At 51.8% G+C, this 69,701-nt stretch overlaps 4 protein-coding genes across 5 annotated transcripts in view; 1 reads left to right on the plus strand and 3 right to left on the minus strand.

The window, feature by feature from the left end:
• Positions 1–705: 705 nt before the first annotated feature.
• MRPL21 (mitochondrial ribosomal protein L21) lies at positions 706–11,074 on the minus strand. Its single transcript, XM_084750960.1, has 7 exons — positions 10,914–11,074; positions 9,268–9,325; positions 8,097–8,182; positions 5,006–5,169; positions 4,352–4,404; positions 3,298–3,401; positions 706–915 (listed from the first exon to the last, which is right to left on the minus strand). The coding sequence occupies exons 1-7, from the start codon at positions 11,011–11,013 to the stop codon at positions 851–853; spliced, it is 630 nt and encodes a 209-aa protein (XP_084607086.1). The 5' UTR covers positions 11,014–11,074; the 3' UTR covers positions 706–850.
• Positions 11,075–11,112: 38 nt separating this feature from the next.
• Positions 11,113–33,203, plus strand: IGHMBP2 (immunoglobulin mu DNA binding protein 2). Its single transcript, XM_084750611.1, is given in 17 exon segments — positions 11,113–11,381; positions 12,470–12,639; positions 14,611–14,800; positions 14,984–15,081; positions 18,307–18,470; positions 20,647–20,847; positions 21,598–21,745; positions 23,099–23,273; positions 25,601–25,783; positions 26,049–26,167; positions 26,873–26,967; positions 27,778–27,810; positions 27,812–27,833; positions 27,836–27,865; positions 28,549–29,400; positions 32,000–32,169; positions 32,497–33,203. Coding segments are annotated over 17 exon segments (2,949 nt in total). The 5' UTR covers positions 11,113–11,286; the 3' UTR covers positions 32,701–33,203.
• A 22,271-nt stretch (positions 33,204–55,474) lies between these two features.
• On the minus strand, positions 55,475–60,616 carry MRGPRD (MAS related GPR family member D; the record flags this gene model as incomplete). The annotated part of the gene is made up of 3 exons (XM_084802733.1): positions 55,475–56,436; positions 59,877–60,009; positions 60,527–60,616. The coding sequence occupies 3 exons, from the start codon at positions 60,614–60,616 to the stop codon at positions 55,475–55,477; spliced, it is 1,185 nt and encodes a 394-aa protein (XP_084658859.1).
• An 8,274-nt stretch (positions 60,617–68,890) lies between these two features.
• MRGPRF (MAS related GPR family member F) overlaps positions 68,891–69,701 on the minus strand; it is an 8,907-nt gene continuing 8,096 nt past the window's right edge. For both annotated transcript variants that reach the window (XM_084800704.1, XM_084800703.1), the window contains one exon: positions 68,891–69,701. This exon is cut by the window's right edge and continues 949 nt beyond it. In XM_084800704.1, coding sequence (XP_084656830.1) covers positions 69,667–69,701 — 35 coding nt within the window. In that variant the 3' untranslated portion in view covers positions 68,891–69,666.

The following is a 69,701-nucleotide window of genomic DNA, read 5'->3' on the forward strand; positions in this document are numbered from 1 at the left end:
TGCTGGTGGTCTTCCCCAATGCAGGCCTGACTCACAGGGTCACAGCCCTGGAGACCCAATCCCTTCCTAGGATCGGAACCCCCTTCTACCTTGCTCTCTGCCCAAACCCTATTGCCACTGTCTCGGGAAAGCGCTGTGCTCTGCTCCATCCTGGGGCTGTGGAGCACTGAGCACTCTGTTGTCACCTGTCTGATGGGATGATGAAGGCAAAGGACAGGAGCTGACACTCAGCAGAGAGCTGGCCAGTTGCCGCTTTCCACCCTGTTCCACCCTGGAGCAGATTCCTTCCTGCTGAGACAGGGTCAGGTAGCTTAGGCTGGCCCAGGCTCACTACGCAGCTGAAGATAACCTTGGACTTGGGATCCTCCAGCTTCAGTCTCTGAGAGCTGGGGCTGGAACCCAGGGTTTCCTGTGTGCTAGGGAAGTGATCTGCCACCTGAGCCACATGCCCAGCCCCAGCAGCTGTCCTGGTAACTCACTCCTGGTTTGTCCCACGTGTGGGTCTCCCTTCTGCCTGTCACAGCTGCCAAGAATACCATTCCTGCCTGTACAAGCAGCCAGCTTGGCCCAGGGTTGGGGTGGGGCCTGGCCTGTCATTTCCTCCAGGCTTGATGCTACAGCCCAGGTGACGGCTGTTTAGACACAGCTGGTGTTCTGTACCTATCAGGCATGAGTTGGATTTAACTGTAGGACACAAGCTCAGTCTCCTATGAAACATTTTATTTGTTTTCATCATCAGACAGGGTCTGGCTGTGTAGCCCAGCCTGTCTGGAACTGTGATCCTCCTGCCTCAGCCTCCTGAGTGCAGACCTGAGCTTGTTTTTGTGCTTCTTAGATATCCACTCTGTGGTCACAACAATCGAGGCGCAATCTCAATGGTGTTAATCCGGAGGACGGTCTGTGGGTTCACGGTGACTGAAAGAGAGAACCTTGTCATAGGCTCAGTCTCAGCTCCTTCACAGACACCTGTCTTGGGGGTTCTGCCCAGGCACGAGCTCACCCCACCAGTGCAATCTGCCTGGCTCCTGGCCACGTCCCTTTTCTCCACTCTATGTATTTGATGTGTACTGACCACCTCTCTCACCTCATGGGCTCCACTTGCAGCTGCAGATGTGGGACCCCCAGTGGCCTATGGCCAAGGGTCTGCTCCCATAGCCATAGTGGCCTTAAGGCTTCAAGGGCAAGATAGACCTGCTCACTTTGAGTGACAGGAATGGAAGAGTCTCCCTCTTAACACAGAGTGTGGTATTCCTGATTTGGGTAGGTACATGAGACTACATCCCCTTTGCAACTGCAACTGCCACTGTTATTTTTGGGAGAATGTGGGGAGGGAGCTGATTTAAAATTTTTTGTTTTGTTTTTGCTTTTTGAGACAGGGTTTCTCTGTGTAGCCCTGGCTGTCCTGGACTTGCTTTATAGACCAGGCTGGCCTCGAACTCACAGTGATCTGCTTGCCTCTGTCTCCTGAGTGCTGGGATTAAAAAGCCACCATGCCTGGCTTAAAATTTTTTTAACCAGCTTTGTCAACAAAGTTCCAGGACAGCCAGGGCTACATACAGAGAAACTCTGTCTTGAAACCCAAAAAAAAAAGAGAAAAAAAATTTCTTTTAGATTGCATTTACTGTATGTGTGCATGCTGGTTGCCACACTTTGCGTGGTGTGTGTGTGTGTGTATGTGTGTGCGTGCGCGCGTGCATGTGTCTGTGTGTGCGCATGCGCACATGTATACACATGCACACACACGCACACAAATCAGAAGAAAACATGGGGGAAATCAGTCCTCTCCTTCCACCTTGTGGGTTCTGGGGCCAGCAAGTGTCTTTCCGTTGGGCTTGGGCTTGGCTTGAGACAGGTTCTTGCTGTGTTGCCCAGGCTGGCTGGGAACTCTGCCTCAGCCTCCTCAGTGCTGGGCCTACAAGTGCAAGCACTAACTGGCCTTATTTGCTGCTGTGACACACACAGGGACAGATTCTGCAGCCACGCTGCTAGGCCCTGCCCGTGGGGAGCCTCTGCCTTGCAGGGATTGGTGTTCTGTGGGCCCTGTTCCTGACCACCTGTGCTTTGAGGACACTGTCTACACCAGAACAGAGCAGGCACTAGTGGACGAGCCACACCTGTTAGCTCCTAGTAATCAGGTGCTCCTTCAGAGAAGAGGGGGTAGTGGCATCTGCCATGAGGCCATTGCCCCAGTCCTAGCTCCCCTTGTGACCCCCTGCCCCAGGGAAGGGAGAGTGACTCAGGGACAAGGACTCTCCATGGCCCACTTGGCCTTGGCACCACACTTGCTACCTGGCACTGCCCTCCCATGACTTTCACCGCAAGAGGATTCTTGCCCAGCCAGACCAACCACTATCTTGCCCCCACCCATCCCAAAGGGAAGCAGTGCCCTGAGAAGTCACCCTCAGATTCCACCCGCCCTCACCTCGGGCTGGAAGCCTCACAGAGCCACTCCTTCCTGTGGGAGAGCTTGTCTTGGTTTCTGGAACAGCCCTGGGGCAGCTCTCAGCCAGTGCTGAGGGCCCAGTTTGCAGCCTTCATACTTGGTACTAGGTGCTGTGGCCTCATCCCCACACACCCCTAAGCTGGCCATTCCCTCAGCCTCTCTCCTCACACTGGTTCTGGGGCCTCTTGAGCATCCTGGGCTTTCAGCCTTCAGGTGAGCATTGATCCTCTATCAAAAGCCTCCCAATTCCTTAAAACTCAGCCAGTTGGCCATGGCCTGTCCACTCAGAGGATGCTTGTATTTGGCACCTGCACGGCACTGCTGGGGACCATTCCTAAAGGGCTAATGCAGCATCATCAAGAAGTGAGAATGCAGACTGCCTAGTCTGAGCAACTGACTTCAAGGAGCACAGCTGGCTCCCCCACTTCCTGTAGAGGTCATGCTCCTGTTCCTTCGCAAAGTATCTGTAATGTCACATGCACAAACACATGTACTGACAGCATAAAGCTGCCTGCCAAGAAATTTTCTATCTTATTATCACCCAAGCCTGACCCAAGCCTGACCTGTGCACAGAGTGTGAACTGTGCTCAGCATTTGTGGGAGTTGCTTCCAGTATTCCACTGCTGTCCCCTAGTGTCTCAAGGTGGGCGCCATGCTCGGTTCATAGCTGCTGTGTGGTCTGCATGTCGCAATGGGGGCAGTGTGAGTAGTCCTGGGGCCCTCACATCACACAACGCTGGCATGACTCTTACGGATGACATCACCCTGGCAATGCCCAGCTACTTGGCAGGGAACACAGGTGAAAACATGGTGTGCTCAACACACAGAGCCCCAGCATACTGTTTCACACTTACTTGTTTTCTTCTTGAAGTTTTTCCTTTTCCTAAATTTCATGTTGATTTTGGGCCATGATTCTGTCTTTTCAATGACTGTGGCTTCAACTCGTACGAGATCCTTTCTAGAAAGAAGGAAAGAAATGACAATTTGACAGCACCCCCTTAATTGCCTTTTACCTTTACTCACAGCTTGGGGAAGCTCCCTAAAGAATTCCTGGTTTTGCAATGGGGTCTCATGAAGCCTAGACTGACCATGAACTCCCTTTATATCCAAGGAGTGAATCTGACCTCTGACCCTCCTGCCTCTGCTTCCTGTGTAGGTTTATTCATTGCAAACATTTTGGAAACAGCACGAAAGCATAAGGAACAGTATTAAACAATCTTTTAGTCAGGTGTGGCTGCAAATACCAGGATTTGGGAGGTAGGGGCAGGAGGCTAGCCAGGAATTCAAGGTCAGCCTAGTATATGTGGTGAATTCCTGTCTAACCAGGGGTATACAGTTAAACTCCGCCCTTCCCCTCCAACCCAACTCAACCCAACCAAAAACAAACAAACAAACAAAAACCAACAACAAAGAAAATCCTTTTTTTTTTTTTTAAACTTTGTGGTTGAGACACAACCCAGGGCCTCCAGCTTAACAGGTAGGCCCTCTATCCCCTAGCTAGACCACCAGCCCTTAAGAAGATCTGAAAGGTTACATGGCTGCCAGCTATAGTGCTGCACGCCTTTAATCCCGGCACCCAGGAGGCAGAGGCAGGTGGGTCTCTGAGTTCAAATCCAGCCTGGTCCACTTAATGAGTTCCAGGACAGCCAGGGTTAAATAGAGAGACCCAGTCTCAAAAAAAAAAAAAAAAAAAAAAAAAAAAGGAAATAAAAAAAAAAAAAGAAGACTGACCAGTCACCTGGCTGGATGTCTCCTGGGATACCAAACACCACTAGAGTTGTACAGGAAGGTGTTCTACTTAATTCTCACAGTGATGTGTGACAAGCCCCACTGAGTCTGATCACACCATGTCCAGTCTGTGACCCAGCCCAGGCCCTGGACCAAGCCCAGCGTTTAAAAGCTCATTACCCGAGGAGTGGCTTGCCAAGCAGTGTGAAGTTGTCTGCCCCGACCAGCAGGACCTGAGAAGATAAAATGTAGCATATTTAATCCCTGGCTCCTCACCAAGGTCACAGAAACCACTGGGAGAGGGTACAAATGGTGTCCACATGCTGAGATTGGACAGGAAGCTGAAAACACAGAGACCCAGAGAGAAGCAACCTCAGTAAGCTGTCCTCTGTCACCCCGTCCCCCCCCACCCCCCCCACATACACACAGGAGAGGCAGATGCTGGAGGATCGGGAGTAGTCTTATCTACACAGCAAGTGTGGCAGCCTAGGATATAGGAGACCGTGTCTCAAATAAGACTAAAATGCTGACACTAAGCTGCTATGGCAGCCATCACTGCCACCCGCACAGCATTACCTTGCTGGAACCTCCCAGCCTCCCCGCCACAGCAGGTGCCAGAAATCTCACTCCTAGCTCAGCTGGCGGTTTTACATCTGTGACTGGTTCTATGGAGACACAGCTCGGCCCTAGTTTCCCTTTTGCTCTGCCACATGCTGATTCCACTCCACAGCCACTCTGGCTGGGACGCTTGTTAGCACAGCTGAGAAAACCAGTGATGCTCATTGGGTGCCTGAGTCTCTGAGTCCCTGAGCCACAGAAAACCTTGCACCTCACCTTCTCCAGCCGAATCCTCTCTCCGCACTTGATGTCCAACTCATTTTCAATTAGAATCAGGTCCTCGGCTGTCACTTTCCACTGGTGGCTGGCAAAGTGCACAACAGCAAAGAGCCGGCCATACTGTCCCGTGGCGATCAGCTCATTCACCTTCCTCACAACCTCTGCAGGACAATGGTGGCAATCAGCCATTGGACAGGCGCTGGCCGTCCACTGGGCTCCCCTCTGCGGAGTGCTCCTGTAATCTATCCAGTCCTGGTTACCCGCCCAGTAGGCAGATGCAGGAGGAGGCTGGTGTGCTTAGGAACACTGGCTGGGAGCCTTACTTCTCCAGTTCATTTTGTTTTGCTTTTTATAATTTTAAAAATCAGTTAAGAACCAGTGCACAAGCTGAGCATGATGGGACATGCCTATAATCCCAACATTTGGGAGGTGGACGTGGGAGGACTGCAGAGAGTTTGAGTCTAGCCTGGACTTCACCTAGGGTGAGGAGTCTGAGAGGTGAGAGGGCAAGTCCTTCGGCAGCCTGAGGAGCCGAATTCTATTTCCCTGCGCTGGCAGGGTCTCCTCACTACCTTCTCCATTCCCATGGGGCCTGCCTGGTCCCTTTCCCCACTCCTTCCCTGGCAGTGCCACCTGCCCTCCACACTCCTTCCCTGGCAGTGCCAGCTGCCCTCCACACTCCTTCCCTGGCAGTGCCACCTGCCCTCCACACTCCTTCCCTGGCAGTGCCAGCTGCCCTCCACACTCCTTCCCTGGCAGTGCCACCTGCCCTCCACACTCCTTCTCTGGCAGTGCCAGCTGCCCTCCACACTCCTTCCCTGGCAGTGCCACCTGCCCTCCACACTCCTTCCCTGGCAGTGCCAGCTGCCCTCCACACTCCTTCCCTGGCAGTGCCACCTGCCCTCCACACTCCTTCCCTGGCAGTGCCACCTGCCCTCCACACTCCTTCCCTGGCAGTGCCAGCTGCCCTCCACACTCCTTCCCTGGCAGTGCCACCTGCCCTCCACACTCCTTCTCTGGCAGTGCCACCTGCCCTCCACACTCCTTCCCTGGCAGTGCCACCTGCGCTCCACACTCCTTCTCTGGCAGTGCCACCTGCCCTCCACACTCCTTCTCTGGCAGTGCCACCTGCCCTCCACACTCCTTCCCTGGCAGTGCCACCTGCCCTCCACACTCCTTCCCTGGCAGTGCCACCTGCGCTCCACACTCCTTCCCTGGCAGTGCCACCTGCCCTCCACACTCCTTCCCTGGCAGTGCCACCTGCCCTCCACACTCCTTCTCTGGCAGTGCCACCTGCCCTCCACACTCCTTCCCTGGCAGTGCCACCTGCGCTCCACACTCCTTCTCTGGCAGTGCCACCTGCCCTCCACACTCCTTCTCTGGCAGTGCCACCTGCCCTCCACACTCCTTCCCTGGCAGTGCCACCTGCCCTCCACACTCCTTCCCTGGCAGTGCCACCTGCGCTCCACACTCCTTCCCTGGCAGTGCCACCTGCCCTCCACACTCCTTCCCTGGCAGTGCCACCTGCCCTCCACACTCCTTCTCTGGCAGTGCCACCTGCCCTCCACACTCCTTCTCTGGCAGTGCCACCTGCCCTCCACACTCCTTCTCTGGCAGTGCCACCTGCGCTCCACACTCCTTCCCTGGCAGTGCCACCTGCGCTCCACACTCCTTCCCTGGCAGTGCCACCTGCGCTCCACACTCCTTCCCTGGCAGTGCCACCTGCCCTCCACACTCCTTCTCTGGCAGTGCCACCTGCCCTCCACACTCCTTCTCTGGCAGTGCCACCTGCCCTCCACACTCCTTCTCTGGCAGTGCCACCTGCGCTCCACACTCCTTCCCTGGCAGTGCCACCTGCCCTCCACACTCCTTCCCTGGCAGTGCCACCTGCCCTCCACACTCCTTCTCTGGCAGTGCCACCTGCCCTCCACACTCCTTCCCTGGCAGTGCCACCTGCGCTCCACACTCCTTCCCTGGCAGTGCCACCTGCCCTCCACACTCCTTCCCTGGCAGTGCCACCTGCCCTCCACACTCCTCCTCTGTTCCCACCCCCACCACTCTGGCTCATGTCACAGTCCCTGGCCCTAATTTTTGCCCTGAATAGATAGATACCCATTGGGCACAGACCCCACCCTAGGTTAAGGGCTGGACACATAGGACGTTCAGATAATTCCTGTCCTGGAGAAGGTCAAGGCCAGACACAGCTCCTGGCATTACTGTGAGCATGAGCTTTCAGTGTCCGGCCGAGCACAGATTGAAGATATTCAGAAAACAACAACAAAAATCCAAAGCCTTAACTGGTGCATGCACCAAACACATGCAGACCTCTTCTTGAGGTGGAACTCTGAGCAGTGAGTGAGCAGTGACACAAATCAGCGACAGAGTGCTCCAGGGAGGACAGGCAGGGCCCATACAGGCTGCACACAACACTGCTGTTCCCCTTCAGAGTGTGGCAATTCTCCCAAACCCAGAGCCCTAGGGGTGACTCTACTTATCTTGAACAGGACCTCAAACACTATTTTAAAAACCGGGAAATTTCCCCCGTGATGGGAACTTCTAGCTTTTGAGACACTCAGATGTGATTCTTCAGCGGGCAACAGCCTTTCCTAACATGTAGCTCAGGCTGGACGTGAACTTGTGACCATCCCAATTGAGTACTGGGATGACAGATCTGCACTGACACATGACAGATGTACACTGACACATAACAGCTGGAGATGGAGGAGCACCGACTACCCCTCCCATCACCCGACTGCCTCTCAGCAGATGTTGGAAGGCTATTTATCAGATGAAGACTCATCTTAAATGTTGGTGTTTACCAACCAAAACGAATGTGAGGGCTCACTGTGCACTCAGAAACCTGCCACTTTGCTCCATGGCAATGGTTACCTCAGTGGCTCATGGGAATGGACACTAGGTGCTACCTATTCATTTCCCTTTGAATTCTGTTTTTTGAGATAGAGTCTCACTCTGTAGCCTAGGTTGGCTTCAAACTCTCAGCAGTCCCCCTACTTGGGCCTCCCAAGTGCTAGAATCCCAAGTGCTAGGGCTACAGAGGCCACCCTGCCCAGCCCCTGCAAAGTCTTACCTGCATGGTGTCTGGTCTCTTCAACAGGGTTCGGTAGAACCACTTCTTGCCAGGGTGGTGAACTCAGGGACGTCTTAGGAACGTATCTGTGAAAGCCATTTCATAAACATAATCACATGCCCATGAAAGGCAGCTTCAAGTCCCCAACAAACAGCTGTGCAGTGAGCCTCAGGAAGATGTGCGTGCAAGCTTGCTACGCGGGGGTATGAGACCTTATATCACTAACATGGGTGTTCCAACTGTTCTGTCCTCTGGGGAATGCGCAGACTTCAGACCTAAGCCTTGCCTGTCTATGCCACTCATAAGCATACAGGATGGCTCTGTACACATCTGCACAGTGAATGGACATCTTCCCCAAATACCAGTTTTGAGTCCCTAGGAACATGAACTCCATGGTCTGTGGCCAGGCAGTGGCCTTGAGGGACCAGGAAGAGCTGGAAGGAGCTGTTCTCTAGAGTCCCTGTCCTGGGTGCCATCAGGTCCAGTGACTGGGCATGACAGAGCCACATGAAAAGCATGGAAAGAGGGAGCTGGGAAAAGGGAGCCTAGTGGGAGGGCTGGACCTGTCACAGAATTGGAAGAACAGGCCGCTCAGTAAAATGCCACTTGGGGTTTCTTCATGTTTTCAGACTCTGTTTTGTGATTTGTCTTTCTGAGAACCAAAGAGGCTTCTGCTGCTGAGAATATCCATGTAGCAGGGCCAAACTCTCTGTATGTCAGATGCTGCTCTGGGGGTATCCATATATGTAATCTATGCAAGCATGTACGCTTGCTGTTGGGGATGGAACTGTATGTACATATGTCTATGCATTTATACTGAAGGTGGAACCCAAGCTCTTAAGTATGTCAGGCCAACATGCTATCACTGTGCTGTAGGCCACAACAACTCCATCAAAATGTAGAGAAACTTATTGTTGTTTTTGTTTTGTTTTAAAGACAAAGAGTCTTTCTGTTATGTAGTTCTGGCTGATCTGGAACTTGCTGTGTAGACCAGGCTAGCCTCAAGTTCATAGAGATCCATCTGCCTCTGCTTCCTAAGTGCTGGGATTAAAGACTTGTGCTGCCAAGTCTGCCATCACGCACAGCCTCAAATGTAGAGAAGTTTTAACTTGGAAGTAACATTTCTACAGATGAATGGAAAAAAATCACCAAACCCACATTTTGCTATTACCCTTGCGGATACGAAGCACTCTGTGAACTGAACCTTCGACAAGCAGACCAGAGGGAGGCTGTAAGAACAAGAAATACAGTAAGTGGGTAGTCACTGTGTAGCAATGCACAGACCTGTGGCTGTCTCACACCTGCCCCTGAAGAGTCCAGGTGAGGAGCGGGATGGCGCAGTGGGTAAAGTGCCTGCCATATAGGTGTGAGAACCTCAGTTTGGACCACTAACGTTAAAATAAAAGGCCAGGTACAGCACTGGCCTTCTGTTACCTCAGCACTGAGAGTGGAGACAAAGGGATCTTGAGGGGCTTATTGACCAGCCAGGACAACCAAATCGGTAACTCCAGGTTCAGTGAGAAACCTTTAGAAATTAGGCGGAGAGGTGCTGGGGAGGTGGGTGATGGTTAAAAGGATCTGTTACTCTTGTAGATGACAACGTTTGGTTCCTAGCAGCCACATGGCAGCTCACAACTGTCTGCAACGCCAGCTCCAGGGGATCTGTGATAAACCAGCGTGCCTCCCTCTTAGGCTTGAAAGCCATTTTATAGTAAAGAGAAACTAGGTTTGTTCCTGTTTACGATTAAATCTGTTTCTCAAGGATTGGGCTATGCCCCACCTGTAAACTTTTATTTTTCCACCTGTAAACTTAACTACAAATGGTTCTATACTGTGTGTTTCAATAAATGGCAACCATGGCTTTATTTCAAACGGCTAATACGACCTTGTTAGGACCACTGTGCACCCATGCCTTTGTTTCAGGAGGCTGTTAGGACCAATTTTTTTAATGCTTGTTTTCTGCTGCTTCAATCCCCACCTATTTGCCTGCCAAATTCCCCATTTGGAGACCCCCTACTCCTGAACTATAAAAACCCTTATTTCACCCAGGTCCAATGCTGACCTCCTGAACCCTGCCTTAGGAGGAGGCGGCCTATGTATGCAAGTAAAAAAAGCTTGCTTTAATTCATTTGGCCATGGTGATCTGGGTCGGTCGTCTTTCTCCTGGCATCTACGGATGAACATCTGACCCCCTCTTCTGGACTCTAAAGGCACCTTCACTCAAGTACACAGATGAGACACCACCCCCCCACACACACATACACATAAATAAACATCACCATAAATCTAAAAAAAGAAAAGAAAAGAAAAAGATAAGGTAGAGGCTAATAATGGTCACCTGACATCTGGTCTCCACACGGGCATGTGCACCCACCTGCACACATACATACACACAAACACACACACAACCAAAAAGGTCTGTTCCAGTAAAACTGAAGCGATGAGGGTGGCTGGCAACCTTAGGACAAAGGTCCACATGCAGGCGTTGAAGCCCTTCTTTGCAACTTCTAAATCGCTTTTCTCTTACGTCCCCATCGTATGACCCTGGGCGGGTCACTTCTCTACGCCCATTTGTGTCTCTGTAATACAGGACCTACATATAAGTTTAAGAACGCTTGTCAGTATTAACGAACTGAAGGAACCGCGTTTCATCTCTGGGTTCTCGCACTCCAAATCCCGTGTAATATTCACGACGCGCGCAACCAACACACCAGGCACCAAGACGGACTCAGACACACATGCGGCAGACGCTGGGCCGGGGCGGGGTAGGGGGGAGCATCGCTTGTTTCCTCCCTCATCAGGCCTCCCTGGTCTCACCAGCTCCGGGTCCCGAGCGTTCCAGGATGCTGCGGCTACACACAGACACCAGCCGCCCGAAAGCGCCTGGCAAAGCCGAGGCTCCTACGGCAGCCGCCATTTTTCCACAGTCCCAACCGGAAGCGAAGCTGCGCGGACCTTGTGCGTCGACGGACTAGCCCGGTAGGGAACACCTGGAGGAGGGAAAAGCGGATCCTACTGGCCTCACTGGTTTGGCAAGGAGTACAGGAAACGGGCTGGTCGGGAATCATTGCCCCGGCTGGGCGCACAGGTCCTTTGCGGACTCCTGCCTGGTGAGGAACTCAGTCCGACGGGAACACGGGTCGCACAGGACTCACTGGCTGGGCCGGAAGCACCAGTCAGGGCCTGCTCCATGGAGGAGATGGCCTCGTCCACGGTGGAGAATTTCGTGGCCCAGCAGCTAGAGCTGCTGGAGCTGGAGCGGGACGCCGAGGTAGAGGAACGCAGGTAGGTTTAGCCGCGAGTCGGGGGGGCCTCTGCACCTCTCCTAGGTCGCTGGCCGGAGCTGCTCTGGTATCGGCGGCGCGGCGGGCAGGGTCAGAGGGCAGCACCAGGAGTCGTCGGCTAAGCGCTGTCACTAGGGCGGCGAGGCAGGATTGGGAGTCGAAGATCACCTTTGGCTACATAGTGAATTTGAGGTCCGCCTGGGCTACAGGAGACCCTGTAGTGACACACATATCCCCTCCCCAGAGAGAAAGAGAGAAGGAGGGAGGGAGGGAGGGACAGAGAGGCAGAGAGAGACACAGACAGCGAGACAGACAGACAGACACGGTCCTATTTGGGACGATCAGAGCTAGATCATCCTAGGGGAAAGTGGATGAAGCCTCTGTTATGTGTGGTGCTTGAGTGTTCCTGAAGTACAGACTTGTTTCTGGAGAACAGCTACAGGCCTGGCACAGAGAGGGCGGGCACTTCTGTACCTCACAGTGCCGTCCCTGTAATGCATGTCCCTAAGGATAGACAAAGGCTGGTGAAGTAACTGGCTCAGGGTAACCCACGTGGAGGCGGGACTTGAAGGCAGGCTGTGCGATTACAGATGCGACCCATTGGTTGGCTGAGAGTCTGTTAGTCGTGATAAGTAAGAGTTTTTGCTGCTCTGGATGGGTGACTCTGGAATTACGTACCAGAGTTTCCCCTGCTTTATCTGAAAAGGCACGTGATTCTCACACCACGTGCTTGCTGTGAGAGTGAAGTGATCTGCTCCAAGTCAGGCTAGGACCTTGAACCACATTAGGGTGTTGGGGTTAAGAGGCAGAAAGGGAGTCAGGTATAAATGGGAGGGCCCCACAGGACTTGTTGACAGAAGGCAAAGACTCATGGCAAGACTGCGTTGGCTGACCTGGAGCAGGCTAGGTGGTGCCTGTCTTGGGGGCTGTGGGAGGGGCAGGGTTGGAGTGGAGCAGATCCCAAGTAACTTTGGGACATACTTGGAGCCTAGAAGCAGAAGTCCTTCCCCCCTTTCTTTCCCTGCGTAGGTGGAAACAGGAGAGGGTGCAGGCACAAACAGTGACGCTGGTGCCCTTGGTGTCTTCTAGGTCCTGGCAGGAACATATTTCTCTGAAAGAGCTCCAGAGCCGAGGGGTGTGTTTGCTGAAGCTCCAGGTATCCAGCCAGCGCACGGGGCTGTACGGGCAGCGGCTGGTCACCTTTGAGCCCAGGAAATTTGGGCCTGCAGTGGTGCTTCCCAGTAACAGCTTTACTTCTGGTAGGTGCTTGCTGTAGGCTTCTCTTGACCGTTGCTGGGGTTCAGATCAAAGCTCGTGCTCTCCCAAAGGCTGGAGGGCAGACCCAGATGGTGCATGAAACACTACAACAAAAGCTCTCTGCTTAGAAATCTGACAGCAGAGCTGGTCTCGTTGTTGTTTTGAGGCATGGTTTTAAATTTACTGTGTAGCTGGGGATGACTTTGGTTTTGTTGTTTTCTTTTTTTTTTAATTTTATTAATTTATTCAGATTACATCTCAATTGTTATCCCATTACTTGTATCCTTCCATTCCTTCCTCCCTCCCTCCTGCTTTCACCCTATTCCCTTCCCCTAGGTCTGTGACCGAGGGAGACCTCCTTCTCCTCTATATGGTCATAGGCTATCAAGTCTCATCTTGGTAGCCTGCTTATTCTTTCTTTGAGTGCAACTAGGCCTCCCCACCAAGGGGAAGGTGGTCAAATACGGAGCACCATGAGGATGACTTTGGACCTTGAACTCCTGATCTTCCAGCCACTACTTCCCAGGTGCTGGGATTATAGGCCTACACCAGCATGCCTGATTTTTTTTGCTGGCTTTTGTTTTTTGTTTTTTTGTTTTATGTTTTTCTGAGCAGGGTTTCTCTGTGTAGCCTGGACTGGCCTCGAACTCACAGTGATCCACCTGCCTCTGCCTCCTGAGTGCTGGGATTAAAGGCGTGTGCTACCTTGCCCAGCCCTTTTTTTTTTTTTTTTTTTGGTTTTTGGTTTTTGGTTTTTGGTTTTTGGAGACAGGAATGTGACTCAATGTGTAGCCCTAGTCCATCTGGAACTTTCTGTGCAGACCAGGCTGCACTAGAAATTGCATTGAGCTTTCTGTCCCTGCCTCCTGAGTTCTGGGATTGCAAGTATGCACTACCACTTTTGGCTGTTAATGCACTGGTTTTGTTGTTGTTGTTGTTGCTGCCCAGATTGGCAGCGTTCTCTTTGTAGTGCTTGGGATGGAACCTGAGGCCTCTGGCGTGCTGAGCAAGCACCCTGCCATTGCACTGGACTCCGAAGCTTCCTGACCACAGACTAGGGATGCAAGTTGGCCTCAGCCTTGCAAACTGAGAGCCAGTAGGGCTGTGTGTGCTGGCCTAACTTGAATGGCAGCCTTTGATTATATTGACTTTATAGACCCCAACAGTTTTCAGTTCTCCTGCTGAGTTCGGAGAGGGTAAGATGAGGGGAGGAGAAAGGTGATGAAGGAACCTGCTGGTGAGTGCCAGACCAAGCAGAAGTTAAGACTTTGTCATCTTGTTCCATCTTGGAAGATGGGAGCAAGAGTGCCTGCCCTGCTGCTGTCAGGTGTGAGGGAGCAGGACGGAGCATGTGCAGTGGAGCGACCGGCGTGTGGGAATGGCGGGTGGCGGAATTAGGCCTCTGTGTGGAACATCAGCAAGCTGAGTTGGTGCTGTGTGGACACCGCTGTTGACCAAAGTCAGGGGATGTGGCCATTGTCCATCTCCTGAAGGACCGTCTCAAGTCTCTGTTGCTCAAAAGTAGCCATCTTGAAATGAGGGGTCTGGCACAGGTAGGGTGTGGGGAGCTGACACAGCTCAGCTTCTGCCCCAGGAGCATTCTTGTCATATCCTGTTTGTCTCTCTAAAGTCAGGGAGGAGAGTCAAGGCACAAGTGAAACTCCTCAGTGGGTGAGTTGGCTTGAGAGAGGAAGGTGCTTGCCACCAAACCTGACTGACAACCTGAGTTCAGTGCCCAGGATCCACACAGTGGAAGGAGGAAACCAACCACCACAATTTGTCTTCTCATCCACACATGTGCACTGCAACAAACAGTTAAAGTAAATAAACGTATGATGTAAGATACATACATACTCATACATACATATATATGTTTCTATCTATATCTATCTATCTATCTAGAGAGAGAGAATTTGAAATACACTGGCAATGCTTACATGCTATAATATTTAGCTGGGGTTTTCTTTTCACAGGTGATATTGTGGGTCTGTATGATGCTAATGAGAGCAGCCAGCTGGCCACTGGGGTCCTGACCCACATCACTCAAAAATCAGTCACAGTGGCCTTTGATGAGTCCCATGATTTCCAGCTGCACCTGGACCGAGAAAATACCTACAGACTGCTGAAGCTCGCCAACGACGTCACCTACAAGCGACTGAAAAAGTGAGTGCTCCTGACTGGAAATCAGAGGGGCGAATTTTCCTTGGGTGGGATTCACGGACATCCTTATTTGTGTTGAGGGAGGAAGTGGCCTGTCTGCTAAGGAGGTGCTGTGTGCTCTCAGGTGACGGTGTCCCTGAACCGCTGTCCCAAAGAGCTCCTCATTTTGGCTCTGGTTCCTCACAGAGCACTGATGACACTGAAGAAGTACCACTCGGGGCCAGCATCCTCGCTCATAGATGTCCTGTTGGGTAACTCCACCCCCAGTCCTGCCACTGAAATACGTGAGGATTTTTAATTTCTTTTTTTAAGATTTTTTTATTTTAAATTGTGTGTGTATGTGTGTGTGCACAGGTGTCTGCACATGAGCCCATTGCTCGGGAGGTCAGAAGGGCCCTTTGGATCACCTGAAACTGGAGTTAGAGATGGTTGTCCATCCGGTCCAACATGGGTGCTGGGATGCAACCCCAGGCCCTATGCAAGGGCAGTACGTGCTCTTAACCACTGAGGCATCTCTCCAGCTTCAAGTTTGTAATGTCTTACCTGAACTTGTGTAGAACAGCGTCATCTTGGCTGACTTAGCAGGCGTTTACATTAAGTTTGAACTCTGCCTTGACATCATTGGATGTGTTTCTCTGAGCGACTTGAAGGCTCTAGGCTATCTTCTGTGGACTCAGAACTGAAGAGTTCTCCTTGCAGAACTTGCTGTGTAGCCAAGGCTGGCCTTCAGTTTCTGATCCTCCTGCCTCCACCTCCCAAGTACTGGGGCTATATGTATGCACCAACACATTGCTTGTGTTTGTGTGAGTGTGCATACACGTGTGTGCCCTGGGGGTTATGGTGAGAGGTTGATATCAAGTGTCTTCCTTGGTCCCTCTACTCTCTATCTTTTATCTATGTTATTACTCTTTGTTTGTTTGTTTGTTTGTTTTTGTTTTTGTTCTTTTTTTGAGACAGGATTTTCCTGTGTAGTCTTGGCTGTCCTGGACCAGGCTGTTCTCAAACTCACAGCGATCCACCTGCCTCTGCCTCCCGAGTGCTGGCATTAAAGGCATGCGCCACCACCGCCTGGCTACGTTATTACCCTTGTGTGTGTTGTGTGCATGTGGAGATAAGAGAACAACTCTGAGTTGGTTCTCTCTGTCTTCCTTCATGTGGGTTCTAGAGGTTGACTCAGATGATCAGGCTTGTGTGACAAAGCCTTTACCCACTGAACCGTCTCACTGACTCCAGCTAATTTTTGAGGCAGGGTCTCTCACTGACAAGCTGGGCTGACTGGCCAGTGAGTCCCAGGGATCCTCCTGTCTCCGCGTCCTGGGGCTAGGACTATAGGTGCACTTCACTGGGCCCAGCTTTTGCATCATGGTGTTGGAGGCCCAAATACAGGTTTTTACATTTGTGTGGCAAACTCCTTACCTACTGAGCCATCACCCCAGCCCTACACCACACTATCAAAATGATACTCTTTTATCTTTTTAAAAGATAGGTCTTATGGCTAGGCAGTGGTGGCACAGGCCTTTAATCCCAGCACTCGGGAGGCAGAAGCAGGCAGATCTCTGATTTCCAGGCCAGCCTAGTCTACAGAGCAAGTTCTAGGACAGCCAGGACTACACAGAGAAACCCAGTCTGGAAGAAAACAAATAAACAAACAAGCAAACAAAAGCAGAAAAAAAAATAACCCAGGCTGGTCTTAGTCTCCAACTCATTACATGGCCAGGAATGATCTTGAACTCCTGACATGTCTCCACTTCCTGAGTACTAGGATTATGAACATGTGCCATCATACCCACTTCAGAAATATATTAGCTGCCTTTAAGGGCTGGTGTGTCCTGATGGTAGCTGTTAACTAATTAACATGGTGTGTGCTGTAGAATGTGCTAGAAGCCTGCGGTTTGATAGTCCATGCTTTGTCCCTCACCCTGCTCTTATGGTGGTTTACAGGCTCCTTGCCTCTTACCAGTCCTGGTCAGCACACTTTCCCTAAGCTCAGTGCACTCATCTCTGAGTGTCTCTGAGCAGGACCGGGACAGAGCTGAGCATAGAGCTCAGTAGGCCTGGAGTACCTCAGTGGGTAAAGCACCTGCTGTGGAAATGGGAGAACCTGAGTTCTAGCACTCCTACATGAGATGGGAGGAGGGACAGGGTTCCTGGGAGTTGAGAGGCCATCTGGCCTGGCATACACAGTAGTGAGCAGCAGATCTTGTCTCAAACAAAGTTGAAGGACTGACACCGGAGGTTGTCCTCTGACCTCCACAAGGACACTGTCTAACACACGCGCGCGCACACACACACACACACACACACACACACACACACACACACACACACGATTTTTTAAAGAATGCATTATTAATCATTTGGGTCTTCCATTATTAAACTAAAGGCACAATCCTTTGTTTTTGTCATTTTAAGGTCATGTAAGAATGATAAATTGGCCAGGTGTGGTAGCTCACACCTGTAATCCCAGCAGGCAGATCTTTGTGAATTTGAGGCCAGATGGGTCTACAAAGTGAGTCATCGAGGACAGCCAGGGCTGTTACACAGAAACCCTGTCTCAAAAACAAAAACAAAAACAAACAAATAAACAAACAAAAAAGATGATACAATGATAGAAGTGAATACGCCCCAAGAAACAGTTCCTTCACATCTGTATTCCAGAGTGTGGATTGGCAAAGTTCATAAGAAGCACCTTGTCAACATTTAGACTTTGGGGCCCTATATTCTCTTTTGTAACTCACCCTATAGAGGCGCCCAGCAGCCACTGGTTGGATTATAACCAAATGATGTACTTATAAAACCAACAGTAGGCTGGGTGTTGGCTCTGGTTTCTGTTCTAGAGAAATTTTGTTTTGAAAGTTAGGGCTTGGAGCTGTAGCTCAATTGGCTAGCACGAATGAAGCGCTGGGTTCCATCCCCAGCACCACTAACCCAGGTGTGGTGGTGTAGCTTGCATCCCAGCACTGGGGGTAGGGGGATGTGGAGACAGGAGATCAGAATGTCAGGGTCACCTTCAGCCACATAGAGAGTTAGAGGGTAGCCTAGGCTTATATGAGACCTTTTTTAAAAAAACAAAATCAATACCCAGGTGGTGCATGCCTTTAATCCCAGCACTTGGGAGGCAGAGGCAGGCGGATCACTGAGTTTGAGGCCAGCCTGGTTTACAAAGCGAGTCCAGGATAGTCAAGGCTACATAGAGAAACCCTGTCTTGAAAAACCAAACCAAACCAAACCAAACCAAACCAACCAAACACACAAAAACAAAATCAACAAAAAAAGGTACAGTCACGCCTTTAATCCCAGAACTTAGGAGGCAGAGGCAGGAGGGTCTCTGAGTTTGTGAGCTTGGTCTACATAGTGAATTCCAGACCAGCCAATGTTACAGAGTGAGATCCTGTTTCAAAGGATGAGGAAACAACAGACTAGTTCTGTGCAGTGCAGCTCAGCCTGGGCTCCAGCCTGCTCTGTGCACTACTTGTTCCTGATTGCTGACAATGGCGCTTCTCCCACAGCCCCACTCACTTTTTACAACATAACCCTGGACCCTTCCCAGAAAGAAGCTGTGTCATTTGCGCTGGCCCAGAAAGAACTTGCCATCATCCACGGGCCTCCTGGCACTGGGAAGACTACAACTGTGGTGGAAATAATCCTCCAAGCTGTGAAGCAAGGCTTAAAGGTGGGCAAAGAGCCTTCCCTCCTCACCCAGCCCTGCAGCTCTTCTGGTTTTGTCATCTTCTTCACCCACAATCCAGCATGGCTGTCCAGGACGGGGGTTGGCCTGCTGGGCTCTGCAGGTTCTCCTAGCCCCACGAAACAGGAACAGCACGGGTGAAGGCTTGGGACCCTGAAGATTGCTCAGCCTTTGTTGTCAGCCGGGCTCCCTCAGTATCCATGCTTGCTTACTCTGGCTCCAGGTTCACAATGGTGCTGTGGAATTGACCAGGGCCCTTTGAGAAACCTGCAGCAGGTTGAGCCGGAAAGTGAGGCTACAGTTAATCAGATGTGCGGTTAACCCACAAGATACACATGCCCTATGCATGCCTTTCTGAGCCATGAAGCACCTGTGTACATAGTCAGTAACTGCACAGAAACCTCAGTGCTGGGGGCCAGTAGACTCGTTGTTAGAAAAGGGAACCAGGGACAGCCATGCCTGCTTATGGAACATTGACTGCTGAGCTGGAGGGTGGTTGGCAGAGCCTGCAGGGAGGCCTGTCCCAGTCTGTGCCCACCTGCGTTTCCACCGGGGCGCCTTCCTCCGGGGGGGGGGGGGGGCAGCTTGGAACCAGCAGGTAATGCTGACTTCGTAATGGAAAGCAGATGGGGTGGTTTAACTGGTGCCTCTGGTCCAGTGTGCAGTGATGCTGGCGCACTGGTGTTCACAGGGGCGCACCAGGACTGTTGACGACAGTGGAACGTGTGGGGCAGGGGTTCGGTTGATGGGGGCTGCACTCTGCAGTTGCAGTTATAAAAACTAGATGGAGCCCACCAGAGAGAGCAGCCCTGGTCCTGGTTACATGCTGGGGGTTTTGTTTTTTTTATTTTTAAGTAAGAGGGGTTTATTTAGTTTTGCTGAAGCTGAGGAAAGAGGAAAGAAACAGGCGGCCAGCTGTTGCCTTGCCCCTGGCAGTGTGCAGTGTGCAGTGTATAGAAGGGAGAGGAAGCCGGGCTCCGCCTGTGCACTGGGAGCTCCCTTTAGAAGCTGGGGTCAGCCTGTGGGCGGTGCGCCCCCCCTCAGCGTGAGATGCCCCAGATCACGGTACTGGGATAGTTCCCAGGATGTCCTCAGGGCAGCAGCTCTCAGGTCCCATCAGGAGCCATTGGTACACCACAGGTTTCTTTGACCTCCTGTGATGGGCTTCCATGCTTCCCTTAGACTGTCTACAATTTCAAAATACAGTACAATCTTGTTTCCACTGTGCAAGCAAGACAGACAGACAAGATGCCGAAACCAGAAGTCACCAGTGAGGTGTGTTTCATAGGCTGCCAGCTTTAAAAGTTGGGAGGGAGGAAGCGACACCATTGGCTGCCTGGAAGTACAGGGTCCCTTCCCCAGACCACCTGCTGTGGGCGAGGGACGCTGCTGCTGCTGCTGCTGCTGCTGCTGCTGCTGCTGCTGCTGCTGCTGCTGCCGCCGCCGCTGAACTCAGGGCTGTGCTGGCGGTTTTACCAAAACACTGGGAAACAGGAGCTGGTTAAAGGAAATAGGTTAATATTGGCCAACACCAGAGGGAGAAATCTCCATGGCTTCTCTGGCTTCCCTCTCCCCACCCCCTCTCTCAGCCTCTACTTCTCTCTCTTGCACTCTCTCCCTCCCTTCTCCTCTTCCTGTGTGCCCCTCTTTCTCTTCCCCTCTCCCCCCTCACTTCCCTTCCTCTCTTCCTCTTTCCTCCCTCCCTGTTCTTCCCTCTCCTCTCCCTTTCTCTCTCCCCTTTCCCTCTTCCCCTCTTCCTTCTCCGTTTGTCCCTCTCCTCTCCACCTCACTGTCTCTCTCTTCACGATGTAGGCCAGGCTGGTGTTGAACTCACATTGACCTTCTGGCCTCAGCCTCCTGAAGGCTGGGGTCCCAGGTGCACGCCACTGCATTAGTGGCTCCTGGAGTGTTTTGTGCTGTGGATATGGGCTGTGCAGTCACCAGTCAGCTGGCAGTGTTCGGTGCATAGGCTGTGGGTGTCTGGGTTCTGGTTATCGGGCTGTAACCTGGGTTGAACGCCGTGCACCCTAGACACCGTGTATTTACTTTCTCACCTCATCAGTGCACACTCTCTGTCCTTTAGGGCTATTGTTTGGTTTAATGTGTTGGTAACTGGTTTTAAGAAAGAAGTTGCTAGAAGCCTCACTGTGTGCTTCCCCAGGTTCTGTGCTGTGCTCCCTCCAACATCGCTGTGGACAACTTGGTGGAGCGCCTGGCTCTGTGCAGGAAGCGGATTCTGCGCCTGGGGCACCCTGCCCGCCTCCTGGAGTCGGTCCAGCAGCACTCACTGGATGCAGTGCTAGCACGAAGTGACAATGCCCAGATTGTCGCTGACATCAGAAGGGACATCGACCAGGCCTTTGTAGGTATCATGGAGCCAGTGTCGTCTGGCATGAGCTTGCAGTCTTTAAGCAGTGAGTGTTGTGCTGTGTCCAGGTTCCTCCTGTTTACCTTCTGCCTCTGTCCACTTAGTACTTTATAATCCAGGGCTGTGGACGTAGCTCAGGCTACAGTGCAGAAGCCTGTCCGAGTTCTCCTTAGTTTCCTGAGCTCGACTGTGTTCTCCTATCAACAGCCCCCTGCCTCACCTTGGCACTCTTGTGGCCTCACTACCGGGGAATGACAGCAGCAGAGAGGATGCCAGGGCCAGGAGTCCACTAGCTTTTCAGGAGAATGGAGGCTGCATGCTGCAGATCTAGGTGTCAGCCTTCGGCCCACAGTGTAATGGAGGTGGGAACTAGGATAAGTCTGCTGCTTGGGGCTCAGGCGGTGCACTGCCTCACTCCTGCCCACATGTGGGTGGTCATGAGCTCAGCCTCCCGTTGAAGTTTCCACCCAAGTCCACGCTGGCACTTTCTTGTCCAGAACACAGCTGTCTGTTGTCTATGGTCACAGTTATAGCTGCTAACTGTCTCTTCCAGCCCTTTGGTGGGGACCAGCCTCTGTGGCAGGTGGGTGTGAGGCGCTTACTCGGCTGAGTGCTTCCTTTGTGATGATTTCGCTGCTTAGTGCTGTCCCAGGAGTGAGCTGAGCTGCGTCGCTGACGGCCTGAGAGCAGGGTGACAGAGAGAAGGCAGGGTTCTGTTGGAATAGTTACAGACTTTTCTTCTAGGGAAAGAACAAAAAAACCCAGGATAAGAGAGAGAAAAGTAATGTTCGAAATGAAATCAAGCTGCTAAGGAAGGAACTGAAGGAGAGGGAAGAAGCAGCCATAGTGCAGAGCCTCACTGCGGCAGATGTGGTCCTCGCCACCAACACAGGTGAGAACACAGCCCTCCTGCTGCACGACTGGCCTTGCCTGCTGCTCTTCCTGGGACTCGGAGACATGAGACTATTCTGGGTGACCCCTCTTGTTTGGTGTGTGTTTGTGTGTGTGTCTGTGTGTGCCCCCTTGCTTAATTACATAGTTCACCATTGTGAAGTCATGAAGTGGTTTTGTTTATTTGTTTTGGGATTTATTTGTTTGTTTTGCTTTTTGTTTTGGTTTCTCTTTGTGGCCTTGACTGTCATGGACTTTGCTCTGTAGACCAGGCTGGCCTCAAACTCACAGAGATCCACCTGCCTCTGCCTCCTGAGTTCTAGGATTAAAGGCCTCTGCTACCACTGCCCAGTGCTTTTTTAATTTTTTAAAGATTAATAAAATATATGCACATGAGCACAGGTGCCTGTGTAGGCCAGGTATATCAGATCACCTGGAGCTAGAGTTACACCTTACATGGGTGCTAGGAACTGAACTCAGGACCTCTGCAAGAGCAGTACATATTCATAACTGCTGAGCCATCTCTCCAGCCTCCAGGTTTTTGATACTTTCTGAGACTCCATGTGGCTTTAGGCTGCTCCAAACTTGATTTGTAAATGAAGACAGCCCTGAATTGCTTTTCCTCCTGCCTCTACCTCCCAAGTTCTGGGATCACAGGTGTGCACCACTATTCTCAGATAGCTGTGTGTTCTTCCACTTTAATGTTTGCTAGTGTTTGTTGTCGTCTTCGTCGTCTTCGTCTTCTTCTTCGTCTTCTTCTTCTTCTTCTTCTTCTTCTTCTTCTTCTTCTTCTTCTTCTTCTTCTTTGTCTTCTTCTTCTTCCTCCTCCTCCTCCTCTTCCTCCTTCTCTTCCTCCTCCTCTTCCTCTTCCTCCTCCTCCTCCTCCTCTTCCTTTTAAATTTTAGTTGGGGCTGGGCAGTGGTGGCGCATGCCTTTAATCTCAGCACTTGGGAGGTAGAGGCAGGCGGATCTCTGTGAGTTTGAGGCCAGCCTAGTCTATACAGGGAGTTCCAGGACAGTCAAGGCTACACAGAGAAACCCTGTCTCAAAGAAACAAAAAAAACCCCCAATAAATTTTAGTTGGAAAAAATAGTATATTTTTTATTTACGTATTTTCTGTACATGTGTGTATTTTGGGTTGGTGGACATGTATGGAGGTCAGAGGACAACTTGCATAAGTCAGTTCTCTTCTTCCAGCATGTGGATTCTAGGGCTTGAACTCAGGCCATCAGGCTTGGCAGCAAGCTCCTTTATCCATTGAGCCTTCCCCGTGGCCCTCTACATAATAATGCTAGTATAAGACTCAGTCATGAAGCAAAAATGAACGAACCGTCTTGGTTCCCTTTCCTACCAGGTGCATCTTCTGATGGCCCTCTGAAGCTGCTACCTGAGGACCACTTTGATGTGGTGGTGGTGGACGAGTGCGCCCAGGCCCTGGAAGCCAGCTGCTGGATCCCTTTGCTGAGTGGTCCCAAGTGCATCCTAGCTGGAGACCACAAACAGCTGCCACCTACCACTGTCTCTCACAAGTAAGACACTTGCCTTAGGCTGTGTGCTGTGTGAGCGTGTGGTTGTGTCACCCTCATCTCCTCAGCTTCAGGTCCCAGCATGGAGCTGGCTGGTTCCTATGCTTACTGGAGGCATGTTGCTCTGAGAGCCTGGGAAGGATGGGCAGCCTTGATGGTGGAGCCAGGAGAGCCTCTCTGGGCTGGGCATGCTGGCCTGTGGTAATTACCTCCCAGCCTGCCGTAGGCTCTGCAGTGTGCCTGTTAGGCACCTTCAACAGGACTGGTGGAGTGGTCCAGCTCAGCCTCTCCAGGGTGGAGGAAGTACTGTCCACTGGCCAGCCCTTCACATCCATTTTAACACTCTTCCACTCACTGTTCTGGCTACGCTGGCCTCCTTGGATCTCAATGTGCCCCCTGCCTCGCTGTCCCCTCTGTCTGGACCACTGCTCCGCTGAGTGCTGGATAGCCCTACACTTCATTCAGATTGACCCTCATGTGGTTTCCTGTGCCCACTCTGCCCACGTCAGTCCCTTTTAGGGTTCACATGGTTCCCCTGGAGTGCCCTGGCAGTGTCATGTGGTTATCTGTTCCTCTGCTTGCCTTCCCACCTAGAGAGCCCACAGTGGGCCTGTGTGCAGGGTCTGCCATGAGTCACCGTGAACAGACACCTCCAGCAGCCTGGGCCCTCAACCCTGCTTGCGGCCTCTCTGCTGCTGAGGAGGCTTTGTCCTGGTCTCTGACACATTTGAAATGTTCTGTGTGTGTTCAGAGGGTCTGGTGGTGAAAGACTTGCCAGGACAGTGTTGTGTGGGGCCTCCCAGAGGAGTGGGTGGTCCTGGAGATGGATGCTCCTGCCAGGATGTCTAGAAGAAAAAGGCGCTTACAGCAGTCTCTCAGAACCAGGCTTGCAGGGGCTCTGAGGGGTAGAGTGGAGGATTCTGGGAAGCATGAAAGTCCTGATGGGAAGGGCAGGGGCCTGAGTAGGAGTGAGAGGGCTCATGGTGTGTACCTGGTGGCTTCTCCAGCGGGACAGCAGATGGCTCCATCCTCTAGGGAGCTGTCAGTGGGATCTGGCTGTCCTTGAGGAAAGATGGACCCTGTATGTCCCTTGGAAATTTTGGGTGATATCAGTGGCTGTGCTGTGCACTCTGGGTTTATAGGGTTGTGACAGGCATGTTATGTCCTGCCTTTGGCCTTGGTTACTTTGGTGACAGTGTCATTAAGAATCAATTGATAAATTAATAAAAAAAAAATGGGGAAAAAAATCAATTGAATCCCAGGGCTGGAGAGATGGCTCAGCAGTGAAGAGCACTGGCTACTCTTCCAAAGGACCCAGATTTGTTTCCCCAAACCATATTTGGCTTACAGTTGTCTGTAACTCTAGGTCCAGAGGACCCAATGCCCTCTTTTGGCCTCTACAGGCATGTGTGGGATACAAAGACAATGTAAGCGCAGGCAAAACACACACTCAAATAAAAATAAATACTTAAAAAGAATCAGTTGATTCTCAACTTGAAGGACCTTGTGAATTCTTGGGGCATTCAGATGGAATGGGGGTATGTGGGTATGTGTGTCTTCCCATGGTCTTAGACATCTCAGCACAGAGAGAGGTGCTGTGCCATGGCCCCGTGGTGGGCAGCCTCAGCCTACTGCAGCTTTCAGGTCTTACTGTCCCTTGGATGAGGTGGATGGAAATGGTTCAGCTGTAGAGAATCAGTGTGTCCGTCCCTGGACGGGGTAGGCCTGGCATATGCTCAGCCAAGTTGGCTGTCTAGTGGTGACTGTCATCCTCTGAAACACACTAGACTTTGATTTGCTTCTTTGTTTTGAGACACAGTCTCATGTAGCCCAGGCTGGCCTTGAACTCACTATGTAGCTGAAGGGTGCCCTTAAATTCATGACCTCCCAAGTGCTGGGTCCAGGCATACTTCTCAGTGCACAGGAAACGTTGTCTGGTCTTGTAGCTTACAGAGTTGGGGCCTTGGTTCTAACTGCGGCTCCCTGATCTGAAGGCTTCCGAGTGGATCTGTGTCTGCCTTCAAGTGACTGCAGACGGCTCATGGTTCTTCTCCCACCTGCTAAGCAGCAAAGGGTCCTCAAATCTGCTTGGATCCTGTCTTCCTCTTGTGCCTTTGCCACCTGCCAAGTCCCTGTTGCTCTGAAGGGGATGGGTGCGTTCTTAGGTTCTGGTGGTTATGTTGAACACTGCAGCTTGGCTCAGCCTTCCCTTCCATCATGTGGGAAGCCAAGGAAGTGCGGAGTCCTAAGACTGAGAACAGTTTCCCCTCCCCTCCCACGGTATCACATCTGGACTCAGCACTCTCTTTTTCCCCCTGTTTTGGGCGCAGGGCAGCACTAGCTGGGCTCTCCCGCAGCCTGATGGAGCGTCTGGCAGAGAAACATGGCGCTGGCGTGTTAAGGATGCTGACGGTACAGTACCGAATGCACCAGGCCATCACACGCTGGGCCTCGGAGGCCATGTACCATGGGCAGCTTACTGCTCATCCCTCTGTGGCGGGACACCTCCTGAAGTGAGTGACCTGGCCTCTTGCTTCCCCTGATCTCTCTGCCAAGCCTGGCTCCAGTTGGCCCTCTGTGGGAGGCTGGAGGGAAACGTGTCCTGCTAAGGGTTTGGGAGGAAAGGGGATACTGAGACTCACTTCCAAGTAGTTGCCTGGGCCTTCTGGGTGGGGGTGGGGGCTAGACCCATTGGGGAGCCCTCCTGTCTTTCTGGAGTGGAGGACCAGTGCTGTTGCGGAGAGGGTCAGTCCTTCCTTCTGCCCACCCCTGTGCCAGGGACCTCCCCGGTGTGGCTGACACAGAGGAGACGAGCATCCCCTTGCTGCTCGTTGACACCGCTGGCTGTGGGCTGCTGGAGCTGGAGGAGGAGGACACCCAGTCCAAGGGAAACCCCGGTGAGCCGTCAGCCACAGTCCCCTGCTCCCTCTCCGACTGCTTTTATAACAAGTCCCTCTGTGGGCTAGACAAGGCCTCAGCAGTTAAGAGCACTGTTCCTTTTCCAGGGGACCCACGCAGTTCCCAGCACCCTCACTGGGCAGCTCCCCTTTGCCTGTAACTCTAGCTCCAAGACTATCTAATGGCCTCTTCTGGCCTCTGCAGGCACCTGAGCACATATGGCTGCACTAATGGGCACACACATCAACACATAAATAAAAATGCATCTTTAAAAAAAATAAAACAAGTCACCCCAAGTACCTGCTGTAAGGAGGCACTGGGTACAGAGATAAGGCTACATTCCTGGTGAACTGTGACCTTGGCGCTGGACTCTAAGGGTAGGGGCAGCTTCCGTGTGCTCTCCCAGAGGCACAGCTGACGTGTGGGCTCCTGGGGCTGGTAGCCTTTCCCACACTCCTCTGAATGCCTGGCTGCTTGGGCCATCTTGAGCTGAGAATCTCTCTAAGCCAGCAGTATCTGGGTCCTGTGAAGCTCTTCTGTCAGCCTGGGACCCTCTGGTCAGCAGGTCACCTCCCAGGATGCTCCCTGCCCTTGGCCCAGCATAAGATCTGTTCACAGTAGGCAAAAAGTGTTTCTTTCCCACAGCTCAGTAGCAGAGGCTGCGTAGTATAGCCCTTACTGAACCCGGCGTCTCTCCTCCCCAGGAGAAGTCCGCCTCGTCACTCTGCACGTCCAGGCTCTGGTGGATGCAGGGGTCCAAGCAGGTGACATTGCTGTCATTGCACCCTACAACCTTCAGGTATGATGACTCCTTTTTGTTTCTTTGTACCACTGGACTCAGCTGGAGGCTGGAAGAACAGGGTAGTTTATTGGCTTCTGTGACTACAAAGTCTGGAGCCAGAGTGACCTCATGGTGACTAGGTCTAGGGCCAGAGGTCACCAGCAAGATACCGTCTGTGTTTCTGCACCTCGCATTGCTACCAGCCCCACCTTGGCCTGGGCCCCCCACTGGGTCCTTGTTTGATGCCAGCATTCCCAGATGGACATGGTCCTAGGAGACCATGCTGGTAGATCAGCTTGGCCCTATCTGGTTTGTAAGAGAGGCTTGCTGTCTGCATAGCACAAGGTCCACAGAAGCAGTGCCACCCTGTTCTGGTCACCAGTGTCACACACGAGGCTCTTAGAGTCAAGGAGGTGCCATAAATCACCGAGAGAGCTACTACCCTCTCAGCACATAGCTTAGTGGAGACCCTTCCCCTAGTGAGTGTGTGAGATTGCCAGCTCAGTTTCCCCTGCTCTGTTCATGTGTCCTCCCAGGATGCTCTTTGCCTGCCCGTGCTCTGCTGACCCTAAAAGTCAACACATGCTCCATGGTCCTGCACTTCACATGAGCACAGAGGGCAGAGACGGGGCTCCACACAGTCAGCACACGCACTCCCAGGCTAATAACAGAAAAGGCCATGAACCTCGGGGACACACAGTGTCGCGGCAGCTTGCCGCTGTTGCCGTCCCTGAAGGGCACCCTGTGACCATTCCTGCACGGCAGGGCTCGCAGGCCTCCTGCAGTCCTGGCTTGCTAATGAAATATCGGCCCTGCTTCCTGTTTCAGGTGGATCTGCTCAGACAGAGCCTCTCCAGCAAGGCACCCTGAGCTGGAGATTAAGTCGGTGATGCCTTTGTCAGGTCCAACAGGAAAGGTATGGAGCGCAGCCCCCATTGGAGCCTTGGCCACAGCCTAGGAGTGAGTGTGCTGACCGTGTGGAGCTCTCCTGTGTAAGCACCATCACAGGGCTCCGCCTCTGCCCTCTGAGCTCATGTGAAGTGCATGACTATGGAGCATGTATTGACCCTTACTCATCTGCTCAGGCAGCAAGTGACTGGGGAGGAAGGCTGGGGCATGTTGGGCCCCATATGATAAGGTCACCTTGTGCAGGAGGAGGAACCTTCCCTCATGCTCCAGAACCTGTCTTTTAGCCTTGAGACATGTTTTTTTGTGTAACCACGGCTTGCCATGCAGCAAGAAAACTGCATCTAGGCACTTGTCAGTGAGCTTGCAGAGTGGCCTTGGTAGCAGGCCGGAGATGGACATGGAGGAGAATGGCTTTGTCACAGAGCTCTGTGCTGTGTCCATAGCAGCTGCTCCCAGCATCCTGAGCCCAGGCGTGGGGAAGAGGCTGTCCTTGCCAGGCAACACTGACTGTGGAGCTGCACTGGTCACAGTGGAGCATGCATCAGAGCACATGTGGTATCCACCCTGCAGGTCAGGGGCAGCTGTAGACTGCCATGGCTGTGATGATGTAACCGGTCCTGACTCCCTGAACAAGCATCCCATTCCTTGCCCTTGGATCTCTGCCCCTCTCACTTTCTGGCCTTTCCTCAGGTGAGGTTGGTTTTCTGGCCGAGGACAGGCGGATCAATGTTGCTGTTACCCGGGCTCGGCGCCATGTGGCAGTCATCTGTGATTCCCGAACTGTCAACAACCATGCCTTTCTGAAGACCCTGGTGGATTATTTCACAGAGCATGGGGAAGTCCGCACAGCCTTTGAGTACCTGGATGACATCGTCCCTGAGAACTATGCCCATGAGGGCTCCCAGGGCCACAGCCGGGCCCCCAAGCCCAAGGGGTCTGCCACCTTTATCCAGAAGCCTGCCAGTGAGCAGGGTAGTGGCCAAGAGGCCAGAGCAGCCACTGGACAGGGTCGCAGGAAGCCAAGGGAGAAGCCCCTGAGCTCTCGAGTTCACTCCCAGCCGAGTTCCAATGCAAGCGGCTCTGACAGAGCTGGAGGCCCAGACCGCACAGAGCACTTTAGGGCTATGATCGAGGAGTTTTTGGCCAGCAAGGAGGCACAGTTGGAGTTTCCCACATCCCTGAGCTCCCACGACAGGCTGCGAGTCCACCAGTTAGCTGAAAAGTTTGGACTGAAGCATGACAGCACCGGAGAGGGGAAGGGCCGGCACATCACAGTGAGCCGGAGGAGCCCTGCTGGTTCTGGTGGTGTAGCCCCCTCACCTCCCTCACCCCCAAGCCCCACACAGGCTGAACCCGAGCTGCAGGTGGAACAGCCCCTAGAGCAGCCACAAGGATCCAGCACACAGCTGGATCTGAAGACGCTGCACCTGGAGAGGCTGCAGCGACAGCAAGGCAGCCACACCCAGCCAGCCAAGGGTCAGCCAGCCGTGGGTTCAAGGCCACAGAAGGCTTCACAGAAGAAAAAGAAAAAAGAAACCAAAGGTACAGCACATTTTATCTCAAGCACATGGTGCCACATGGTTCCTAGCTCCTGCCACCTGCCACCTGCCACCTCCTGCCATCCCAGGAGCCAGTTAGAGTCCCTTGGCCGCTTGGATTTTGCTTTTCCCATGACTCTTGTCTCCCTGGCCTGACCTTCTTTGGGCAATTACAGACAAGTCATCTGCTCGGCCCCAGAGCCCTGTAGCGGCAGGCAGAGAAGCCCTGGCATGCTTAGTGCTGCTGTCCCTGTGCGGGGAAGGAGGCAGTTAGGGGCCTATGGGGCTGGGCATTTTCCGACTGGTAGAACAGGGACAGGTGCTCGGAGCTGCAGGCTTGCTGACCATACCATTCTTCTGCCCCATGCCAGGGCCAAGGTGGACTGCATGCTCTGTGTTCAGCTACACTGTGCCCCATCCCTTGGTGACTCCCACCCCTCACCTGGCACACATGCTCCCGCACAGTGAGGGCAGAGCTGCTGGGACATAGTCTGGGTGTTCTGAACAATTCAGTAGGCCCTGCCATAGGACCACAGGTCAGCCCCCTTTGAGACATCCTTTGAGCCAGACCTCATGGCTACCATTTCTTGGCTTCAGAGCCAACTCTGGCGGCTGTGGCACAGTGCTGCCCTCCAGCTGGGCGCTGACCCCTCCCTCAGACAGAAAAGCACTGCATCCATGCCTTGGCAAGCCTGGACCTACCCACTTCCCTAGGTGGCCTGGGAGCCCTACCTACTCCTGGGGTCCTGGGATTTCCCCGGAGTCCCAGGACCTCAGCGCTGCTGCAAGGTTCAGGCTCTACACCAGCACCTTGGCCAGCAGCGAAGAGGCTGGGTGACAGCACCTGTGACAGGCTCTGCCTGGTCAGTGCTCTTCAGGGCCCCAGCCGTGGCCTGGGAGCTGGCAGGAGTGATGAGCTGAAGGCAGGAGGGCTGAGCCCTCCGTCTGCTCTGACCTCCCTGCCTGGTCCTTATTTCCTGAGCATGCACCCTCCCCAAGGCCCACTCTAAGCCACTTGGTTCTGCTTGGGATATGGGAGTCAGTGACTGGGTGGCTTCAGTTTCCCTTTACACAGCATTGTGTATGTGGTGTGTGTGGAGGTGTGGGAGAGGGGGAGGGGAATGACAGGGAAGCAGCAGATAGAGCTGTTGTAGATGGACACAGGCTTCTGGGAGACCTGGGTGTAGTGTCCGGTCAGTGACTACCTGGCCCTAGTGTGCTTGGCTACTGCAGCACCTACCAGTACGTAGGGAGGTGTATGGGGCCATGGACAGATGGGCTCCTCCCAGTATTCTCTGTCCCCTGCGTTTGTTGAGCTGCACTGTATGCTGTTGCATCTCTGTACACCTGAGCTTTCTATGTGGTCGAGATGGGGTTTCTTAAACAGTGACACTCAGACCCTCCATCACCCAAGACTCCGTTAAAGCATCCTCACATTTGTTTATTGTACACGTGGGTGCGTGTGCCATAGCACACATGGGGGGCAAAGGACAGCTTGTGGGAGTCAGGTTTCTTCATTCTACAAATCAAACTCAGGTCTCAGGTTTGGAGGCCAGTGCTCCTACCCAGTGAGCCAGCCCACTGCCTTCACCCGACCCTGGGTGTGTACATAAACAATGTGCAAGGCAAGCATTTACTAGTAACTCATAACATTTTGTTCCAGAAGTTCTTTGATATGCATAAAATTTTACTATTTATTAAAGATGAGAGTAAATTTGCCATGCAGTCATATGGACACTTGTCTAACACAAAGATGTACGATTTGATAAATTCTGAGAGGTGTTGAGCAGAAAGTGCCCCACTGTGTCTGGTGTCTGTAGTTAGAACAAGATGCCTCTGTGAGGATGGAGACACAAGAGCTGGGTGTGATGCAACCCAGCTCCTAACAGGGTTGCTGGGCTCTCAGCTGAGCAGTGTTGTGTGTTCACATCCGAACACACGCACCACACATTTGATTTTGAATAGATTTTTGTTGTTGTTGTTGTTACTGTTTTTCAAGACAGGGTTTCTCTGTGTAGCCCTGGCTGTCCTGGAACTCACTCTGTAGACCAGGCTGGCCTCGAACTCACAGAGATTTTCCTGCCTCTGCCTCCTGAGTGCAGAGGATTAAAGGTGTGCACCACCACTGCCGGCTGATTTTGAATAGATTTTTGCTTGTTGTACTTTCTAGACCTTTTCACAGTTGCTGAGTTTTTCACGACCCCACCCTGACCCCTCAACACCCACAGTTTAAGTAAGATACTTCCTGTCAAGCACTTCCTGCTCCTGGCTGAGAGTCTGAGGGCCTTCTGCTGAGGCATGAGTTGGTTAGCTAACGTCCCTGGTGGTATTGACATCTGACTGGGGTTCTGTTTTAGTGGTTGGTGTTGCAGGGAGCCCCCCCAAAAGGTTTCTCTGGGTGAAAAGGTGAGAGGCACTTGGTACCCTGTTTTCCTCCCTCAGGGCTGGGCAGTGAGATGGGCAGGCTATCAGCTTAGTGAGGACCCTGGTATCCTTCGCTGATGGCGAATCCTAACACGGGCTCTGGGGGTAAGGCATCCTGCTGTCTGTAGTGTCTGGTCTCTGTCCTCTCCCTGCCTGAGCACTGCCTTCTTCCTCCCCAGGTCCAGCCACGGCTCTGCCCAGCGAGGAGGACTTCGATGCCCTGGTGTCAGCTGTGGTTAAGGCTGACAATACCTGTAGCTTCTCCAAGTGCTCAGCCAGCACCACCACTCTGGGGCAGTTCTGCATGCATTGCGGCCACCGCTACTGCCTTAGCCACCACCTGCCCGAGGTGACTGCTCCTGGATGGGGTGGGGCATCAGTTGGTGGGGGAGGAGTAGCCAGACGAGTCTAAGCCCTCCCCATCCAGTATTCTGTAAAGGCCAAAGGAGATATCGATCATGGCCCGATGTGAACACTCGGGGCACAAGAAGGTAGAGTGCACCTTTGCTGAGGGACAGCCACAGCAGTGGGAACTCTGGGTAGAGGAGGTCTGTCCACCCTGCAGGCCTCCCACTGGGCATGGTCTTGCTCCAACTGTAGGTGCTCTCTTTGATGCCGATCTGCAGGCTGCGGCCTCCCTTGCCCACAGCTTACCCCGCCTCTCATGTCCTTTCAGATCCATGGCTGTGGTGAAAAGGCTCGTGCCCACGCCAGGCAGAGGATAAGCCGGGAAGGAGTGCTCTACCCAGGCAGTGGGACCAAGGACAGGGCCCTGGACCCGGCCAAGAGGGCCCAGCTGCAGAGGAGGCTGGACAAGAAGCTGGGCGAGCTCAGCAGCCAGAGGACAAGCAAGAGGAAGGAGAAGGAGAGGGGGACGTGAGGCCCTGTCCTCGCGCAGGGCTGCCTGGGGCAGGGCCAGCAGGCGGGAACACAGTCCTACACTGGCCATTTCTCTCTTCACCTGGTGTGCCCCTACACTTCGCATGGCAAGGGTGCTGTTCTCAAGGAGACATGCCTGGTTACCATCAGAGGAACTGCCCTGATGGACCAGGCCCCATTAGTGCTGCTCAGATGCTTGTCCTGAGAAGTGAGTGCCTTGCATGGCCTGTCCTCTGCAGTGACACAGTAGACACAGACTGTGGTCTAGGCATGGGGGGCGGCGGGGTGAATGGCTGCTCCGGGGTCAGAAGGCTCCTAGCTTGTGTCTCCCTGTCCCCTGCTGCCTGGTGACTATGGTGGGAAGGAGCCTTCCCAGGGCGCCACACTGCTTACCCTCACAGAGCCTGCACCCTCTCCAGCACTGTTTGCTCATGGGAATTTCAACAGATACACTTTAGTCTCAGGCTCTTGTTCTAAAAGAATATAACTTATTTGCAAATTAAAGTGTGTACATAGTGGCTGTTTGCTTGTGTCAGAGGTGAGTGTCCCTTACTTCTGGCTCAGACATCACCCTGGACAGTGGCAGCACCTCCCCCGGGCATCCAAGAGTAATGAATGGGATGGGTGGCATGCAGCCTGGCAGTGCAGACAGCCAATGCCATTGCTGGGAGGTTTCATGATCTGTGGGAAGGACTTTCCTAGCAAGGAGAATGGAGATTTAGGTCAGGACGTTTGACATCATGTAACTGGACAGTCAGTCCAGGCTGCAGGGAGATGCTGGGAACCCAGGACTGACGGGATGCGATGTTTCCTGGTGGAGCCAGGCTCTAAGTCCTGCCTCCCATGAACGTCTCCGTGCCCTATTCTCTGCCTGCCTTCCCTAAGGGTCATTCTTGTCCAAGCAAAGGGAAACACAGCTTCCCTGGCCTGGCATTTGAAGTTTCCCTCCTGGGAGCTGTTGACGCTGCAGTCACAGTGCTGTCCCTAAGTGACTGCATATCTTGGCCTCTGCTGTAGCTAGGGCAGGAGCAGGACGGTCCTTGCCCTCTGTTGAGTGGCTGTGTCCTGCAGGTTGGACACGACAAAGGACACGTGAATCAGAGCAGCCGTAATGTGTGCACAAGACTGCAGGAGACTGGGTTCCTTAGCAGGCTCTGCCTAAGGTCTCCCAAGGCCCCTCCCCTTTGAGGTTGTTTAAGAGGCAAGCAGTTGTCTGGTGTGGGTACTCTTAGGTAATGCCACCATTCATATATCCCCTAACAGGACTTCAGATGGTACAGCTGCTGAGTCACCCATGCCTGGGGACCCAGGTTCTTGAAGCTAGGCCCAGTACTCACCCATGTGACCCTGCTACCTGGGGTGAGATGGGTCCATCTCCCCAGAAAAAGTCATATGACATCCCATCCCCTCTTCATCTTGCTCCCATGGTGGCCTTCCAATGCTTGCTTTCCTGCATGGTCTTTGGACAGAAGTGTTGGGAAGGGAGAAGCCATGGCTGGGGCTGCGCTTAGACCAAGTGCAGAGCCCAGTGCTGGAACTGCAGATAGAACTGCTCCCAGTGGAGCACTGGGCATCACACGCATCACATATATAGCTAGCTGTGCTCTTCCCAGGATGCAGTGGGAATGCGGTACCATGCAGGTGTGTCATCTCAAGGTTGTGGAACTCATAGTGGCAGCTGCTTGGTCCCCCTGACCCCTGAGCATGAGCACTGGTGGAGCTCCAGGATCAAGCTCAGGGAAGCACTTGCTTGAATCACGTGGCACCTCCTCTGCCCTGCCAAAATGGGGCAGGCTCAGGGATGGGCCAGAACCAATAGGGCCAACCAGTTCTGCTCCAGTGCTGACATGGACGCACTGGAGGCCAGCGACCACCCTGCCTGCCTCCTAGAAACCTGTCTGTAGAAGAGAAGGAAGCCAAAGAAAATAGAGCTCCAAACAAGACTGGGATTGACTGGTGACAATATTGGAGCCCCTGGGTCTGACCATGCCTGACCTCCATCCAGGCCATCCTTCCCAGCATTGTAAACTGTTAAGTCCCTCTTCTGGCTGAACAAAGTCCGGCTGGGTTTCTGCCACTTGCTGGCAAAGGCTCTTCACTCATCCAGGTACGCATGCAGCTGTACATCTTTTGGGGGGCACAACAGGTGCAGATGGTAGCACATGTGTGGGAGTAAGACAACCTGCAGGAGTCGGTTCCCTCCTTCCATAAGGTGGTTCCCAGAAATCACTCAGGGCCAGACTCAGTGGCCAGCACCTTTCCCCACTCATTGCATCTGCCCTTAGCACGAGCTCTGGGAATGCAAACCCGGCTTCTCATGCTTGCAGGGCAATCAGCTTACCCACTGAGCTGTCTCTCCAGTCCCACCCATCTGTGCCTTGTTGGGTCTGTGCCTTCTTGGCATGGACGTTGTGCTGAACCGGTGTCCCTGTCCATGGGCAAAGACCAGGTTTCATATTGTCACTGGGAGCAGCTCTCAGGAGTGGCTCTCCAGGAGGAGCTAGGCTAGCACAGGCTGAGCCTTGAGAATATGTAGGGTCTTAGTAATGTCAGCACTACAGCACTATCATGCTAGTGTGTGACTGCTGTGAGTGTACACACGCACGCGCACACACACACACGCACACACACACTCAAGGCTGTTGACTCTACCAAGCAGGGTAGAAGAAAGACCCTGACAGTCCTTTACTTTTATTTTTATTTTTATTTATTTCTGTTTTTTCGAGACAGGGTTTCTCTGTGTAGCCTTGGCTGTCCTGGACTTGCATTGTAGACTAGGCTGGCCTCAAACTCACAGAGATCCACCTGCCTCTGCCTCCTGAGTGCTGGGATTAAAGGCGTGTACCACCACCACCGCCCAGCCTGACCCCGCCACTCTTGGGAGTGAACAGGTATGGCTTGGGCCTCTGTACACGGGTCTCCATGCCGGGGCCTGCACCATTTCTTTACACCCCGAAAGCCCCCCTCATGGATAATCCTCACCCTGACTGTTGCTTCATTAAAATGCTGACTCCAAAGTTTCCGTTTCTCATCCCAGAGAGCCCGCGTTAGGAAAATGTGTCTGATTGCTTGGGGGCGGTGGGGAGGCAAGTCCTTTAGCCTGGCTGGGCAGGTTAGGCCAGGAAAGGGCATCCAGCTCTCTTCCCAGCCACTGTGAACCCTTGGTCACTGGGACAGCCTCCTGGGAGGGAGTGGCTCACACGGGTTGGTTAAGGGTGAGAGGTCTCTTGGGGAGGTCCCCAGGTGGCCCTGGCTCTGCCTCCTCCATGGTGAGGGGCTTTACGCATCATACAACAGCCCCAGGTTTGCCTGGCCTCAGCCCACAGTTTCCTCATTTGTAAAGTGGGATATTACAGCACCCACTTCATAGGGGAGTTGTGACATTTAGAGAAAGTCTAGTGCAAGACTCTGGTGACAGTGTCTGGTCTCTGGCTGCCATGACCACTGTTTTCTGGCAGAGCCACTGTGCAGGGGCCTGAAGTGGCTACAGTTCCAAGACAAAGTTTCCCCCTGCTGGCCAGGCATCACCGGTGTGCCTCAGCAGTATTAGCCGGAGGGGCAGCCCCAGTGGACTGCTAGGCAACCAGCTACTTCAGGAGGTTTCAGGCCCAAGTGACAACCTTGGCACTTAGAGGGAATTTCAGTCTGTGCCAGGAGCTTGGCAAGAGCTGTGACCTTATTTGGTCTGGAAACTTCTCCAAGTGGAGGAAATGTGCAGCGGGCCAGCGGACCTGTAACGGGCGGGTGGAGATGCGGCTGTTTCCCAGGGCATCCCGGTGATCGCCATCCCTGAGTCCCCATCACCAGCCCCAGTGCTACTTAGCAACTGACAGTAGACAGGGCTGGGTACGTTCAAGATGGCAAGGCTGTTCACCTTCCCTCCTTTTTGTGGGCCTGGCTGCCCAGCTCAGCCATCTCCCTTGCCCTCTGCTGCCGGGAGAAACTATCCAGAAGCTTCACTAAAGGGCAGTGACCCCCCCCCCCACCACACACCACACAGTTCACCCACTGAGAGTGCAGAAGTTACTACAGTCCTGGCACCACCACCTCCCAAAAAAACCCCCAAAGCTTCCTGTGTGGCTTCTGGCTAATCCCCGTGCCTTCCTATGGCCCAGGAACTGCTGATCCACTTTCTATACTTCACAATTGACCTATTCTGGAAACTTCATTAAGTACACAAACCTTTGCATCTGTTAGTTTACTTGGTATCCCGTGTTCAAGGTTTGCCCAAGTTGTTTTATGCATCAGTCCTGCTCCTTTTAATTGCCAAATAACATTCTATTATATACAATAGACAACGTTGTATACAACTTTCGTATAGGCAACTTTTAAATTTGTCGAGCTGTAGGTAGATACAGTGGATTGCTTCTGCTTTGGGGCTCCTGGGAACCACAGAACAGCTACGAATGTTCACTTTCAAGCTCTTATTTTTCTTTCTGAGGCACGGTCTTGTGTGGATTAGACTGGCCTGGACCTTGCTGTGTAGCCCAGGATGCCCTTCAACTCCTGACCGCCCTGCCTTCCTTCTCGTTTGCTGGTACTACAATGGTGGACCGCCATGCCCAGGGGATCAAGAAGTTTAAAATGCCTGTAGCCGCTCATTAAAAGGAAGGGCTCATGGCCGGGCTTGGTGGCGCACGCCTTTAATCCCAGCACTCGGGAGGCAGAGGCAGGCGGATCGCTGTGAGTTCGAGGCCAGCCTGGTCTACAAAGCGGGTCTAGGACAGCCAAGGCTACATAGAGAAACCCTGTCTTGAAAAACCAATAAATAAATAAATAAATAAATAAATAAATGGAAGGGCCCAGTGTTCTAGAACTCAAAATTTCAGGATCCAGGATCTGGTTACAGCCTGGTACTCTGACGTTCCCTGTAGGTAGCGGGGGTGGGGGGGGTGGGGGGGGCAGGGAGAAAAGGGCCATCTGGGAGCCAGGATAGCTTCAGGCTGCCAGTGTGGAGCCAGATGCTGAGGAGAAGGCAGTGTTGTTGCCAGGGTGGCATAACAGCCCTCCCAGCTGAACACTGGCCTTAAACACCATTCATCACGCTCAGCAAATAAACATCGGGCAGCTTGCTCCCAAGAGGGAAATGTGTCTCTTGGAGCTGCCGTGGGTCAGGCTGGTGCTCAGCTCTGCCTAAGACTATGTCTTTGCCCAGCAGATCCTGGTGCCCATCTTGATGTCATTTTTCCTAGTCACCCACACCCTGTCTCTTGCTCTGCTCTGGCCACCGGACTGGAGCCACTACAGCCATTTGGCAAGCTGTTTTCAAGTGCTTAATTCTAATTTTGACTGTTCTTCCCCGACCCCTATGGTTTCACACCCACGCACGCATGCACGCACACGCACGTGTAGTGGTTTGAATAAGAATGGCCCCTGTAGGCTCATCTGTTTGAAGGCTTGGTCTCCAATTAGTAGAACTGTCCAGAGAGGATTAGGAGGCGTGGCCTTGTGGGAGGAGGTGTGCCTCTGGGGGTGGGCTCTGCGGTTTTCTGTCTGTCTCTGCTTGCACCTCATGAATCAGAGGTAAGCTCTCAGCCACTGCTTCCTCACCATGCCTGGCCGCCTGCTGCTGTGCACCCCACCTTCATGATTGGTTGCGTTACTGTTCCGTTGCCTTGAAGAGACACCATGGCCACTGCAACTTACAAAAGAAAGCATTTAACTGAGGACTTGTGTACAGTTTCAGAGGCTTAAGTCCATGGTCATCATGGCAGGAAGGAAACAAACAGGCATGGTGCGGGAGCAGTAGCTGAAAGCTTTACATCCTGAGTCATAGGCAGCAGGCAGAGAGAGAACAGACAGGGAGGGGGAGAGGGGGAGGGAGAGAGGGGGAGAGAGAGACTGGGCTTTTGAAATTTCAAAGACCACCCCCAGTGACACACTTTCTCCACCAAGGCCACACCTCCCAAACTTCCTAAACAGTTGCACTAACTGGGTACCAAGCATTCGAATATATGAGCCTATGGCATTTTCATTCACGCCGGCACAGAGGGTAATGGACTAGCCCTCTGAAACTGTAAGCAAGCCTCCAACTAAATGCTTCTTTTTATAAGTCTCCTTGGTCATGGTGTCTCTTCGTAGCAAGAGAACAATCACTAAGACCCCAAGGGACGACCTCAAACTCCTTATTCTTCTGCTTCTACCTCCCAAATGCTGGGATTACAGGCCTGTAACCTCACACGTGGCTTCGGCACTTCCTCTTTCTCCTGACTTCTATTGGGCTTGCTCCCTGACCCTCCACTCACTCTCCTGTCCCAGTCAAGACCTCAAGCTCCCTGCCCTAACCCCAGTGTGGCCTCCTCTGCCCTGACTGACTCTCACCTGTCCCTGTCCCCTTCGGTCTCCTCAGCCCTATTATACCACAGTTTGATCTTGCCTTCGATGGTGGAGGTTAATTATTGAGCTGTATGCGGAAGACTGTCTCTTGTGGAGCAGCCTGGGCCTCACAGAGCAGGAAGGGGAGGCGAACATCGCGTGTTTCAGAAAACTGGTGACCACCCTGTGCAGGCTGTCACCAAGGAAGACCCAGGAAGCCAAAGGAGGTGACCAGGCCTAATGGATGAGAGGGGTGTTCTGTTAAGCACTCAAGAGTGACAGCTCAGCACCTGTCCCAACAGGCAGGTGCGGGAACTGGACGGTGTGCACAGGTGACTGGGGATGGGACTTGCATCTCGTGGGAACAGTGCGGCTTTCTATGTAACTCATACCTGCTGCCTGGAAGTCTCAGCCCCAGAAGGTGAGTGTGGACAGTTCCAGATTGTTCACTGATGTCACTAAGGCTGATGGCATCTGGTGATATGGGATCTAGGACAGACTGTATACAGCCTTCCCTGGTTACCCTGGTCTCCCCATGCACCCCAGCTATCCCTGGGCTGGTCTTGTCTGAAGTCCTTGTCCAGATCTAGACTCGGGTAGAACCGCAGCGGCCTCCACAGGAGGCACCAGAGCCAGGACAGCAGAGGCTGATTTGGACAGTCTCATCCTTTGTCTTCTCACCCATCCTTGGTGGGTGCAGAGAGAGGAGGGAGGAGGGTGCTCAGGCAGGGCTGGGCTGTGGCCACATGCTGACTCCTGAGCTTTAGGTCACCTTAGCGCCCTCATTACCAGATAGATAGGAATCCTGTGTAAGGACAGCACTGGCCAGTGCCAGGGCCAGACAGACGTAGGACCTGTGGTACACACGGGTGAGAGAGGGCAGGACGGAGAGTGACCCTGTTCCACAGAGGAAAAAGACGGAGACTAAGGGAGAGCAGCAGACAGGCCTAAGTATCTATGGGAGGCTTAAAGTCTGAGAGGTCCTTGGCCTCAATCCCTGAGGCCCCTCCCAGAGGCCTAACCTGCTGCTCACCTGTGCACCACGATTGCTGAGGTCGGTAGTGGATATGATTTCAAAGTCACAGCTCAGGGGCTAGACAGATGATGGCTCAGGGGTTAAGTAACTGGCTGCTCTTCCAAAGGCCCTGGGTTTGATTCCTAGCACCCACAACTGCTTGTAAGTCCAGCTCCAGGGCTTCCAACATCTTCTTCTGGCCTCCATGAGCACCAGGCCTGCACATAGTGTGCAGACATACTTGCAGGCCAAACACCTGTATACACAGAATAACATATTTTAAAAAATGACATAACCCAGTTTTGGATTGTTTGGAATGACCCAGCCAACCAACAAAGGAACAAAATCTCAAAGTCAAAGAGCCATGTCCCCTTTTTGTTTGGTTGTTTGTTTTTGAGACAGGGTGTCACTATGTAGCTCTGGCTAGCCAAAGCCATCTGTGTCCGCTCCTGAGGGCTGCCTGGCCCATGGCAGATGCGGGGGCAGATGATGTGGTCTTGCCATCTGGGCAAAGTTGAGGAATCAAGCCTCCCTCTTGGCCTAGAGCTCGGGGTTACTGAAGGTCCATGAGAGGTGGGGAGCAGAGGCCAGCACCCACAGGCCTCACTACCTGCCCTCACGCACTGCAGCAGAAATGCACCCCGGCGGGAACTTGGGTGATCCTGCTGGTCCTTAGGTTGTAGTATGGAGAAGGGCCAATTGGGGACAGTGTGTCCTGTCTTGCTGTTCTTTCTGCCCTCCCTGTCTGGGGCCTGCCTAAAAGAGGAGCACCCCAGACACAGCCAGAGCCCTTCTCTACTGGGCACTGTCCTAGGCCTGGGCAAGGCAGTGACCAAATCAGATGTGATTCCCTGTCCTGTGAATGTGAAAACATGGTGAACACGGGATAGTGATCGACGCATGGGTTCAGTGAGGCAGGTGGGAGGGGCAAGGAATGTGTGTGCTTGTGTAAACGTGTGTGTGCATGAGCGTGCGTGTATGCGCATGCGTATATGCGCATGCATGTGTGTATGTGGGGTGTGTGCGCATGTGTGTTGCACTGTTTCGTAGAAGGCGCTGAGGAAATGCCTCACTGAGACAATCTCTAACAGACCTGTAGGGAATGGGAGCTGTTCACACAGGAGGAGTGTGCTGGGAAGTGGGAGCAGCAGTTACAAAGGTCCCGAGGCACAGTGGGCAGGAGGGAGCAGGAAATGGTAGAAGATGGGACGGGGAGAGACCGTTCAGGCTGCAGACAATGCCTGTGCAGAGGGGCAGGAAGGGGTTCCAAGGAGGCAGTGAGATGAATTTACAGTCGGTATGCAAATGGATAGCATTTAGGCTCAGCCCAGGAAGGCATCGTGTTTACATCATGTTTATATGCCTGCTATATGCATGGCCTGTGTCAGGTGTCAGCTGTCAGGTGTCTAGTGGGTTAGGGTATATCTCCTGGGGCCACCCACCAGCTGCCCTAGCCCTGGTCTGCAGGCTTCCTGGTAGGTGGGGCTGGCAGAGCTGTGGCTAGTCCTGGTAGAATATGTGGTTTGGGAGCCTCCTCTTCCGGCCACCCCACACTCTGGCTGTTCCTTTAGAAAACACAGATCCCATCGTGCCTTGCTCTCTTGTCATGCACTGTAAGAGAAGTGGCCAGCAAAGCCTGTCCACTGCCTGCACAGGCCCCTACCAGTCCCTGCTGTCCCCTGTGCAGGCCATCTGTCCCACTCGCATGACTGAACACACTGCCAGTTCTTGGCTGTCAGTCAGGCCCTGGAGGTCCCTAATGTATGCGCATGCACTGGTTGATAACTAGACACCCGCCAGCCCTCACCAACATTGCCCTGGCCCCGTGGCTACTAGCCCAGTACCGTTGAGATCTCTTCATGGTCCCAGAGCGGTGGGGACGGAGTCCAGAAGGCTGAGGACCAGGGACTCGGATGCTGAGAGAAGAAAGTGGATGCCAGGTCTCCAGGCTCCAGCTCCAGAAAGAGATGGGTAGGGGTGGGAGCGGGATTCACCCTTTCTCTGCCTTTCCCTTCTGCAGAGCATCGCCACACCCACCGAGGAGCGTGGAGTCTGGAGCTCACCTCGCTCAGAACCCCTCCCAGACACGCCCACAGCGATGGCTCACAAGCTACCATAGCCTAGCAAAGACCCTTTCCCCCAAAAGATCCCATACATAAATCCTGGACAAAGCTTTGCTAGGCACTGCTGAGCCCAGTACAGGAGCTCCCCTGGGGAGGTAGGAGGGCTGGGAACACGCAGGTGTGAAGTGGGTCAGGTAGGGGTATCTTCCACCTGCTTTATAACACAGGTCCAAGGACATCGACTCACCCACTGAGGGGGGTCCCAGGCACTGCCTGTCCAGCCCAGAAATTTTACTCCTGCTTCACCCTCACCTGTGCCCTTCACACCTGACAGGTGACTGAGCTCACATGTGCGGATATGACTGGTTGTGTGGTACCTTCATAGTCCCGAGAGCTGGAGGGACATGCGGGGTTTGTCTACCCAGTATGGCGCCTCACAGTATTGAGTTAAAGCAACACAGATTGTGGGGTCCCTGCCAAGAGGACCCCTCCCGCCACAAGCCTCATGACTGACTCTGATGGAATGTTCTCGGCCCCCCACCCATGCTGCCTGGGGGAGCTGGCCTCATGCCTTTCTGTATCTTTCTTCCAAGATACACAACCACCTCAGAGAAGGCCCCCCCCCAGCCCCCCAGCATTTGTGTGCACAAAGAGCAATGTTGCAAGCAGATAAAACCTACCTAAAAACAGTTTGGGGCCCTTTCCAAGGCTTTCCATCTGTTGTTCTTTAAATAAAGCAAACAAAGACACATATTATTTTGTTCTTTTGATTTTTATGCCTTCTGTGTGTTTGTGTGTGTGTGTTTGAGAGAGCAGTTGGCTATGTAGCCCAGGCTGGCCTTGAGTTCGCCATCCTTCTGCCTCAGCTTCATGGATCCTGGGTCACAGATACACACCTCCTCATATGGCTCAGACAGTGGGGTGAGTGTGTACACGTGCCTGTGGAGGCCACAGGCCCATGCTGGGGGGGGGGGGTCTTCCTTAGTTGCTATGCACCTTTTATGGAGACAAGGACTCTCATGGAACCGGGATCCTGCTGATTCACAAAAGCTGGCTGGTCAGCAAACTCTGAGAACTCTCCTGTCTCTGTGTACCCAGAGCTGATTAATTAAAGTATGCACCACTGTGCCCAGAATTTTATGTGGGCGTTGGAGATTTGAACTCAGGTCTTCGTGCTTACATGGCAGCGGTTCTGACCACTAAGCTACCTCTCCAGCCCAAGAATGGTTTACTTCTTAACACAAGGCAGCTTAGACAGGTGGACTAGCCCTCAGGTACCCAGGCCCTGCTCCTCCTGAGGCTTTGGCTCGCTGGCCAGCTCCTCTCCCATCCTTTCATGGATGTCCTCTTATTTGCCTTCTCCTAGAAGACTCCAGTGGCTTCAGAAAGGATCCTTGAAGCCAGAGTAACATGGTCACCCTACCCTCACTCCAGGTTCTGTCATATTCTGAGGTTCTGGGCAGGACAGGACAGGACTTTCATGTGTGAGCAGGGGACACATACTTGGTCCATAATGGAGTCTTGGTCCTGGAGGCCTCGGGAAGGTCCCCCAAGGATAAACCAGCATTCCAAAGTGACACTGGGATGAATGGGATCCCCAGGGGTAGGAAGAGGCCCACTCTGCTGGTGTCAGCAGTGAAAGGGGCTTAGGAACAAATAACTCAAACCCATGGAGAGCCAAGGATCCCTGTGGCATCCTGCAGTTCCAGTAACAGCAGAGGATACTGTGCCTGCCCAAGGAACCAGGTACCGTGTGTCCCCTCGGCTGGAATCTTGGAATGGTGGACAATCAAAGGAGCCCTAGTGGGGACGTACAAGTGAATCCTTAACAGAATACACTATCCAGTAAACGCAGAAATAGCAGCACCCACATCTAGGAACCCCACAGGCCAGTGTGGTGGGCTGGGCCTTAAGCCTTGTATAGAATGCGGGTGACAACTATTGCCCTGTCATCCCATCCTGCATAAACAGCTGGCTATAGTCTCAGCTGGCTTTGGTGGCCGGTTGCTTGGTGTGACCTCTTGCCTGCCTCTCCCTGCTCCCCACATCGTCAATGCTGCAGTTGGTGAGTGTGCGCAGGCTAGGCACATTCCTTAGGTGGCTGCATTCCCACAGCGCCTCGTCCTAGCTTACAGCTGGGCCAGCAGCAGAGTCAAGGCAGTAGGAGGAGCACCCTGTGGGTTCACTTAAGAACCCCAACTCCGCTGGGCCTTGGCTTTGACTCAGGAGCTGATGGAATGCAGATTCCCACAGGAGACTGGCTTTGAAGGGGGCTGGCGGAGAGCCACACCTCAGGCCCAGCCTGCCAAGATCCATGGTTTCTCCCTAGCAGAGGAGGCCAGGTGTTTCTCAGTGTGGGGGGTGGGAGGGTGGGGGGTGGGGATGAAGGTTCTGACCCCACAGCTGGCTCTGTGCAATATGCCTGGGGCTCACCATCAACAGATCCTGGCCCCTGGACTTTCTGGTTAGCTCTGGGAAAGTGTATGTATTTGGTCCAAGTGGACTCTCCTCCAGGTCATCCAGCAGCTGTCAGGCCCAGGAGATTCATGGGAAACATGGAAGAAGAAAAGGATCCACCCTCCTCTTGGGGCCCCTGAGCTGGCAGAATGGAATCTGGGAAAGTGGAAATGCATTATTCCAGAACTCTGCCGGAGAGTGGAACCCACCGAGGAGCCCAGCAGTGGGAAAGGAGCAGCTCCTGAGGACTTGCTCTGGTCGCCTGGAGCCAGCTGAGCCTGAAGCCATGCCTGGAGTTTTCAGTAACTAAGTAGTAAGTTCTCCTTCCTCCATGGGACAGTGTCCCTTCCTGCTTCTAGCAGCTTGGCCTCATAAGCACATCAATGGTCTCCGCCTTGGTCATCGCTCAGCACTGTTCTCCTCTCTGTGTCTGTCCCTGCATACACCTGCCAAACACCAAATCAGCCACTTTCAATTAGAGGCTACCCTAGTCCACTCAGACTCTGCCTCATAACAACTGAAGGTTTTTGTTTTTGTTTTTTTTTGACAGTCTCAAGTAGCCCATGCTGGCCTTGAACTTGCTATGTAGTTGAGAAGAAAGGCATTGGGGAGGAGACCTGTGGCCTACACTGGAAGGAGGACTGGGTTTACTTCCCATCAAATCTAGGACCATTCTTGAGGAGACCAAGGATGTAGTGGTGTTTAGAAAGGGGACTTGGGGGCTGAAGAGATGGCCCAGTGGTTAAGAGGACTTCCTGCTTTTGCAGAGGACCTGAGTGTGATTCCCAGCACTCACACTAGGTGGTTTATGACTCTTAGAACTCCAGTTCCAGGGGATCCATCTGGCCTCAGAGGGCACCACACACACACACACACACACACACACACACTACACACAGGGACACACATACACACAAATAAAAACAAATAGTTTTTTAAAGGTGGGGGACTAGGTAAGCAGGGTGAGGTAATACACATCTATACTCCTAGATGGCTTGAAAAGCTGAGGCAGGAGGATTGCTGGACCCACAGTTTGAAACTCAGCCTGGCACCGGGTGTGGTGGTGCACGATTTCATTCTAGTGCTTGGGAGGCAGAGGCAGGCTGATCTTTGTGAGTTGGAGGCCAGCTTGGTCTACAAAGTGAGTCCAGGACAGGCAAAGCTACAGACAGAGAAACCCTGTATTTTAAAACAACAATAACAACAAAGAAAGAAAGAAAGAAAGAAAGAAAGAAAGAATGAAAGAAAAAGAAGAAGAAGAAGAAAGAAAAAGAAAAAGAAAGTCAGCCTAGGTAACAGAAAGACACTTTTTAATGTTAATTTTGTGGGGCTTTTGTTTGTTTGTTTATTTATTTATTTATTTTACATAGAAAGGCACTTTTTAAAAGGGAGAAAAAGGAGGGGGAAGAAGGGAGGGAGGGAGAGGAGAAGGAGACTGTCGCAGTTGGCAGGGTGTTTACTGAGTGTGTATGAAGCCCTGGTTCTGTGCTCAGTACTACATACAATTAGGCTTGGTCGTGCATGCCTGCAATCCCAGCATTTCAGAGGTGAACGCAGGAGGGTTAAGAATTCAAGGTTAACCTCGGATACAGTGAGTTTCCAGGCCAGCCTGGTCTATAGGAGCCCCTGTCTCGAAAGGGTGGGTGAGGGGAGGAAGGAAAGAAAAAATGGAGAAAAGAGGAGGCTGGCTGCCAGATGTGCTGCTCAGTTCCCCAGGCTGCTCAGGTCAGCCTGGTTTCCTCACACACATTTCCAACACACTATTGTGCTCACAGAGGATATCTGAGACCATCCTGGTGTCCCTGCGTTGGGTATGGCCTGTGTCCCTGGAAGACAGAGTCTCTGGGTCTCCTTGGTGACCGTGCAGAGTGGGACGGAGGGACAGCCGTGCCAAGCTCATTCTTTTTTCCTCAGGTCATCTTTGAGCCCTTCCATCTATCTTTGGCCCAGGGCTCTGCCAGGGGAGCCCCGGCCTGGGGAAGCTGGAGACCCACGCTGCTGAGCCGCCTACAGAGCCTCTGGAACTTATCTGAGCACAGGAACTGGGGTGCACACTGGATGAGAGCCCCTGACTTCATCTGTAAAGCACCCTACACCCTATTCCCCCAAACACTTAGCAGTGGAGCCTGCAGTTCCTGCCCCCCTCTGTCTGAGCCCCTGTTCTCTCTGACCGCTGTCAGGCTGCAGCACACAGGAGTCAGGATAACCTCAGGGTGGAGTGGGAGGGGGACTAGTCCCTGCAGAGCGTCCCCTCAGGAGGCAGGAACTCTTTGGTGGTGGTGGGGGGGGGTGAAGGAGGGAGGGAGGGAGGGAGGGAGGGAGGGAGGGAGGGGGAGGGAGAGGGAGAGGAGATCACTACTACAGGCAGGAAAAGCCTGTGGGTGGATCCACAGGCTCTTCCTGCCGAGGTTGTCATCTACCCTGTCCCCTCTGAACTTTCTTCATCTTCTTTCCCAAGGCCAGGCTCTTGCAGTGGCTTTGTGAGCACAGTAAGCGCTCAGGAATGTTTGCCAAATGAGCAACAGACCTAGGGAGCTGTAAGTTGTAAACTCAGAAGTTCTCTCTCTCTCCTTTCTGTGGTACTGGCATCAAACACAGAGCCTCACACATGCGAGGCAAGTTCTCTACCACTGAGTCACCCTCTCAGCCTAATAAATGCTCTAATTTAGCAAACTACAGAAGTGTATTGTGAGGGATTCCCCCCCTTCTCCCAAACTAGCCTTGGCCTGTGGGGTGGGGGAAGGGTTGACGGTCCTTAAGCTTTGGCATAGTGGGTCCTTTGGGGTTTTAGCCTAGATATACAAACAGTGACTTAGGATTTGGGGAGTCAGTCTGTTGACTCCAGGCACCCAGGGCTGCTGGGAGCAGCAGCTCCAGCCTACAGGACCCTCCCTCCCTCCCTCATCATCTGTCCCTGGCTGACCTGTGGGTCTTGCTCACCAGCTGGAACTGAAATGGGGGATACTTTGGCTCTCACATTTTGTGTGACCCCCTAAGCTTCTCCATTGAGAGAGGAGACACGCTGAGGAGAGAGTGAAGTCACACATGTGAAATCAGCTCTAGCCATGACAATGAGATAGGACAAGAGATGAGATCAGGTCAGGCTGAAGGTCTCGGACAGCAACGAGGTGGAGTGTTAACCAGAGAAGTCCCCTTTGACATGGGTTAAGCTAACAACAAGTTTTTATTAGGTGGCCGGCAACAGCACCAGGTATTTGAGATCCCAGTGTAGCCCCCCCCCCCAGCCTTCCTCAGAGTGAGATTTTAAGCACAAAACCCATGTTCTAGGTTGACCTACTTCAGCTAACAAGAACGGTTAGCCAGAAGGAGAAGGTACAGAAGCCAAAAGGCTTTACCAGAACGATGGACTTCAGTGGATTAGGTCTTCGTTTCAGTGTTGGCCAAAAGTGCTGTCTGCTTGCTAGGATTGAAGGCGTGTACCACCACCACAGGTCTGTGATTTGTTTTTTTTTTTAACCATTTTAGGATGTGGACACAGATACACATGCAGGCAAAACACCATGCACGTAAAGTGAAAATAATAATCTTTATTTGATGCTGGGGGTGGTGGTGGTGGTGAAACTGGGTCTCTCTACAGAGCCCTGGCTGTCCTGGAACTCACTCTGTAGACCAGGCTGGCCTCAACCCCAGTGATCTACCTGACTCTACCATGCCTGGCTTAAAAAATGACTGAGGCTGCAACTCAGTTAGAGACCTGCCTACTATATGTATAGCCTTGATCTGGTTCCCATGGGGGATCTTTTTCCTCCCCGCCCCCCTTCTTCTTTTTTGGTTTTTCAAGACAGGGTTCCTCTGTGTAGCCTTGGCTATCCTGGACTCGCTTTGTAGACCAGGCTGGCCTTGAGCTCACTGTAGGCTGGCAACAATCAAGCTCACACACGAGGTGGTTTGCCTTCTAGTGGATTAGTGGATTAACATCACCTGTTCTCTCACAAAACCAATCCCCATCCTACACTTGGGATCATAACAAAAACAGGTTTATCCTCCAGCTCACAGCGATCCTCCTGCCTCTGCCTCCCCAGTGCTGGGATTAAAGGCGTGCGTCACCACGCCATGCTTGGCAACATGTTTCTTCCTTCTTTTTGGTTGCCTTTCATTTTTAATGAACACATAAGAATCATACAGATTTATGGGGTCCAAGGTGCCATTTTGATATATGTATACACAGTGGGGTGGCCGTGTTAGCACACAGGCAGTCCCACTAGCCTGCCTTTCAGGGGCCTGGCAACATCTAAGGTCATTACCTGTGGCTGCTGCCAGCGAAAAGAACACCCCGCCCCTTCTCTTACTTTTTTCTCTCTAACTCTGTCAGTTTATCTCCCTCTCTCGGTCTCTTTCTCACTGTCATGAGAACCCCTCTCTCTTTCTCCCTCTCCCCCTTTTCCCACCACAAACCCCCTTTGTACCAGATATGCTGCAGTGGCATATTAAGCATTATTATAACATTGGTGTCATGAGGGGGGAGGCCGCTCTTCTGTTGTTGTGGCACACTGAGGCCCTTCTATGCCTACCAGCAACAGATTTCTACCTTCCTGCAGCCAACACTGGTCAGCTTGAGCGGCAGTGGCGGGCCGTTTTCACTGACCTTCCTTCAGACCCTTTCCATGGGTGAGATGCTCTCTTCCACCAGCACGATTTCCTCTCTCTCTTTCTCCCACGTTGAAAATCCCAGTGTGAGGTGGAACTGTGCTCAGGTGTCCCCGGCAAGCACGTGACGACCCGCTCGACAAGCTTGTCCTGACTTGTTTCTAGTCCTCCTGCACCCTTTGGGACGCCGTTGGGGTCAGGCCAGGTACTGATTTCTTTCCTCACCCATGAGACGGTGTCCCCATTTGGACCTCCAAGCTCTCTGCATCTGCATGCTTTTCGAAGGACCTCACACTCTTACACCTGGCTTCTAAACTGCCAAATTACACTGCCCAAGCAAGCGGGGGAACTGCCAAGCCCTGCCTCGCTGCTCCTGCCTGGTCGCTCTCCCATGCTGGGTTTGCAGAGGCTCTACCTCCCAACTCTTAAAAATCTTTTCTCTCTGATTTCTTTGCACTCTGCTCTCAAAAGAAAAATATATGTCTTAAGATTATACTGTGAACTCTTGGATTTAGAATTTGCTTATTAGACATGATTTTTGTTTTGTTTTGGCTTTTTGAGACAGTGTTTCTCTGTGTAGCCAAGAAGAACTGACACCCCCTCCCTCAATAAATATTTGTGCATGCGTGTGCGTGTACACACACACACACACACACACACACACACACACACACACACATACACACATGTTTGTGCTTAGATAATCTTAAAGCATGCGGCATGATTCTAAAGATCCCGTTTTTTTCTTTTTTCTTTCTTTCTTTCTTTTTTTTTTTTTTTGGTTTTTCGAGACAGGGTCTCTCTGTGTTAGCCTTGGCTGTCCTGGACTCGCTTTGTAGACCAGGCTGGCTTCAAACTCACAAGGATCCGCCTGCCTCTGCCTCCCAAGTGCTGGAATTAAAGGCATGCGCCACTACGCCTGGCTTCCAAAGATACTTTTAAGTTGGGATATATTAATTTTAGAGACATCCAATTGTTTACAATGTTAGAATTTGGTTATTGTACTCCATCTTCCTTACAAGAAGTTAAAAATCACTGCCTTAAAAGCATGTTTAGCTTTGTTTTTACTAATGTCACTAACCTATAATATGGCTTTAGATTTTCATAAGCTATAGACTTTTTTTGTTTTGTTTTGTTTTGTTTTTCGAGACAGGGTTTCTCTGTGTAGCCTTGACTGTTCTGGACCTGCTTTGTAGACCAGGCTGGCCTCGAACTCACAGTGATTCACCTGTGTCTGCCTCCCAAGTGCTGGGATTAAAGGCGTGTGCCACCACCACCACCTGGCTGCTATAGACTTTTTATAAACTAAACCATACAGGAAACTGTTAGGCTTTATAGTGGTACACTGTAAAAAGGTCAAAAAGTTCCCAGTCTCTTTATGAACTAGGTTCATGATTTTTAAGGCTTCAATTTAACAGGGATGAAACCTAAAATCCTAGTCTGAAATGATAATTAAGAATTGCAAGCCAGGCGTGGTGGCGCACGCCTTTAATCCCAGCACTTGGGAGGCAGAGGCAGGCAGTTGCTGTGAGTTCAAGGCCATCTTTGTTTATAAAGTGGGTCCAGGCCAGCCAAGGCTACACAGAGAGACCCTGTCTCAAAAAACCCCCAAAACAAACAAACAAACAAAGAATTGCAAGTTAATGCCAGGCATGGTGGCACATGCCTGTAGTCCCAGTACTTGGGAAGCAGAGACAGGTGGATCTCTGTGAATTTAAGGCCAGCCTGGTCTACAGAGTGAATGCAGGATAGCCAAGGCTATACACAGAAACCCTGTCTCGAAAAACTAAAAAATAAAATTAAATAAAATAAAAAGAATTGCAAGTTATTAGTCAGTCATCTTATAAATGATCATATCCTTTAACATGTCCTGAAATATCCATAGTCATGCTAAGAACTGATGTGATGAATTACAAGATTTAAGCTTTATTTAGCCTCCTGGATATGTTCTCAAAGCTAAATGGAAAGTAACTAGAAACAAGCAAAGTTTGCCTATTTAGATATATTTTAGATAGACATGGTCCCCAAACCCCCATACAGGAGGTTTTTAAAGTCTTTAAAGCCCGAGAGGAGGTGGCTGAGTCTTCCCGATGACAGCCTTGGCTACAGCAGAAAGCTACACTCCAGACCCAGCCCTTGGCTGCTGCCCTGAGGCCATAGGCATCCCCACAGAGGGGACAAGAGAGGTCTACTACACCCCATCCCACCTTGGCACAGTCTAAGTCAACTCTACCAGGGACCTGTTTCAAATGCTGCCAGGAAAGACACTGGTCCTACAGCTGCCCCAGCCCCTGGCAGCCCACTAAGCCATGCCCTGCCTGCTGGCAGCCTGGCCACTGGAAGTCAGAATGCTCCCACATGGCCATGTCCTCCGTACCCAGCCATGGAGGCCCAACCCAATCAGTGCAGGCACCGAAGACACTTCCAGCCTTCAAGCTTCTTGGCCTGGCGGAGGACTGACAGCTCCCAGACTCAGCAACCCCCATCACCCTCACCTGGGGTACCACTGCAGGTCTGTTTTAACCTCACCCTCGGGACCCACAGTCACATTGCCAGCTCTGTCATGGGAGTGCATGGAACCTGTCCATCTAAGACCCTGCCTTCTATCTCAGGTCTCTGATGGGTTTAATGGGTAGTTAGTGAAAAAAAAAATCTATCAGTTTAACCTCAGAGTCCAAGGCTTCGGATGCCCTCTCAGCCCTTTTCACATGTAAAAATCAGGCCTTAAGTCTCACTTTTAGAGATGCTACCAGTAGGTCTAGACACAGTCTACCTTGTTACCAGGCTCGGGTGTCACAGGTCTCAGATGTAACTTTTTACTATTCCTTTAGCAAAAGGACAGTGGCTGCTCCCAGCATTCTCACCTCTGTCTCATGGTAAATAATTGGAAAGGACAAAAGATGTAAGGGACACAGAAGCTTAGGCTGTAAGGACCTAAGAAAGTATTTTAGGGCCTAAGAAGGTCTTTTAAGGTTAACAATTGCAAGTGAAAGCCTAACTGTTGTAAGAAAGTGATTCATAGAAGAGGAATGGAGAACACTTCGGTTCTCTTCCTGTTGCTGTGCTACTGTGGTACTAAGGCTGTTGAGAGCGTTGCCATTAATCGCTGGAGATCTCTGATTTATTGTTCTCACTCTGGTAAAGGACATTCCACTCATAGGTCCAAGCTCAAGATTTGATATTTCCTTCAGTTGGTCCTTTGAGCATAGACTTAAGAGTGTTTCTTGTTGTGCTAGGATTTCTACACATCCAGCCTTCTGGGCAGAGGGAAGAAGCCGCTCTTCCATGGTGTGAAGGCCGACTGAACATCGAGGTCAAGTGAGCCTTTGCCCCCTCCTACTTCACGGAAGGCTTCTGTCTTCCCTGAGTTCACCTCAAAGAGTGTTCGTGCTGTTAACCAAACACTCAGTTCCCAAGCCTCTGCTGTGCTACGACACAAAAATGTGTGTCTACTGGCCCTTTCTACAATGTGTGGTTCTCTGTAGGCTACGAACAGTGGAGAAACTTAAAAAGGATTCTGTGGGCTGGAGAGATGGCTCAGAGCTTAAGAGCACTGGCTGCTCTTTTCCAGAAGTCCTGAGTTCAATTCCCAGTAACCACATGGTGCCTCATAACCGATTATAATGAGATCTGATGCCCTCTCTGGCGCCCAGATGTACATGCAGGCAGAATGTTATATACATAATAAATAAATAAGTAAATATTTTTTTTAAAAGGACAAAAAAAGGATCCTTGTAAACTGTAGGAAGTCCACTGGAATCCACCTCTCAGGCTGAAGGGAGTCCAGGTGAGCACTGCCCATCAACAGCCTGGGTTTCCCACTTCCTGCCTGTTTCGGAGGGTGGGATTCCTCCTCCCCCTTTCATAGTTTTGGGACTCCCCTCCCCCAACTACAAAAACCATAGATCCAAAAGTTTCAAATGTGCACCTAAAAAAGAATTTTCTCCCTAATCTACATAACTTGTCTTTTACCCATATACATGTTCCAGAATCCTGTCAAGTCCAGGTGTTTCCTATTCCCATAGCAGTCCCAAAATAGCCACCCACAGGTGCTCCAGTCTAACCTCACAGATTGCGTTAGCTGGGCCTGCATTTTCCTTCCTAGCGTCAGATGTCCTCACATATCCTGGACAGCAGTAAAACAGCTGGCTCTCCCAGGACTAGCTCTTCCAGAACTTTGGGTCTCCCAAGACTTTGCCAGCTCCTCTCCCCCCCCCCCATTCTTTTAGGGTCCTCAAAGATGTCGGCACTCTCTAGTCAGCAGAAAGCAGCCTTTTTCAACATAACATACTCATTCCCCGCCTCACTACCCTTTCCTAAGTTTGTCAGGTTTTAGTTAAACAAAAAGGAAGAAATGTTAGCATACAGGCAGTCCCACTAGCCTGACTTTCAGGGGCCTGGCAATAATGTCATCCTATGTGGCCACTGCCAGGCATACAGCCAGCAAAAAGGACCCACCCACCACCCCATGCTCTGCTACTCCTCTCTCTCACTCTCAGTTTCACTTCCTCTCTCTGTTTCTCTGTCTTTCTCTCTCTGTCATGGCAGCCCACCCACCTCCCCTTCCCACATGAACCTCCATTTACTGGATCTGTTGCACGGCATCTTAATCATTATTACAACAGGCCAGCATTTCTGGCACCTCAAACACGGCACACAGGCTTGTGCAGAAGCCTTCCAGATCCTCCAGAAGCAGGTTTGAAGCTGGCCCCGCTTGGCTGTTGACTCAGGGTCTATGCTATGCCCATCTCCTGCAGCACTATGCCTGCCTGTTCAGCAACCTCTTTCTGTCTTGTCCCTCTCTGTTTCTCCCCAGACTCTGGCTGCCAATGTTTCTGTCCTCTCCTGCTCCAAGGTCAACTGGGAAAAACCAATTGGCCTGTCAGGGGACAAAGGGTACGAGAGACCCCCACAGGCCAAGTCAGAGGCTAGGGATGAGCCAGGGGTCAAGTGGAGCATGAGGACATTGAGATGTGGGTCAGAGAAGGTGACACAGCTGGTTAGCTTGTGGAGTTCGGTTCTCTGAGTATCGATCAAGACATTACCACCATACACAAGCCACTGTGAGTTTCCACCAGAGACCTTCAGGATGAAGTCTGTGGGCGTTCCCTTACGAAAGGAGGGTGGTAAGGGTCTGAGGCTCTCCTTTCTTCCTCCCGCGCCTCCTCTTCAATGCATGTAACCCCTTCTCAGTTGTCTTGGTTGAGGGAGGAGGTGCTAGTATGAGGGGGCAGAAGGTTAAGTAAGAGGAGCGCTTCATCTACACAACCTCCGGACATGGTCATCCATGCTGGAGTGGGACTTTTCGGTCATGTGGCTGTTTTAGGGTCACCTACATTTCTGTATGTAACAATGACCTACATATCTATAAGTAACCCCTGGCCGACACTTCTGCTGGTTAATCGGCTCATCAGATTGGATTGGATGGGATTGGTGTTCATCAGTGCCCTATCCAGGATGTGTTCATGTCATGCAAGGGAAAGTCACACAACATGCTGCAGGCGCAATGACAAGAACATCAGAGCCACCACTCTGAGCACTCAATGACGTCACCAGTATATCCTCACATCCAAAGTGCTGTGTTGTTTAGCTGTAACTGTCAACTTGACGCGACCCAGACTCACGTGGGAACAGAGCCTCCGTGAGGAATTGTCTACATCAGGTTAGCTTGTGGGCATGTCTGTCTGTGAGGGATTGCCTTGATTGTTGATTGGCACAGGAAGACCCAGCCCACTGTGGGCAGCACCATTCCCTAGACAGAGAATTTAGAATGGAATAAGAGAGGAGAAAGCCAGCTGAGAGCAAGCAACCGGGGACGCACCCACACATTTGCACCCTTTCTGCTCTTGACTTTGTCTATGACGTCACTAGCTGCTTAAACTTCTGCCTTGACTCGCCTGAAATGATGGGCTGTGATCTGCAGTTGTGTTGCTTTTTTTCTCAGGGAATTTGTCACAGCAACGGAAATGAAACGAGGACAGATGCCATCTCAGGGAGATAAGTTGGCTAGGAATGACCTTTTCCACCTGCATGAGGTGCTATCCCTACTGGGAGATACCATTTCCCAGCCAGCCTTGAACGAGATGGGGCCGGGGTGGGGGGTGGTCAGTGGAGGCAAAGCTAGGATCTGCTTCTAACCAGGTAAAACAGAAAGAAATGTGGCCTCACATCCCAGTTTAGATTAGGAGCATAAGGAGATATTGGTGGGCCCCTTAGCATATAGGAAAGTGACCCCAACATGTTGAGCTGCAGGCTAGCTAGGTACTCCTAAGGAAAGGCTGGGCGGGGCTTGGGAGGAGGTCCTAAGTGGGCTGCCTTCAGACATCATTAGTGCACGTGGACGGCGTCTCCCTGCCCTCTGCCTCGGGCTCATCCCGAAGTGCCCTCCCCAGCACAGCGCCCAGGGACTCCTGCAGCCGGCGGTGCTTTTGGCTTCCCACGAGGAAGTAGATGAGTGGGTTGGCGCTGCTGCTAAAACATGAAGAGAAGCGAGACAAGCAGATATACAGGAGCCTCAGGTCCTGCGGCAGTCCCACCCAGTAGAGTAAGAACCAGTAGATGCCCAGGGGCAGAGAACAGGTGAGGAACACGAGGACGGAAGCCAGGATGACCACGAACAGCCTCCGGGGCCGCCGTCTCCGCAGCAGGGTGTTCTTCCGCACCCGGATGAAGAGGGTGGCGCTGGACAGGATCATCACGGGCATGAAGATCCCCAGGATAAGACTGCTGAAAACCATGTCCACCTTGAAGCACCGGTTTTCATTGGGATGCCAGAACCGGACGCAGAAGAGAGAAGCCAGGAAGTTCATCAGCAGGGCCAGTGCCCAGAGCGCACCACACACTGCCGATGACAGTTTCCGGGGCCGATGGCACTTATACCAGATGGGGAAAAGCGTCGAGAGGCAGCGCTGGGTGCTGATGGCCGTCAGCAGGCTCAGGCCTGCCGTGTAGGCAAAGTACTTGGTTCTCCTAATCACCTCATAGACTCTGGCGGAGGTGCTATTTGTGAGCAGGGGCCCTGTTTCCAGGCTGAGCAGGGAGGCCATGCAGACGAGGAAGAGCAGGTCGGCCACCGCCAGGTTGAGCACATAGATGCAGAAGTGCGACCTCTGCACGCGGAAGCTCAGCAGCCAAATCACCAAGCAGTTGCCTGCCATCCCACACACGCAGGTGGCCATGGCCAGGAATGTCACTGAAAGGTAGATCCAGGTCACAGAGTTCATGGTGTAGTTGATGGTCAGACCTGGGGCTGGGCTGCTGTTCAGAGTGTCATTCGTTCCTAAGGAAGGAAAAGGGACTTGGGTTAAACTCTGTGTTGATGGACTATTGGACCCATGTGTATGCTGGGATTTTTCTTTTCTTTGTTTTGTTTGTTTGTTTTGTTGTTGTTGTTGTTGTTGAGACAGGGTTTCTCTGTATAGCTTTGGCTGTCCTAGACTCACTTTGTAGACCAGGCTGGCCTCGAACTCATAACGATCCACCTGCCTCTGCCTCCTGAGTGCTGAGATTAAAGGCATGCGCCATCATCTCCTGGCCTGCTGGAATTTTTCTTTAGACACCTCTGGGCTCCCTCTGTGGCTGAATCTACCACAGGTCCAGACACACAGACCTGCTACATACTCACCTCCTCCGGCTCTGCTCTCTCTCAGCCTGAGTTTCTTTTTCTTTTCTTTCTTCTCTCTCTCCTCCTCCTCTTCCTCCTCTTCCTTATCCTCCTCCTCCTTTTTGGTTTTTTGAGACAGGGTTTCTCTGTGAAATCCTGGCTATCCTGGAACTTACTCTGTAGATCAGGCTAGACTCAAACTCGAAGATCTGCCTGCCTCTGCCTCCTGAGTGCTTAAAGGATTAAGTGATTAAAGGAGTGTATCACCACCATTGCTTCTTTTTCTTTTTCTTTTTTCTTTTTTATATTTTTCTAGATGGGGTCTCTCTGTGTAGCCTTGGCTGTCCTGGGCTTGCTTTGTAGACCAGGCTAGACCCATCTGTCTCTGCCTCCTGACTGCTGGGATTATCTTTTTCTTTTTCTTCTTCTTCTTCTTCTTCTTCTTCTTTTTCTTCTTCTTCTTCTTCTTCTTCTTCTTCTTCTTCTTCTTCTTCTTCTTCTCTCTCTCTCTCTCTCTCTCTCTCTCTCTCTCTCTCTCTCTGTCTTTCTCTCTCTCTCTCTTTATACAGGGTCTCATGTAGCCCAGACTGGCCTAAAATTCCCTATGTAGCAGAGGATGAGCCGGAATTCCTGATCCCTCTGCCTCAGCATTTCAAGAGCTAGGCATACAGCTGTATATCATCATACTCAGTCTAGTTTTGTCATTAAAAGAATTATTTCTAGCTGGGCGTGGTGGCGCACGCCTTTAATCCCAGCACTCGGGAGGCAGAGGCAGGCGGATCACTGTGAGTTTGAGGCCAGCCTGGTCTACAAAGTGAGTCCAGGACAGCCAAGGCTACACAGAGAAACCCTGTCTTGAAAAAAAAAGAAAGAAAAGAATTATGTCTATTTTATGAATGTGGCTGTTTGCCTCCATGTATATATATATATATATATATATATATATATATATCATATGCATGTAGTGCCCGTGGAGGTCAGAAGAGGGCATCAGATCCCCTGGAGCTGGAGTTAATGGCTGTGAGCTGCGTGTGGATGCTGGGGCCTAAACCCTGGTCCTCCACAAGAACAAGTGCTCTTAGCCATTGAACCATCTCTCCAGCCTTCCCACCTCCTTTTCCTCTTCTTCCTTTTCCTAGTTTGATATTACTCCCCCCACCCCCATTTGAGACAGGATATCAGGTAACTTGGGATGGTTTAGAACCCCTGATCTTCCTTTCTCTGCTTCCTAATTGCTGGGAAGGCAGCCATGTGTCACTGCACCTAACAGTGGCCTGCTCTTGGTCCCTACTCAGAGATAAAATGTCACATCACTTTGCTGCTGCTGCTACTTTTGTTTCCTGTTATGAAACGGCTTGGAGATGTGGCTGTCCATCCACTCTGCAGAACAGTCTGCAGCCTGTAAGGTCAGCTTTCTCTGAAGGCTTGGCAGAAGGTGAGGCCATCTGTCTGGTCATTTCTCTGTGTGTGTGTGTGTGTGTGTGACTGGATGTTCAGAGCTCCAAAATGAAGCTCCAAATCCGACCGTTAGTGTTTTAAGGCTTACATCTCTGCTAGAGTACCATTGCTTAGAGTGTGTGATCTGTTAATATGATGGTATTCTTGCCTTCTGGGTTCCCACTGGTCAGTATAAAATCCACTGTTCTCCCTCAACCCCTCTCCCAGTTTTTCTGTGTAGCCCTGGCTGTGCTGGAATTCACCCTGTAGACCAGGTTAGGCTCAGACTCACCTGCTTCTGCCTCTTGGGTGCTGGGACTAAAGGTGTGCACCACCATGCCTGGCCAAAGATTTGTTTTGTTGTTGTTGTTGTTTTGTTTTGTTTTAATATTTATTTATTATGTACACCGTGTGTTGCCTGCAGGCCAGAAGAGGACACCAGATCTCATTATAGATGGTTATGAGTCACCATGTGGTTGCTGGGAATTGAACTCAGGACCTCTGGAAGAGCAGCAACCTGTGTGCTTAACCTCTGAGCCATCTCTCCAGCCCCAAAGATTTGTTTCTCATTTTACTTATGTGTATACATCTGAGTGTGTGTGGCATATCTGTGGGTGCCCAAAGAGGCCAGAAAGAGGGTGTCAAATCCCCTCAAACTGGAGTTACAAATGGTTGTGAGCCACCTGACATGGGTGCTGGAAACTGAACGCAGATCCTCTGAAAGATCGGGAAGCGCTGTTAACCACTGAGCTATCTCTCCAGCCCCATTACTTTTTTTTTTTAGACAGGATCTCATTATGTAGCTATGGCTGGTTTGGAATTCACTTTGTAGACTAGGCTGACCTCTGCCTGTCTCTGCCTCTCAAATGCTGGGATCATGTGCCACCCATGCCCAGCTCCTCATAATTTTAAAAACCATAATTTTCAGCTATTTTTAAAAATTGCTCGTTTTCTTACTTTGCCAAAGGTTTGTTTTTCAAGAACTCTTTATAAAACCTTTTTCCCTCTTATACTCAGTTGTTTTCTTCTGGGAGGGCACCTATATTCAGGGGTCAGACGATGATTGCCTGGAGATGGTTCTCTCCTTTCACAACACAAGGTGGTGGTGGTGGGGACTTCCCTGCCCTGTCTTAAAAAAATAAGATTGAAGGGAGGTCTTGACTGAGGGGCTGAGGAAAGAAAGGGGGTTCTGGAGAGAGGGAGGCCCGTAACTGGGCTGAGACCAAAACAGAAATGTCTTCATTTCATTTTACCTCTCTCTCTCTCTCTCTCTCTCTCTCTCTCTCTCTCTCTCTCTCCCTCCCTCCCTCCCTCCCTCCCTCTCTCTCTCTCTCTCTGTGTGTGTGTTTAGGCAAGTGCTTGAATGCTCATGCCTCAGCAGTTCTGTGGAGGTCCGAGGACAATGTGTCCAAGTCTGTTCTCTCTTTCAACCATGAAAATTCTAGGCTTGAACTCAACTTGTCAGGCTTTGCAGCAGTCACCTTTAACCCTGGAGTCACTCCACTGGCCTAGCCTTCAGACTTTCTGTCGAAGCCATTTGGTTTGTGGTCACTGTTACAGCAACCACAGAGAGCACATGCTGTTAAAAGCAACATGCCACATTTGTCACAGCCGCACAGATGTGCTGCTGGCAGTTAACCCTAAACTTGAGAGTGGGAGAGCAGAGAATAGGCCTTCACCATTGAGCTCAGCAGCAGGCACAGGGAGAACGTGAGAGCAGGTAGAACTACCCTTGATGGCTTTCTCGTCCTCGGTCATGGCCAGGGCTGTGCCCAGCATGCGGGGGACACTCAGCGTGTGGTATCTGAGTACCTGTTGGGGCTTTCTGGAACCATGGATCACTCAGCCTTTTGGGGGCCTTTAGGTTGACTTTGGGGATTCCCCTAAGACTCTGAACCTGAGGCTTGCTCTCTGTTCTCCAGCAGAGGCAAGAAGCATCCTGACCCAGGTGAGCTGCTGCCCCATTCTCTAGCAAGGAATGAACACACCTTCTGGGAGACACTCATGGTGATGAGTCTTGAAATTGTCACGCAAGTCCTTGGGATATTTGGCCCTCTGATCTGGTAAAGGTCCTTGCAGCCCTGTCCCTCCGTTCTGACAGCCTGATGGCATTGCACTTTCCCTCAGATATGGGTGCCATGTCTACTCATGTGTTTCCATCCCCCAGCTATGACTATTTCTAGTTTTTTCCTGGCCTCTTCCTCTTTAGTTGTTTCTCTCTCTGCTGAGTCTGTTTCAGTGCTGCTTGCATGTAAGTGATTTGGGGCCTGACCACTCAGTATCAGATAACCCATTAACAGGCTCCTCCCTGGAGGACCGCTCTTCTCACCGACAGCATCCCGTAGATGCCTACAGTTCTTAGTCTAGAGGTGGAGCCCCATGAGATTTCCCCATTGGATTTTCCATTGGTATTGGCCATGTTCGTGTCTGCTTTAGGCAACCATATTACTGAGACATGATGGGTGAAGCTTTTCTGAAAATATTTCTGATTTTAAAAGTATTTTCCTGGGGCACAACAAACAAACAGACAAATGTTGAAAGCATTTTCTTGGCTGGGGACATGATTATCCGGCAGAGCAGTTGCCAGTATGCAGGAAGCTCTGGGTTTGATCCGTACAGCGTGTGGTGGTACAAGCATGTAATCCTAAAGTTTACAAGGCTGAATGAGGGAGGAGGATCACTAGTTTGAAATTATTATGGACTCCATATAGTTTTCCAAGCCTGGGTTACATAGCCAGACCTTGTCTTAAAGAATAAACTAAGAGAGAGAGAGAGAGAGAGAGAGAGAGAGAGAGAGAGAGAGAGAGAGAAGGAAAGAAAAGTGAAGAGAGAAAGAGGAAGAAAGAAAAAATGAAGAGAAAGAAAAGAGGCTGGGCATGTAGCTCCCTGGACAATGTGCTTGCCCGACTTGCTCAAAGCCTTGGGTTCCATCCCAGTCTTACAAAACCTTGGTGTGGTGGTCCAAAGCTGCCAACCTAGCACTCATAAGGTGAAATCAGGAGGGTCAGGGTTAGACCCTACATTGAGAGTTTGCATCCAGCTTTGACTATATTAGACCTTGTCTCAAAACAAACAGAATTTTCTCTGTTCATAGCCTTATAGTCTGTCTCTCTCTGTCTGTGTGTGTTTCTCTCTGTCTCTGTCTCTCTGTCCCTCTCTGTCCCTCTTTCCCTCGCCTGTGTGTGTGTGTGTGTGTGTGTGTATGTATGTGTGTGTGTGTGTGTCTGTGTGTGTGTGTGTGTGTGTGTGTGTGTGTGTGTGTGTGCTTGAATTCAGAGGGAGGGGACTGAGGACGTGCTAAGCTAGCTCAGCCTTCTACTCCTCTTTGTGAGTGGAGAGTTGGAATGTTGGACACTCTGTCAGCCTTAGCACCTCATTCTGTAATAACCATGCGAATCTTTGCTCCCAGTGTCCCACAGTCTGTGTTCTAGGAATATTTCAAGTGCAAAGAGACATGGACAAGGGGCTGGAGAGATGGCTCAGAGGTTAAGGGCACTGACTGCTCCTCCAGAGGTCCTGAGTTCAATTCCCAGCAACCATATGGTGGCTCACAACCATCTGTAATGTGATTTGGCACCCTCTTCTGGACTGCAGATGTACATGCAGGCAGAGCATTGTATACATAGTAATAAATAAACAAATCTAAAAAAAAAAAAAAAGACTTGGACAACAGTGCACCTTCAAAGCGAGGCCGTGGATGGCCTTATGTAGGAGTCAAAGGACAACATGTTGAAGTCTGTTCTCTCTCTTTCCACCTCATGAGTTCAAGTTGTCAGGCTACACCGGGTCTAGCTCTTCCTTAACCTGCCCTTGGCCTTGGTCTGCAGTTACCTCTGACCTGCCAGCCTGAGCTTCATTTTACACCACTCTCCACCTGAGGGTCTCTGCCTCTTTGAGGGTTGCATATCAGATAGTTACAATGCATAACAGTAGCGAAATTACAGCTATGAAGTAGCATTGAAAATCATTTTGTTGTTGGGGGCTCACCACAGCAAGAGGAACTGTATTAAAGGGTCGCAGTGTTTGAAGGTGAGAACCCCTGCTTTATAGGGTCATGAGCTAATTTTCAAAGTCCCACTCAGAGCGGAGGGGACACCAGCCTTGGTCACCGAGCTGCCCCTGCAGAGCCAGGCTGTCACTGGCATGTAGCAGGTCTTGGACTGCTATATCCTCTGCTTCCCCCCAGACTGTAAAAAAAAAAGGAAGCTTCTCACCTGCTTCTGGGTGTGTCATTCTGTCCTTCTGCAAAGGGTACTGGTCCCTGGAGGTGTCTACAGCATCTCCACTGGGCCTGGGCCTTTGCACTTTCCTGGCTCAGGGTCTCTTCCACGCAACAAGGATGCTCCTGTCGGTCTCCTCTGTTCCCAGTCTCACAGAAGCCTTGATTTGGGGAACCCCCTCCCCAAGCACCTTGGCTCCCTTTGAGAAGTGTGAGAAGGAGCCCCAGATATAAATGCAGGAAGGATGCCCGCCCACCCTCTGGAGACCTGGGTCCACAGGAGCCCAACTGAAGACTAATGGGCCTCCCAGGCATGGCTCTCCCCTGCTCCACCCCAGCCCTCTTGAGGGCTTTTGAGGATCATGGAAGGACCATCCCTTCTGGCACTATCCTGGTGGCCCCTCCCTTCCCAATGGTCAGAGCATTAGCAGCCCCATCAGAGATATGGGAATTGGGGTGGGGCCTCGAAGAGAAAGGGGGGCTTGGTGTCTGTGGGCTGGGAAAGGCCATTAAGGGCACCCATGTGGAGGGATGCTCAGCTAATGCACTTGCCCAGCTTGGCTTGCTGAGGTGAGGAGACAGAGACACTGGATGGGGAGTCGGCCATCTTGTCCTGGCATTTGTGAGTTGAACTTCAGGGTTCGGGTAACCTCGCTGAGCCTCAGAATCTTCACCATAGGTTGGCTAGTCATCCTTGACCCTCCAAAGCCCAGGGAGAACTGAAGATCACACACACACATGCTCTTGTCCTTGGGTGGTGACTCTTCCTCACACAGGGCCCATGAAGGCAGGATGGAGGCCAAAGGCACCTGGGCCTGTTGGGACACCAGAACTTTTTAGTAGGATGAGCTAATCCAGTGTGTGTGTGTGTGTGTGTGTGTGTGTGTGTGTGTGTGTGGTGTGTGTTGTACATGTGGGTGTGTTGTGCATATGTGTGCCTTTTTATGTGTGCATGTATGAGGGCTGATGTGGCTAAGATGGCTCTGTGGCTAAGAGTGCTTGCTGGCCTCGCATAGTGGTACATACTTTAATCCCAGCACTCAGGAGGCAGAGGCAAGCAGACCTCTGTTTTGAGGCCAACCTGGTCTACAGAGAGTGTCTCAGAAAAAAACAAAACAAACAAAATAAAAAAGTGCTTGCTGACCTTGTGGAGGACCAGACTCAATGCCCAGAACCATGTTGAGTGTCTCCCAGTAACCAGCTGCTTCAGCTCTAGAGGGTCCCACGCCTTTTTTATGGCATCTGGGGAAGACAGCACAATACTCACACACACACACACACACACACACACACACACACACACACACACCACACAATACACATACTTTCACATTCACACATACTAAATCTTTAAGATGAAGTATAGCACAAACCGGAAATCCTCCCTTCTGCACCTTTCCAGGACAAGCATTGCAGGCACCCATCACTACGTCTGGCTTTTTATGTGGGAGCGTGTGGGTGCTGAATGCAGGTCCTCTGCTTGCACAGCAGGGACCTTCCTGACTGGGCCATCTCTCAGCCCTGGGTTTCATTTTATGCCAGAAATCCTTTATTTGTTTATTTTTATTATTTTAGCTGTGTATATGTGTGTCTGTCTGTACATGGGTGTGTGCACATGAGTGCAGAGGTGTTGGATTTCCTGGAGCTGGTTGTGAGCCACCTGATGTGGGCGTTGGGAGTTGAACTTGGTTCCTTGGAAGAAAGATACGTGTTCTTAGCCAAAGAGCAATCCTTCCAGCTCTTAAATACTTAAACTTAAATTCTTAACTAAAACCTCCTTTTTCAGATCAGCACATTTGGTTCAGAGTATTTAACGAGCAGGCTGGAAGGATGGTTCAGTGGTTGAGCTCTCTGGCCGAGGACCTGCGTTTGGTTCCCAGCTCCCATGTCCAGCAGCTCATAACCACCTGTAACTCTTTGGGGGTTTTTTTGGTTTTTGTTTTTCGAGACAGAGTTTCTCTGTGTAGCCTTGGCTGTCCTGGACTCACTTTGTAGACCAGGCTGGCCTCAAACTCACAGTGATCGGCCTGCCTCTGCCTCCTGAGTGCTGGGATTAAAGGCGTGTGCCACCATGCCCAGCTATATTTAACTCTTGTTCCAAGGGATCTATATATATATATATATATTTTTTTTTTTTTTTTAGGGCACCTGCATTCATATCCAATATGCCCCTCCCTCCTCCCCCCCCCCATACACATAAGAAAATTAAGACAAGGGGCATAGAGAATGCTACTTGAAGCCCCTGGTTCAGCAGTCTTCAAGCTAGGGTCCCTTCTGGATCTTTCTGGATAGGGGTCACTGAGTTTCTCCATACAGTGGAGTCCCCTGACCTCCCAAAATGAGTTAAAGAGGTCTCTAGCCTGAGCTGGGGGATGCCTGCTGACGGAGCTCATCAGCAATCACACAAGGCCGGAAGTGTGTGTGCCCTGAGCTGGGCAGGCCAGGCACTGGGTGGCTTAGGAATGTGTGGATGGATTTGATCATGCACTCATTAAAGCTCCAGCTTAATTGATTCCAAAGGCTTAAAAAAAAGAAAATCATCTGCCCAAGTAGGTGAGTCTCTTGAACTGCCAGGAAACTCCGAGCTGGCAGCTGACTCATCATCCAAGCAGAGTTTTCCATGAGTTTTGGTTTTGAAAACTGCGCCTGGCTCTTTCTGAGTTCTCCAACTTTCAGCTCCCTGCCGGCTTACAGGAGAGAATGTTTTTGCGTTGCGTGCCATGGTTCGACACCAGAAGCTTGCCAGAGTGTTTCCCTAGCCTCGCGTCTTCCCCGCCAGCCCATCAGAAGGCCCCTTCCCCAGGCCTGCACCTGCCTTTCCTCCTTCGCTCTAGAGGATCCCATCTCAAAAATAGGCGATAGCCTGAAGACTAGCTGAGTTTGATCCCTGGGATCCTAGAAAGAGAGAACCGACTCCCACGAGTTGCCCTTTGTCCTACACATGAGTGCACCCACCCACCCACAAAATGAATAAATGTAAAAAAAAAAAAAGTAAGGCAGAGGGTGGTAGAGGAAGGCGCTTAATGTCGATATCTGGCCTCTATACAGATGTGCATGTTCACCTACACTTAATACAACAGAGAGAGAGAGAGGGGGAGGGAGGGAGGGAGGGACAGAGAGGGAGAGAGAGAGAGGGAGGGAGGGAGGGAAGGAAGGAGGGACAGAGAGAGGGAGAGCGAGAGGGAGAGCTTTTAGAAAATGAAGCCAAAGGATGGAGAGATGGCTCAGAGGTTAAGAGCACTGGCTGCTCCTCCAGAGGTCCTGAGTTCAATTCCCAGCAACCACATGGTGGCTCACAACCATCTATAATGTGATCTGATGCCCTCTTCTGGCTGGCAGGTGTACATGCAGACAGAGTACTGTATACAAAAATAATTAATTAATTAATTTAAAAAAAAGGAAGTTCAAGGTCATCCTGGACTTATAAAAAAAAAAATGAAGCCAAGAGCCGGGCTTTGGTGGTGCAGGCCTTTAATCCCAGCACTCAGGCGGCAGAGGCAGGTGGACTTCTGTGAGTTCGAGGCCAGCCTGGTCTATAAAGTGAGTCCAGAACAGCCAGGACTATAACACAGAGAAACCCTGTCTCAAACAAACAAACAAACAAACAAACAAAACAAAAAGCAAAAACAAAACAACAACAAAAAAGCCAGGCAGTGGTGGCACACACCTTTAATCCCAGCACTCGGGAGGCAGAGGCAGGTGGATTGCTGTGAGTTCAAAGCCAGCCTGGTCTACAAAGCAAGTCCAGGACAGCCAAGGCTACACAGAGAAACCCTGTCTCAAAAAACCAAAATAAATAAGTAAATAAATACAATAAAATTAAAAAAGAAAGAAAGAAAGAAAAAAAGAAAAAGGAAATGAAGCCAAATATCCAAGAGGCACGCCAAGGCTGCAGAAGCTCCCGAATCCTTGGGTGAAGAGGGAGAGAGAGAGAGCTATGGCGGCTCACAGCCATATTCATTTGCCTTCTGCACAAGATGCCCTTCTTGGACTGCAAGCCAGCCAGACCCAACTGGGTTCACCTGGGACTGTGATGGCCAAGTCAGCTCCTGGCATCTCCCCTAACACTTTGCTTATGAGAGACATCGAGGTCAGAAGTCACTGTGATTGTCTTGTGAGCTCTGATTTCCTGCAACTGGTGTGAGCAACTTTGTAGAGACACCCAGAGAGCTACATGAAACGGTCATCTGGGAGCCTGCTAAACACACTAGGTTCGTAACAGCCGGTCATTACCCTGACAGTGCTTGGGATTAGCCGGCTGCGTGTGTGTGTGTGTGTGTGTGTGTGTGTGTGTGTGTGTGTGTGTACACGTGTGTTCATGTATGTGCATGTGTATGGAGGACAGAGGTCAACATCTGAGCCTTCCGTTTTACTCTCCTTCTTTTTCTGAGATCTCTCACTGAACCTGGACTTTGTTAGTTTACCTAGATGTGAGCCCCAGGGATCCTCTGGTCTCAGCCGCCCCAGCCTGGAATGCCAAACACACAGTCCATGTCCGGCTTTTGACCCTGGTCCTGGAGACCTGATAGCAGAGACTTTACCAACTGAGCTTCCGTGTCCAAACATACCCCCGCTTCTCCTTCCCCATCTTGTGCAGAGACGCATGCCACCACCCCTGTGAGGTCTGGGCATGGGTAGCCTGAGGGCCTGTGCCTAGCAGGTGGCAGACCTCTGCTTTCCAAGGCTCACTCTTGACCTTTGGCTCTAGCTGACAGTGTGCCCCGCTTGTTGATTTTTGCAGAGCTACTAGGTGACAGGCAGCATAAAAGGCACAGAGTGCTGTCCACCCTGTCTCTCTCTCCCTCCTCCACCCACCTCCTAGGCACAAGCTGGTAGGAAGTCCAGCTGCATGGCAACCCCCACGGCCAGGCAGCACTTTAATGAGAGTTTCGACCCTGAGCCGTGGCTCTCTGCTGTCCTGTGGTGGAGAATGGCTTTCCTCTTGGATGTCAGGAAGAGAAATCTGCAGTATTGGGGGGTGGGGGTGGGAGTCTGCCTTTGTGAAACACCCAGAAAGAAGGTAGGTGGCGTGGGAGAGCTGCAGGAGACCCCTCACGCACCTGCTGGCCCCACTGTTGCCCAGCCCCTCTGCAGCCCACTTTAATAATTAAACACCTGAGGAGAGTGCAGGAGAGTGGCGGGCAAGCACTTAGGCCTCTTAGCTGTGTCTTCTCCATTAGCACAGAGCCAGGGGTCTGGGGAAAGCAAAGGAGCACCCAGAGGCTAAGGGTTTATGGGGGAGTAGAGAAAAGGCTCCTCTTCCACAAGACTGTACAGATCACCCCCACCTCCCTTCAACATCCACAGAGCTCGTGTTGTTGGAGGAAGGTTTGTATTTTGATGTTAATTACTGTTTGTTGTTTGTGGCCCTGGGTTCTGAACTCTGACTTAGACCCATGTGGAGAGGCCCCTTGTCGCCACAGCTCACCCCCAGGGCTTCAGCTGTGAGGACTAGTGTGGAGGCTCTTAAGAAAGGACTTCCAGCCGGGCGTGATGGCGCACGCCTTTAATCCCAGCACTCCGGAGGCAGAGGCAGGCGGATCGCTGTGAGTTCGAGGCCAGCCTGGTCTACAAAGCGAGTCCAGGCCAGCCAAGGCTACACAGAGAGACCTTGTCTTGAAAAACTAAAAGGAAAAAAAAAGATAAAAGAAAGAACTTCCCAGGAATGGGATTGGCTGAGCTCTGGGGAGCCAGGTGAGTCTAGGTGGCCCCATCAGCCAGGCACTCCCAGGCCTCCCACAAGGCACTGGGATCATAGCCCTTCCCCTGAGCTGAGGTACACGCACATTCTCAAGGCTCCACTGCAAGAGCGGAGGCCACAGACTCCCACATCTTTCTGCGCAGACACAGGGAGGGAGTAGAAGGCAGCCTTGTCCAGTAGCAGACAGCTGAGGGCCAAGTGGCGTTGCCCGCCTGCAGCTTCTGAGGTCACCTGCTCTGAGCCACCATGACAGCTCTCCTTGTTTAGAGGAGCATAGACGGCTTGTGGCCAGGAAGGAGGGGAGAGATCAGTGTGGCTGGGGTGGTGGACCATCAGGGACGTGACCCTGGGGGAGTTAGCTGCTACCCCTAGGTGCCGGTGCCACAGTGCCCGGTGCCCTGGGATCCTATAGCCTGGAACAAAGCTTAGTGGACTCAGGGTGTGTGGCTAGCATGCCTGGCACTGGGTGGGTATGCTGCTCACCCCTTCCCTGCTCGTCTCCCCTCCCTGGCTCCGTGGACGGGTGCAGCTCCATCGATGAGCTCCATCCTTAGGGGCCACGGAAGCCTAGATATAAACAGGGTCAGGCAGAGCATAAGGCAGCTCAGAGGTGTGGCCAGATAACCAGAGGAGACTCAGAGGGAGAGGAAAGGACCAGATGGCCACCCACCCTGGACTCCAGTTGCCCTGGGCTGTCCTCACTGTGGGACACAGAAACACAGAGAAGACAGTGGGCATTGAGCCTGCCTCGCTGCAAGATTTTTAAAAATGCATATTGATATATACTTTATTATCTTTTATAAAACTTCCTTTGGCTACGGAGGTCACTGTACTGAATGATGGGTGGCATCGTGGTGGCAGCCCCCACTGGGGCCAGGATGGGACCAGAGTCCAGTTTGAAATGGGCACTGGAGACTGGTAGGGAGCTGATGCGTGGCCTACAAGATATGGAGTGTATAGTCAGCTGCCCAGAGCGGGCTGGGGAGGAGGTGGGGTGTCAGAAAAGCAGTCAGCTACCCAGGGTGGCAGAAGGTCCTTCCTGGGTCACATGGCTTGCCAAGGACAGGTCCCTACCCCATTAAAGTCACCAGATGACTCATCAAAGGGACAGGGACTTGTTTGCGGACCACGATGTAGGTGGACAGGATCCTCTTCCAGATAGCACCATTCTCTCGGCTCTGTTCAGATGCTGCCTTGGGAGGCTGCTGGCCCAGAGCGGGTGACGCTGACTGAGTCACGTTTGCGGAGGTGGCCTCCTTCTTGCCTTCATTCATGACCTTCTATTGAGGAGGGACCCCCTTCTATTGAGGAGGGCAACTTTGGTACACTGAGTCACAGACAGATGGCTGGGGAGCAGAGGCCACAGGGTCTGTCTACAGGTGGCTGCTCAGCCTCTTGGCCACGCCTGGCAAGAGGTAGATGCCTCGTGTGAAGGCAGCTCCTCTCCCCGGAGGCACAGGAGCAGCTGCTTTGCTTCTGCCCTCAGGCAGGTGTCTCTGGAAGCTACCGGCCGCTGTTGGCAGCAGCCTTGCCCCCCCACGCTGGCCTCTCATGATGCGTTCCCAGAAGGGCACTGCATCTCCA

This window comes from Acomys minous (assembly GCF_964271855.1).
Source record: "Acomys minous genome assembly, chromosome: 2".
NCBI lineage: Eukaryota > Metazoa > Chordata > Mammalia > Rodentia > Muridae > Acomys > Acomys minous.

What these genes read in the sequence shown, in the direction of transcription:
- MRPL21 (XM_084750960.1), bottom strand. Translation starts at nt 11,013, where the DNA reads ATGGCGGCTGCCGTAGGAGCCTCGGCTTTGCCAGGCGCTTTCGGGCGG. An exon ending in ACGCTCGGGACCCGGAGCTG is followed by an intron (nt 9,326 to 10,913) that starts GTGAGACCAGGG and finishes TTGTTCTTACAG; the next exon opens with CCTCCCTCTGGTCTGCTTGT. An exon ending in AGTGCTTCGTATCCGCAAGG is followed by an intron (nt 8,183 to 9,267) that starts GTAATAGCAAAA and finishes TGGCTTTCACAG; the next exon opens with ATACGTTCCTAAGACGTCCC.